The sequence below is a fragment of the Telopea speciosissima genome, chromosome 1, assembly GCF_018873765.1.
Source record: "Telopea speciosissima isolate NSW1024214 ecotype Mountain lineage chromosome 1, Tspe_v1, whole genome shotgun sequence".
Lineage (NCBI taxonomy): Eukaryota > Viridiplantae > Streptophyta > Magnoliopsida > Proteales > Proteaceae > Telopea > Telopea speciosissima.
In genome coordinates this window covers 27,700,170-27,753,665 of record NC_057916.1, presented here as the reverse complement: position 1 = coordinate 27,753,665, position 53,496 = coordinate 27,700,170, and the positions used below count along the sequence as shown (strand labels likewise).

At 37.7% G+C, this 53,496-nt stretch overlaps 2 protein-coding genes across 3 annotated transcripts in view; both read right to left on the bottom strand.

The window, feature by feature from the left end:
• Window positions 1-18,517: 18,517 nt before the first annotated feature.
• Window positions 18,518-20,985, bottom strand: LOC122665517 (scarecrow-like protein 9). Its single transcript, XM_043861669.1, has one exon. The coding sequence runs from the start codon at window positions 20,908-20,910 to the stop codon at window positions 18,550-18,552; it is 2,361 nt and encodes a 786-aa protein (XP_043717604.1). The 5' UTR covers window positions 20,911-20,985; the 3' UTR covers window positions 18,518-18,549.
• Window positions 20,986-47,755: 26,770 nt separating this feature from the next.
• Window positions 47,756-53,496, bottom strand: part of LOC122672583 (telomere repeat-binding protein 5-like) — a 6,611-nt gene continuing 870 nt past the window's right edge. The window contains exons 2-10 of one of the 2 annotated variants that reach the window (XM_043870049.1): window positions 52,329-52,475; window positions 51,371-52,229; window positions 51,082-51,273; window positions 50,886-50,948; window positions 50,703-50,782; window positions 49,960-50,201; window positions 49,267-49,581; window positions 49,087-49,150; window positions 47,756-48,213 (exon numbers count right to left, since the gene is read on the bottom strand). In XM_043870049.1, the coding sequence (XP_043725984.1) occupies window positions 48,043-48,213; window positions 49,087-49,150; window positions 49,267-49,581; window positions 49,960-50,201; window positions 50,703-50,782; window positions 50,886-50,948; window positions 51,082-51,273; window positions 51,371-52,229; window positions 52,329-52,409 (2,067 nt within the window). In that variant the 5' untranslated portion in view covers window positions 52,410-52,475 and the 3' untranslated portion in view covers window positions 47,756-48,042. Of the gene's footprint in view, window positions 48,214-49,086; window positions 49,151-49,266; window positions 49,582-49,959; window positions 50,202-50,702; window positions 50,783-50,885; window positions 50,949-51,063; window positions 51,274-51,370; window positions 52,230-52,328; window positions 52,476-53,496 lie in introns of both variants that reach the window. The other variant, XM_043870044.1, reaches the window with a different exon arrangement.

Genomic DNA, 53,496 nt, shown 5'->3' with positions numbered 1-53,496 from the left:
CCCATAATTTTGAAATTATCCAAATATCTAGGGCAGACCTTTGCATCGTCTATTACTGAGTCAAACATAGATCTCCCCCTTAAGGGTGAGAAATTTGTGGGTCCTAAACCCCGATCTAGATAGAGACTTCATACCAATACCCAAATTTACCTCTCTTCCCGATAGAGAGATGAGAGGAGAACCCATAGGGACCAAGGGTGCAGCATGTCCACCCGTCTTTTGGCATCGCTTAAACAGATCTAGCCGGTTCCTATCCGATTGTATCGAAATCCACTATCTAATTCTTTAAAAAAAAAAAAAAATCCACTATCTAAGTCCAATTCTTAGAACCTTGCTACCAAGTATATTAGTTAAAACGCTTTTAGATAAATGTTTTTTTTTTTTTTTAAACAAATACAAAATAAGGAAAAGTTTAAAATGTGTTTGTCTTTTTCTTTTTGAATGAAAAAGACAGCACTTTTTAAAAACTTAATTTTTAACTTGCATAAAATATTATAATATTAATATTTATCTATTATGAGATGGGTTGGTCTCACGATTTATGTCTTTTTTTCGGTTCAATATTTTTCTAATCTAAATGTTTAAAACTTGTATCTTCTGTTTTTCGATTTTTTGTTGTTCTCAAAATGTTTGATCATATTTTTTATTGTCTAATTCGAATTTTGAACCATTTTAAACACGTCATACCAATTTTATTTTTTTTTTTGCCTGTCCCAATTACCATGACTGCCAACTCTTAAGAATGAGCTTGTAATTAGTAAAGGCCAAGTCCTCCTTCCTTGGTTAAGGGTGTCAATTGAGAATCAGAATTGAAACTAATCCTAAATTGGGTTTGGTTTTGGTTTTGAAAATTGAAATTTTATTTAGTTCCATTCGATTTCAGTTTTAGGTTAAAAACTGTTAATTTAAACTAAACTGAATCGAATAAAGTGTAACCAATGTGAATCAAACCCAGATCAAACCTAAATCATACTAAACCCTAAAAGGCTAAAACCCTAGTTCTAAGATTTCAGTTTTCAGTTCTGTCTCTTCTGCCTCTATCTTCAACTATCGACTCTATTCACTTCTCTTATACAATTACTATCTATTGCTTGTTTCTTTTCATGCTGAGCTTCTTCAAGGTCAGTACGAGATATTCTCAAATATCGTATGAATCAAAGAAGTGAACTGAAAAAGTTAAACCGATACCAATACTGTATATGAACTGTATGAAACTAAATAGAGAAAACCGAATAAAATCGAACCGATTTGATTTGGTTTCGGTTTGAAGTTATGAAAATTATTCGATATTGTTTTCTACATATTGTATACTGAACCGGACCAAAACCAAAATATGGATCTCAACCAATTGACACCCGCCATGGGAAAAGGGGGGCATACCAAATGCGACGCATGTATCATCTGATAATTTTTGAAAGAGTCAGAGTGACTCGTGGCTAGAATGGGACCCATCTAATGATGGGTCTTTCCAGTCTAGATTCTCTCCTCACAAACTTACAAAGAGCCGAAGAAGCACATGTCACACGGTCCAGCACTATAGATCAGTGGGGACTGCCGGGCCGGGGCATTATGAGGAGCTGCTCTCATCAAAACATTGGACCCAGCAAACACTGTTGGATATCTGTTTGGATTTGTCTGAATAGAGATAGACAAGAGTGAATTGAGTGAATAAGATTTGAGAGTCGGTGAAAGGTGAGAGGAGCAGAGACACTGAACAATGAGTGGTAGTGCCACCATCTTCGATAGATAACCCCTTCCTTCAATTAATCGATAATCGAACTGTTAAGGTGAAGTTGGGTTTCGATTAATTTCAGTCTCGATTCGGTTTGGTTTGATTTTGGGTTTCTATCATGTTGGTTTGATGGATTTTATCAGTCTGCTATCAAGTTGGTACCGATTCGGTAGTTGTATTTCTATCAAAGTTGGTAGAGTGCAAAGTCATGATTCGAGTAATGGTACACATGCATGGACATATACGGGGTGTGGGCCAACATTGAATTAGATTATGAAATTTGATATATGGCTAGTCTTGACCATGTATTCTTTGTCTACTTATCGGAATGGACATATCATCTATACACATGGCATAATAGATACATTGTGAAATTTGAAAAAAATATACGGATTTTTGTGATAATAATATTTCCCTTTAAGGTGTCAAATAATTTGTAACCTTATTTTTTCACTTTAGTGCAATACTTCCACGCCGAGAGAGGGAGGATGCGATGCAAAGTTGGGTCTATTGTTGGGGCTGAAAATGCAAACTGGGGCTATTCAAGGGATGGATTTTCTAGCATAGGGAGGGCTGGAGTGCAATAGTGCGGGTGCTCTATTGCGATGATGGTGATCTCTAGGTTGGTGGTGATGTTGTGGTTCAGGAAAGATAACAAAGGACGAGGGAGCAACACACCAGTAATGGGCAAGGCGACAAAGACAATAGGTCGTAAAGCCGGCAACAAGCAGCAACAACAAGACAAGCAATGGAGACAATGGGGAAAGAATAATCACAACAGAACACAGCAGGGTAGGGTGAACAGATCACCAATGAATGGCTTTGATACCATGTTAGGATATAAATCTTTGTATATCCGTTTCATTATATTGATAATATAAATACACAAAAGTGCCAATCTAACATGACAACATCTAAACTTTTTTTTTGGGGGGTAAGAAGAAGAAATTTATTAAGAATAACGTGAGAAACTCATGGTTGGGTATTGCATAGATCACGCAAACAAGAAAAGAAAAAGGAAAATATCTTGAATATTTACACAATATTACATCTGACATCATTCACCAATGGCCAAGAGATTCATCTCTTAACCGAGGGGTTAGGATGATATGCGGAGGGTTTTAGGGAAACAATGGGGGGTATTATCGACTTCGTAATGTAAGAGACAGAACATTTATGACCCTAGGTGAGTATATTTTTCCTTCCACCACATTGTCAGCTATGTTTGGAAGCTAAGAAAAGAAAAGAAAAAAACCATAAAAAGTAAAAATCATGATGACTCAATGATTGTTTATGAGTCTATCTCTCACCTCTCTCTCTCATCCAAAATTTTTTTGAATTTTTTTCTTTTCTTTTCTCAACTTGCAAACATAGTCATAAGAACGCAGGAAAACTTTTTCCAATAAACAAATGAGCAACCTAATAAAATCCTTGTACGTGCCTTAGTGAATGTGGGATACTGACGATGTGATCCGGTGCACACTCCAAAGTGCACGTGGATATTATTTTTTTGGAGACAGGAGGGGTATCCGACTTTAGGCCGACTAAATCCCCCCTAGGCTCGTACATGATCCCCGCACCATGCACGAACCGGGAGTTTCTAGGCCCTAGTGAGCCTCAGGCGGGTGGTCCCAAGAAATTATGCAGCGACGACGAAGATTTGATCATGAAACCTCATTTCCTGAGGCGGAGTCTCATGTCCCCACCAAGCCAACTGCGCTAACCCCTTGGGGTTGCACGTGGATATTATTATTACACGTATCTGGATACGGTGGATTAGTAACAATTAACAACTACTTGTAACCCTAATATTATTAAATCAACTTACACAACACAAATCTGAAAAGCCAATTCAAATTAATGTGTCATGCATGACATGTTTGGCAATTTTTAAAATATGATGCATGTGGTATTATTATGGCCGGTGGGATTCAGTCCACCACAAACAACAAAAACAGCCAAAAACAACAAAACGATAACCTAATCCTTAATTCCTTTATGAGGAATTGAATTTGATTTTTTTTTTCTTTCTCTTTCTGTCATTGCTGTCGAGGGCAATAAGCCGCTAGAAGGGCGGCAGGGAAGTGAGGTTTGGGGGTGGGGGAAAAGGGAGAATTTTAGAATGTCAAGAATTCGATTGGTTGGATCGAACAAGCAATCTCTTCTTAGGACTTCGGCCAGCGTTCTATCACAACCATCAGCCATCATATTTTTTTGGTTTTATTGTTTTCTTCTTTTTCTCTTGTCGTTCTTTGGTTTTGCCGACATAGTGGGAAAATGATGAATCATAGGATATCAAGCATTCGATTGGTGGGATCGAACAAGCGATCTCTCCTAGGATTTAGGCCAATATGACCAGCAGCCACCATGTTTTTCTTCTCTCTTTTGCTTTTTGATTTTGCCAAACACTGAGTGAGTACTTAACCAAGTTTATAGCTTCGTGCATCATTTTAAAAAAATTGAAATCAAATCAATTGAGTTGGCCGATTTAGATAAATTGAGCTCGTCTTCAAGGAGCCTAGCACGTTCAGGGAGCATTCAATTGTTAGGCTGTGATCCACATCCCTAGACATACGTTGAAATGTGTACAACATAACCCCACCCATAGACACCCACCTAGGCGTGCTCTGGGCGCTTAGCTCCCTGGAGAGGAACCTCTCCGGATCCGATTTAGATTAGATCTGCCATCATCAATCCTGATTCTGATTGATTTGACACAATTATTTTTTGTCCAAAACCATTAAAACGCTGAGTTTTCAGATCTCATGACCGATTCTAGGGTATTTTTAGATGATTCCGAGTCTCCGAAACCCTGAATCCAAATAGGGAACGACCAAATCCAACTCCGGCTTGTGTGTTTTAAATCCTTGGCTCCACCACGACAGAGAGATTCTCACCAAAAAAAAAAACTACGACAGAGAGATTCGGATTTAACTGTTCTATTCTATTCTAGATTAGATAACTAGTTTGTGACAGCAGGGTTCCTTGGTGGAGAGAGAGAGGAAATCGACCTCAATGTACGCAGAAGATCCCATGACCAAAAAAATTCTTCTCACGATCATCAATTCAATACCAATGAATTGAATCCAGTTGTCAGTCTGCATTTTCCTTTCACATTTTCTGTTCATATTAAATATACTTTCATTCTTTCTTGTGATTCTACCAAAAAATTCTTTCGTGGGATTGAAAATAGAGTTTTTCTTTCAAATGGCCCCCTCACGTACAAATGCAACTCTGAACTTTCACAGAACTTTCACTATTTCTAAATGCACCTCTACTTGCCAAATTTTGTAACACACTAATTTAGTTCGTTAGTCTGGGACATTAGACGTTAGTTTGAGGAAATTTAATGATTAAAATGTCCTTATAATTAAAATCCATTAAAATTAAAGAATAAAGTAACCAAATTGCCCTCATCTTCCCCAAATCGTTTAGGGTTTGAAACTGAAAATCGAATAAACCTCTTTGACCATAACATGGACAATTTGCTCTTGTTGTGGAGATGAGTGATAATACACATGTAGCAGAAACTATGACCACAAGCCATGAGGAAAGCATCTTTGATGATCTACATGCATATCTGACACATGAAGTCCTTATCAAAATCAGCCATGACCGTCTCCGCCATCGTTGCTGTTGCCGCTGTTGGTGCAGCTTCTTCACGTCCTACTGTTGCAGCTTCGTCAACTGCCTCCAATGATACTTACACCGCTAACAAAGATTTCAACTCTGACTTCACTGATGGCACAAGAGCCCCCATTGATGACTCAACCATTAAGCTATTTCTCGGTCACCTTCGACTTTAATGAAGTAGGATGGCGGATCGTTGAGACTATTGAGCTTGATCCTCTCAACAAAAATGGTTCAAGTTGCAGAGTTTCCCTTCAATTGATCCTTCTCAACAGAAATGGTTTAAGTTGCAGAGTTTAGGGTTTGAAACTGAAATCCTTCTCAATAGAAATGGTTCAAGTTTCAAACCCTAAACGTTACAAACGGACATAGCTGGGAAGGGGTTGTTTGTCGTGTTTGTGCCAGCTTTCTCATCAGAAAGAGGTTTATTCGATTTTCAGTTTCAAACCGTAAACGATTTGGGGAAGATGAGGGTAATTTGCTCACTTTACTCTTAATTTTGGTGGGTTTTTATCATAAGGGCATTTTGATCATTAGATTCCCTGAAACTAATGACTAACATCCCAAACTAATGGACCAGACTAGAGTGTTACAAAGTTTGGAAAGTAGGGGTGCATGTGTATGTATGGGTAATTTGAGGGGGGGCATTTGGAAAAAACCCTTAAAAATATTTTGTTTCGTTATCTATTCTACTGGCTTGCCATATAAACCCCAAATGTTTGCACCCTTCAAGGTGTCAAATATTTTTTTTATATGGGAAAAATAACTCGCCTCGCCTTCCCATATGGAAAGGCACTTCTACCCCCTTCCCATTTTTATGGATGAAATTTTGCTGCTACACTATTAGCAGGAATGTTCCTGCTACACGGTTGGCAGCCAAGGAAATGGGATCTTAAAGGGTAGTTTAGAAAATACCAAAACCTAAGAGGGTATTTATGAACCCAAAGGGAAAGTGAATTATTCCATTTCCTTGGCTGTTAGCCTTGTAGCAGGAACATTCTTGCTATTAGTGTAGCAGGAAATTTTTTTTTCTTTTTTATAGCCTCTTTCTTTTCAATGAGGGTAAACATTGTGACACAATTTTTTCAAATGAAAGTCAATATTATGAAAAATGAAGGACAAAAAAAATATAAAAAAAAAAAAGATAAACCCGGAATCACCTTGTGAGGGTAACGGATATTTTAAACGGTTATGGGGCACTTACTACTTCGGATCCTTGAACCAATTCCGCCAAACCCTACCTTTGGCCCTAAAGTCTAAACAACAAAGACTACTAGCCCAACCTCTTTGCTTCTCTTAATTTTTGGCCGGAACATTTTTCCACAAGACTTCAATAAAAAAAATTAGGGGGTGGGGTTAGAACTTAACACCTTCTTTTATTTGACCTTTGTTTTATTTTAAAATTTTCTTTAAAATATGGATATGAAAAGATTTTCAAAAATAAACTGAAAGTGATATATCATTATGTCATTTAAAGGTGTCATTGTCATGCATATTTTTCAAATACACATGTGAATAGATATTATTACTCTCATTGTAAAAGAATCGTATGCCATACGATAAGAATAAAAAAAGTAGGATTACAAATTATTTATCACCTTGAAGGGTGTCAATAAAAAAATCCCTTAAATCTCTAAAAAATGAGAGGGAACCCCAAATTATGTCACATGACATATTGGATAGACAGAAGGTGAGTGAGAGAGAGAGAGTGTGTGTGTATGTTGTGTGCGTGTACACCACGTGTCGAGTGAATTAAAAAAAAATTATTTATATCTAATATAAAGGGCACTAAACATGTCATTACCAACCTACTGCGGATTGAACATGCTGCTTTGATTTACATAAGATGAATATCTCATCACAGCTATGTCACTCATAAAATTCGTCTATGTTGGTCACATACTTTGCACCAACAAAACTTACCATATATCTTCAAGAATTGAAATTTAGTATTATTTGTTAATGTTGTCATTGATGATGGTGAGAAAAATCTAAAAGTGACCACCACATAATTTGTCCTTTTTTTTTTTTTTTGTGGTTTGATAGTTAGGGCCCAAGGAGATTTTGAACACATAATTTGTCTTAGCTAACAATTAATAATCAAGTAATTCTTAAAACCTTATAACTACTTGGAATTAGTTTTGACTTTGAGCAATCTCCTCTCTCAAATTCCCTATAAAAAAAAAAAAACAAAGCATTTTCTTCCCGGTCACTATGCCTAGTGAAGTATAACGCTTCGTTTTTTGCCACATGGTAGTATATGGGTCAATCCATGTTATAATAGATAAGACAAGCACCTCATTGGTACAATTTCAGCTCAAAATGAGTAGACGAATTAATTAAAATTGCAAAACATGTAATTTTATATTTTATAGTCATCTCCATTTGATGGCATTTTGGAAATTTTACTAAAAGTTTGAACGACGTACTGTGCTTGCTTATTTTGGACTAAAATTTGGTCATTGAAGTATATGAGGGTCCTCTATAACATGGACTAACCCATGTGGTCAAGTTGTAAATAGTGAAGCAGTATACTTCACAAAGCATAGTGATTCCTAGAAGGACCAAAAAAAATAAAAAAAAGAACAAATGAATTTGCAATAGAATCTTTTTTGACAAAAGGTTTTATAGGTGCGCAGACCTAGTTATGTTACATGGAAGGCTGATATGACAATTCAATCGGTTATCTAAGGAATGGTTTAGATTGGCCATGTGTCAAGCTTTCAACCTCAAATCCTATCATTTAACCTTCATGTATGTCCATGCACCCTCTTCGTAGTCCTAAAATTTCCAATGATTTATTTTCCCACATAATCTATTGAAAATTTAGGCACCATCCAATTTTCCATGTGGCAAAACTAGATACCCACAACATATCACAGTTGTTACTCCTATTTACATCTTATGGAACTAAATATTGTTTTGTGTTCTTCCCTCAAAATGGGAAAATTTTAGTGGAAAAAAACCAAGGATCCTATAATTATGTTTCACAAGAAAAATAAAAGATGCAAATGCATAAATATTTGATTTATGGTCCTCTTATTAGAATGCTATTCAGTCAAGGTCAATCAACCAGTTGAAACCCCAAAAAAGGATAAAACAAAATGATGAATTGTTCATCAAGTAAAGGAGAGAGAGAGAGAGAGAGAGAGAGAGAGAACACATGGAGGACTATTAAATCAACAAATTAAATCTAGCCTTCAACAAATTATATGCTGTCTCAATCAACACATTAAATCAAATCTACGCTTCACATGGCTAGATGTTTAGTAAGTTCTCTTGCTAATTGTGTCAATGACCCAAAATCAAATCTAGCCTTCACATGGAGGCTAAGTCGAAGGAGTACGTGAGATAGGATGGGAGATTCATTTCCTTGTAAAACACATGGAGTACTATTATAATAATAATAATGATGATGATGATGATGGGAAAGAGTTCTTTGAGTTCCCGGTTATCGCTTTCCACTATGAGCCGATAAGTGCCTTCAGATATAGCCTCCAATAGACCTTCCCTAATAGCAAGAGCCTCACCAACTAGCACCGAGTTGATAAACACATTTAGATAGTACATATTATGGAGCATAGGTCTAGGGCACTAATTACTTATCACAAGCCTAAAGTTCGCCTAAGATGATGTTATGAAAAGTCACCTTGATCATATGAATTTCAATCGTTTGATCTTCTAAGTGTTTCTCATAACATTGTACAGCTACTATTCTTTCAAATCATTCAAAGAAATAAATAAAAGAAATTACTTTCCAATTATTCAAAGAAATGAAGAAAAAAAATTATTCATGAAGGGCTTATCCGTTGAACTGGCCTCCTTGGACAGGGTTTTCTAAGTGAGCAATAGGATCTTTATATCTAATGCAAAGGGCACTAAACATGTTATTACCAACCCACAGAGGATTGAACATGCTGCTTTGGTTACTTAAGATGCATATCTCATCGTACCTATGTCATTCTTGAGATTCATCTACATAGGTCACATACTTTGCAACGACCTAACTTCCCCCCCCCCCCCCTCAAAAAAAAAAATAAATAAATAAATAAAACACTTTACCATATATCTTCAAGAGTTGAAATAGTTGTTTGTCAATGTTATCAATGATGTAAGTGAGAAAAATCTAAGTGTGAACTCCCAAAAAAAACTGTCTTCCTAACTAACAATTAATAGTCACGAAATTGTTAATTTTATCCGCTACTTCTTTATCTCGTCCTCATTCTCCTCTGGTATTAACCACACCCTCTTCACCCTAATCCCCAAAAAAGACTCTGCCTATAGGGTGAAAGACTATCAACCTATTAGCTTGTGTAATGTGTCCTATAAAATCATAACTAAAATACTTGCTAATAGGTTAAAAGCCTTCCTCCTTCATATTATTTCCCCCTCACAATCTGCCTTCATCAAGGGTCGTCAAATCTCCGATAATATTATCATTGCTCATGAAGTCTTCCATTTCCTCAAAAAGAAAAAAAAAAAAAAAAGGGGGGGGTGAATTGGATATCTAGCTCTCAAGTTAGATATATCTAAGCTTATGACCGAGTTGAATGGGGTTTCCTTTTATCCCTTTTTTTAGTTCCTTGGTTTCGGTCATAAGTGGAATGCCTTGATTTCCACCATTCTCAAATGCTCTTTCTCTATCAAACTGAAAGATAGCTGCTTTGAATTCTTTGAACCTACTCGAGGCCTTGGGCAGCATATAACCATAGAATGTCTTTCAAAGCTCCTTCAAACCTATCGAGACCTCAATCTCTTCAAGGGTATCAAAATTGCGAGAACAGCACCTGAACTCACCTATTTGTTCTTCGCAGATGATACCTCTTAGGGGGGGGGGGGGGGGGGGGGGGGGGGGGGGGGGGGGGGGGGGGGGGGGGGGGGGGGGGGGGGGGGGGGAGGATGGGGGGGGGGGGGGGGGGGGGGGGGGGGGGGGGGAGTACCCTCTGTAGTGCCACCCTAGAGGATGTCAATACTCTCAAAGCTGTCCTTAATCTCTAGAATCACTTTCTGGCCAACAACTCAACATGAATAAAAGTGGGATCTTCTTCAGCTCAAATACTAACCCCACTACCCAAGCTGCGATTAGACGAATCCTTGAAGTCCCTGATATGGACGAAACCTCAAAATATTTGGGCACACCAGTCTTTCCCCACCGCTCTAAGAAGACCTCCCTCTTACCAATCCATAATCGGGTCCAATCCCCAAATTCTAGGATTGAAAGTGCAACCTCCTTTCTAAGACATGACGTAAGGTCTTAATTAAGTCTATACTCAATTTTATGAATTTGGATCCTCTAGTGCCGCGCCGCCGGCGTGGGTGCATCGACAAAGAGGGGGGGGGGGGGGGGGGCTGCCTTACCCCCACTCGGGCAAGGCGTTTGGGCAGGGGTAAGGCGGACATTGCGCGCAGCACCGTGTCTGGGTAGCACGGTCCTGCCGGGCAGGTCAGCAGTAGAGGATCTGGATTCCAAATTTATACCCACTTTCCATATTTCTTGCTTTCTTTTTCCAAAAATCCGTATGTTCCAAACTTGATGCAATAAGCTCCAGTTTCTAGAAAGGGAAAGTGAACCCTTCTAAAGGTTTCAAACCCAATATCTTGGGGGAAAATCTGTAAACCCAAATGCAATGGAGGCTTAGGCATCAGATACCATTGGAATCATAACCAAGCCCTACTTTTAAAACTTACTTGGAGACTTTCCTCTAACCCTAACAGTCTCTGGGCAAGAATCCTCAAGGCAAAGTACTATCCATCCTCCTCATTCCTTGACCTCAATACTAAACTCAAAACAGGTTCATGGACGTGGAACAACATCCGTGGGGTTCTACCAATTTTCAGGAATATTATTACCCGCCGGCGTAATGGCACTGGAACCCACATCAACATCTGGTCTGATTCTTGGATTCCAAACCAACAGGGCAACCTATCTACCATTATGCTTAACCCACACCCCACCTATAAAATTGCTGATGAACTTCTTATCAATAGATCATGGAATGCTTTCCTCCTGTATAACCTCTTCCCTCCTTCATTCGCCTCAACCATCCTAAATATACCGATTGCCCAACACCCTTATGAAGACCAACTGTTCACTTTCATAAATAAGACTGGAACACCTTCCACTTGTGCAACATCATTCTTAGCTTCCAATTCTACCACAAACTACCCACCAAACAAAATGTGGAACAGAATTTGGAAGCTTAAGGTTCAATCCAAATTCAAACTTTTTCTCTGGTAACTTTTTAATGAAGGACTATGAACAGGCGAAAAGATTCAAAAGTTGGATCTCTCCTTTGTTTTATGCTCCATCTGTCAGGATGCACCTGAGACCCTCTGGCATATCCTTCTATCATACCCTTTCCCAAAAAGAATATGGGTTGGTGGACCCCTGGGCATTAGAACTGAACACCTTCATGGATCTAACATTCTGCATGCTTTCTCCAATATGATCCATGGTCCATCCTTGCCAAAACAAGATGGAGATAGAGTGCTGTCTTAAGAAAACAACGCCCAAAATGGCGATTTGTAGAAGAAAAAATGAAAAACAGAGAATAACTAGCAACACACAACACCAGAGATTTATGTGGTTCAACCCCAAGATGGGAAGCTACATCTACGGCCGAGCAATAGAACAGATTTCACTATCTTTTGGAAATGTTACAAAACCTCTCATCCAACCCTCTTAGAGATAAGAACATTATATAGAAAAGCCCTAACCTGAGGAAGTATAAAAATACCCCTAGACCCAGAAATTGCCACACCGGAAAGGGTCGAATAAAGCATAACGTATATCGCAAAATATACCGTTTCGAGGATTTCAACGAACCCAACACAACTCTCTGCCTTTGGCAAAGATGTACGTCATTTTTCGGCAATCCGAGATCGTTTTAAGGCCGAAATGGCCCTCCAAAGATCCCAACGGCACATCTGGATCAAAAATCAGGCTTCACCAATAACATGCTGAGCATCGCTGGGATCACCTTTTACTTCATCTGGCTTTATAGGAATAGAATTGTGTTTCAAGGAGTCAAAGGCAACCCATCGACTACCTCCAACAGATCCTTAGATGGACTCAGGAAAACCATCTTATACATGAGGCAGACACTTCACTTTCTGAAGAGGAAAACACTCACTTACAACCACCTCTCCCCCCCCCCCCCCCTTGTTGAGTTTTACTTGGATCAGGAAACCATGGATTTAGCAGCTTTTTATTTTTTTGATGGCAGTCAACCCTACATCTAAGCAAGCAGGGTGGGAATCAGTCCTTATCTTCCATCATAAAATAGTTGCAACCTCAATGAATTTTGGAATCACAGGGACAACACAAGAATCGGAGCTCAGAGGATTCCAAAAAGGGATTGAGGGAGCAGTTTTACTGGAGTGCAGGTAAATAGAGATTTGGACAGACTCAGAGGAAATCAGGTGATGGCTCACTATAGCAGATGGCCTTGGGAACTCTACCATCTCTTGTTTGATATTAAAACTTCGTTGAATTTGTTTAAGTCTGTAACTTTAATTAAACAACCTAGACATTTTATTCAACCTGCAGCTCACAATCTGGCACAGCACACTACATCTCTGCAAACATCTTCTAATTGTATGTCGGATAATTTGTGTATTATGTTCTGAATTTAATTTTACTTTATTTTCATCAAAAAATAGTCAAGTAATTCCTATAAGCTGATGATTACTTCATATTAGTTCTAAGCAACCTCCTCCCCCACACCCCTTCAAAACAAAAAAACAAAAAAACAAAAAAGAGAATAAATATCAAATTTTATGGCAAAAGGTTTTATAGGTGGATAGTATGGTGGGCATACCTAGTTATGCCACATGAAAGGCTGATGTGGCAATGCCATCAGATATCTAGGAAATGATTTGGATTGACTATGTGCCAAAATTCAACCAAACTCGATCATTTACTCTACCATGTATGTCCATGCACTACTTCATCCCATGCACGCTTTTCATAGTTGTGAATTTTCAATCATTTATTTTGCCACAAAGTCAATTTCATTAAGGCTGAAACCTTTGATGCGTGAGCCAGAGCACACAAGATTTCGGAATCATCCGATTTTCCTTGTGCCAAAACTAGGTAGCCACAAAATTTTGCAATTTTAACTCTTATGTGCATCTTATTGAAGTAAACATTAATTAGTGTTCTACCCTCAAAATAGGGAAAACATTTAAAGCAAAAACCCAATGATCCTATAATCAGGTTTTGTAAGAAAAATTAAAGACAGCAAGTGCATGTGTATTTGATTTATGTTTTTCTTATAAACAATACAAATTATTCAAGACTGATCAATTAGTTGAAGCCATTGAGAATATGGTAAGATGCCAATAAGAAGAGACAGAAGACAATACGAGGGATTCCATGTAGAAGATTGCACAATACCATTTTTTCGCTTATGTTTTTTTTTTTTTTCTTTGCTGAAAATTTAATCCCTAATCTTAAAGAACTTTTGGTAATAAAACAAGGAGCAATCAAAAGAATAATATCAAGTTCTAAATACAGCTGTAAAGGTGTCATTTAGACAATCCAATTACACAAAGGGTTCTGCTAACCTCACATAAATAGTTATACTAGAGATCTCTTGGCATTGCAAACCCCATAAAATAAGGACACAAGGGAATCAAATTTATTTTCCTGATAGTTGATGGATGCCTAAGAATTTGTGCGACTAGCATTCTTGTTATAAGAAATTTACAATGAAACATATTATTATGTCTATAAAGTTTAGGCAAAAGTCCCATGCATGGTCCTGCCCCAGCTCTCACAAGAAAAAGCTTACTCGGTGAAAATAGGAACCAGTTGGAAGGATTTTGATGTCAAAATTTTCATTCTAGTGTTTGTTACTTTTTTGTTTTTTTTTTGGTAAGTTAGAGTGCATTTGGTAACGTTCAGAACAGTGTTCTGAACAGTTCTTTTGTTCAAAAAGAACAAAAAAACATGAAAAAGTGTTTGGCTTTGCGGTTCGTTTTTTCGTTCTTTTAGAACGAACCGGAGGTCTTGAACACCAAAAGAACAAAGAACGATTGATTGCGCGATCCACGAGCAAAACCTGTGAGCAAGCCTTGAAGACAAAAAAAAAAAAAAAGGAAGAGACATCTGGGGAAGGAAGAGCAGGCGAAACTTGCAGGTCGATACTCTCTCTCTCTCGCTCTCTATCCCTCTCTCTCTCGCTTCCTCTCTCTGCTCTCTCTAGCTCTCACTCTCTCTGTCTCTCTCTCTCTCTCTCTCTCTCTCTCTCTCTCTCTCTCTCTCTCTCTCTCTCTCTCTCTCTCTCTCTCTCTCTCTCTGTTTCTCTCTCTCGGTCGTTTGTTGGGATGAAGATCTGATTAGGGCTCTATCGATTTTTCTCCCTTGTGTCTCAGGATTTGGAGCAACATCCCTAACATTTGAAGGTTTCGCTACAGTGGTCCTCTCTAGCACGATCCCCTCTCGCAATCAAGTTGACAACAAGAAGGTGACTCTCTCTCTCTAATTAGGTTATCATTGTTGTGACTTTCGTTTAGTCTGTGTGGTTCCCAATTGGGTTTTCGATTTAGTTTTTCAGGATTAGGTTTTCCAAAAGGCATTTTGATCCGCTCGATTTTAGAAAATCTCGTCTTTGTTCTTCGTTTTTCTTTTCGATTTTTTCCTGTAATGTTTTTCATGCGTTGATGTATGATTTATGGTGTAATGTTTGAAATTTGTGATTGCTGGCCGATTGTTGTGAGATTTTCATCTCTGTCAACAGATCTGCTTACCGAACTTCTTCTCCATTTTTTTTTTATAGGTACTTCTTCTCCATTTCCGTTTTGTGTAATGCATTTTTTTCTCCATCTCTTCCGATTTATCAACACATTGCACTTGGTTTCTCTTTTTTCCCTTTTATTACATCTGCACAAGGTCTGTCTTGGATTGTTATTCAATTTACAGACATGATCCCTTCTTTTCTCTCTTTTTTTTTTTTGGTAGAAACCTTCTTTTCTCTTAGTTGTCTGGTTGTTTGTGCCATTAATTATGTTGGGCCTACAAATCATAGGCATAATTTGGGATCTTTTTCTATCCCTGCTTCAATAAACTAATCCCAGGGAAATAAGAGGAATGAGTAATCGTCATCTTTGTCTATCTCTGCTTCAATAAACTAATCCTAGGGAAATAAGAGGAATGAGTAATCATCTTCCAGCTTAAGAAGCTCTATTGTAACGGTGGTTATGTGAAATAATTGGTTTTTTTTCATGGAATCTTTGGAAATTCGACTATGACACGAGCATATTATGTCAGCATGAAGAGGAACTGGGTTGAACTGCCTGTATGGACATAGTTGTACTGCACATGAAAAAGACCCAGGTCTCACCTCATCTTGAAAGGCATACTCAATCCCAACAGATGAACCAAACCTTCTCAATCGGAAATATGTTTTTAACATATCCAGGACAGTTCTTTTTACTGCAAATATATATATACCATCCCTTGAAGGTCATAAAACTATTGGGAAAAGGTTTTCCCGATCTCTGCTATAGGATAAACTAGCAGTTGTCTGTGTATCTTCCCACTGCCTTCCATTGTAATGTAATATGTTTTTTCATATGGCGCTTGTTAACCTTCTCCCAAAACCATTTACATGCCTGTGTAGCTCTGAATTTTGCAGCTCTCTTTCAATAGATAAACCAAAAGAAAAGCAATAAAATCAAAGCAAACACAAAGCCGGATATTGTTTTGTCATCTGTAATCAAAGCAAACACAAAGCCAGAATAGTAGCTTTAAGATAGATTCTTTGCAGTCGTCATCTTCATGTGAAATCTGCCTACACCAGAATACTGTAGACAAATCAAGATGTTTCCAGAATCAGTCTCCTATTGTTTCCTGCATTATTCCACAACTAGGAAATTGTGATTTCATGCTGACCATTATATATGTTCCTTCTTTCTTTCTTTCCCCCCCCCCCTCCCCTTTTTTTTTGTTTACTTTCAGTATCGTCTCTAGCTTAATAAAATTTGTTTGAGTCTGGAGTATCAATGAAGAATGTTTGAAAAATCATACTTCTGTTGATAGACAGTAGGAGCAGAATTTTTAAAACTAAATATGCTGGATGGAACATTTGAACCAAAAGCTAGCTTCCACAAGATGAGGTTAGCACAGGGTAGCTGTGAAAAAACGGATTGAACAATACAAGGTAGCAAATTTGTGTTAAGTATCTAACTAATGTGGTTGAATCTAATAAACTAGGCACAGTGAGCCTAAGTTTTTTTTGTTTGTATTAATTGCCTTTTCTTTGAAAAACAAAAAATTTCTTTACTTCTCATGTCCAAAATAGCCAAGTGCTTCAGTTAGTTAAGATCATTCAGTCTATGGAATCTCCTGGCTTTCTAGAATCCAAAAGAATGGAGAATATAATTTGGTTTAATCTGTTGTGTTAATTCATTGACAACTTGATGGGCCTTTAGCCCAAATTGGTAGAGCGCTTGGAACATGAGCATGTTCCAAGAGGATGGTGGTTCGAGTCCACCAAGGCCCTCTTTATTCAACTGTTTATAGCATAGTTAGTTATGCCACTAATCCACTCAAGAACCTAATTTTAATGGCATCTTTGAAATTTGGCATCTTTTTATACTTACTTTGGTTATGTTAATGAGATATTTTAATTTTATGCTAAGGTTGGTAAGAGAAAAGGATTTTACAAGTCTTTTTTTGGTATAATTGACAAAGAAATGACATTATTATAATTAATATCAAATAGGAAAGAACAGATTTTACCAAACACCATTTTCGTTCTGAACAGCGTTCTTGAGAACGTTACCAAACGATCATTTTTGGTCTCAGAACGCCGTTCTAGACCAAGAACGTAAAAGAACGTTTATAGTCAAGAACGGGCGTTCTTTATTCAGACCGTTACCAAACGCAGCCTTAGTGTTTGTTACTTTGTTTCATAGAAAATGAGATGACAAGGCGAATTATTTTATATCAATATATAGATGAAGCATATAAAGCATGAAGAATGACTTGATATTTCACCATGTACCTCTCTTACCAAAAAAAAAAAAGATTTTTAAAAACTCAAGATCTCGGATAAGATCCTAGCTGATCCTTAGTTAAACAGCCATATACGACAGCACAATGGAGTCAGAAATATAATCGTATCAGTATCAGATTGATTTGTTCCATATCATCTCTACCAATCAACCTTCTATGGGGTTTTGGGTTTTTGAACCAATGGATTGATGCTGCCAACCAAATAAACGGGACGACAAAATCAAATGCAAATACAAACTGTCCTAAATATACTAAATATAACCAGGCAAAACTCTTCACAACCACAAAACCCATCAACTGCACCCTAATGAATAGAAATCTCTCCTTCGGCTTCGACAACAAAAATATGACCTTCGGTTCTCCCTCCACATTAATACAAACAGATCCAAATGGTTTTTTGGGTCCCACAACACATTATTTATTACATTACAGATGAAGACAGATCCATAAGGGATTCGACACCAGATAGCAAAAAAAGACACCTAAGTTTCAATGGATACATAGCATCAGACTGGTCAACAAAAGGGTTAATCACTTTCCAAATAGGAAACCCATAAAAACGACCTCTCTCTATCAGTATAAATCATCGATGTGTGCCCAGATTTTAACCAAATTGAATGACTGAGACACTGTTCTGATTTCTGAAGATCACATTTAAGCCCTTACCATAAGAGTATTGTATAGTTTTGTCTAAACCAAAAAGGGTATTGTGTCTATGGAATTCCCCCCTCTGTGTCTCGAATAACTGGCAGAACAAAAGAGTCTGCGGCGGCAGGAGATTATTAAATGCTCCATCACAACTCAGCATTCTGAAAGGGATTCCCCGTAGAACAATTAGGAGAAAACCCTTCAAAATAGGGTTGGATGGCTCCCATTTTTACCTGCATATCAATAACCAAATCAAGCGCAAAGCTCATACACCTGAACATATAGGACAACTGAACATCAAGATCGACTAAGAAAGATAATTAGAAGTGCAAAATACATTTAAATTCTCACCCAGAAGCAAACATATATATATATATATATACCCTTCAGGCCTTCTCTGAGTTGCCAGTAACTTGTAGTAGGGAACTAAATAAGCCCATAGAACCAAAAGGCAGAGAGGAAGAAGATACTTGGATGAGAGTCCTTCTCCTGAACAGGGAAAAGTAAACAAGAATTTTCAGGAATCGTAGGCAGGTTTCCAAGTGGAAATTGCATAAATAATCCTTCCCTTCCATCCCTGCAGCAACCAATGGCCATCTTGGTCAATCACAAAATCCTTGTGATAACAAGATTTCACCCTATCCCTCGCCTTCTTCATCATCTCTGGGTTCAATGGAAGCTGCTTAAGTCCAGCTCTAAGATTCCGGACCTGCCACTGCTTATACGTCTCAGGCCTCTCTAGCCTCTCTGAGCCCTCACAGGATATGACATTTATCGCCTCCCGAGCCAAGAGATCTCTCTCAATCAGCATCCTCTCTTCAAGCTCACGCGGCACATTGGTTTCAAGCATATCAAACAGAGCAGAGAAGTGAAAGAGTGTCTCCCTAAATCTTGTAACAAAGAAAGGGGCACTGTAAGCTCCATTGAGAACCCCATGCACGAAAACAGCAGGGTTCATCCTTCTTATCAGGTTAAGAACTGCATTCCTTGGACTGTCCACAACGACGGTCTCATCGAGGATGTTTCTCAACCGGTACAAACAGTTGACGACTAGCACCTCATCCCTGTCAATCTTGAGATCTTCAAGCTGAATTGTTTCCCATTTCTGTGCAATGGCATTATACTCGAAGGGAACATTGAAAGTTTTAGCATAATTGGCCAATCGCTTCCCAGTCTCCTCAACTCTAGCCGACGGCCTGAAACCAGGCTGGGGGAGTTCAATCCCTGTTATCCGAAGCTTTGGAGGTCCACCCTCTCTCTTTGAAAGAATTTCTATGAGGGAGGGCCATTGAAAACCATAGAGGATGCCAAAATCAACAATGTGGAGTCTCGTTGCTTTCTCGGACGCATTCAAAATGGTCCTGTTGGAAAAGAAATTAGATATCTTCTTGAATGGGCACATAGCAAGGAACAGATGGTAGGCCTTGAGAACATCGGCAGCCGATGTTCTCAGGCTGGAGACACCCATGTAAAGCTGCCTGCCTGTGCCGGCCAAGCGTGCCTCTATGCCTTCTGCAAAATAATGGGCCAACCTTTGATTCCCATCGCCGTAAGGGGTGGAGTGCTGCCTGATCTGCTTCAATAGTTCATTAACACTCCTACGGTCATCAGCCGCGACGGACTGAGCGCAATGGATCAAGAGGGTTCTCAAGTCCACCACTTCCTTTTTACCCACCTGTTTCTTACCACGGGTCTTGCCACCGCTGGGTCCATTCGACTGCCCATTCTTGCTTAATCCGTTCTGCAAAGCTTCGCGGAGATCATAAAGAGGGGACTCACCTTTCCCTCCAGGATGACACAGCAACACCATATCAAACATATCCGTCCGCTCGGTCGCCTCCGTGTAAACTGCTGACTGCTTGGTACTTCTCCCCACTTCTAAGTCTGATTCCTCCCCATGAAGATGCTTCCTTCCCTTGGATCCCCCAGTAGGTGAATACTCTCTCTCATCCTTTGTCTCCACCTTGATGGGTGGCAGATGCTCTTCCTTCGATTCTCTCCGGAGTATCTCTTCCTTCGATTCTCTACGGCGTAGCTCTTTCTTGGGTTCGCTTCGGAGTAGCTCTTCTTTGGGTTCATTCCGACTCCGAGGGAACACGCCACGCTTCTCTAGATTAAGGAAAAGGTTGTTACCATTTGGAAGGAACTTACTAGCTTCCTCCACTCCTTTCCTGAACTGCGTAACAGATTCGATCTCGCTGAACAAATCAGGAAACTGAATTCTACTCACAGGTGGCTCCACGAATCCATCTACGGCGCTGGTGACGCCGTTGGAAAAACCCAAGCGAGCGTAGGAAGTGGACTGAGAGGTATAGTCGGCGGGGATAGAATCCGTCCAAGTGGGCTTGTGCTCGCCGAGATCTGAAGTCAAACTCGAATCCAGTGTGTTGCTGCTGTGAGAATTACCACTGCTGATAGAATTACTTGAGCTGCTGGTGAAAAAATCATCGGGGCTTTCGGTTTCTTGATCGTAATAGAGAGGGTGTTGGTCAGGCGAAGGGGGATACTTCTGGCCGAGAACCTCATATAATGATTTCTCGGCGGCTTGAAGGGCAGAGGACTCCTGGAACATGCATGTCTTCTCCTCCATCTCTTCTTCCATAAGCATCTGGTTTATGTAATTGAGAACCACGTCGGAGAAATCGCAGTCTTCAGGGGAATCTTCCTCATGGATAACACCCGTAGGTGGAGGAGCTGGAAGCAAGCCGGAAGAGTCGGCGTTGGGGGGTAGCAAAGGAAGATCCATGAGATTGCAGTCATCAAAGGGCTGCTCAAGTTTGAGCCCGTTGCCAAGGTTTTGATAGAAACCAGACTGATCATCGACTCTGAATCCGTTCACAGGAACAGAAAACTCAGCAAGACACGGATCCATAATCATCTAATCTCGATGAATTCTACCCTTCGACTTTTCAATTCCGAATCCTAATTAAAAGATCAATGATTTCCAGATATTCGAATTAATGAATTAAATGGAAGAAGAAAAAAAAATTCGAATATTATGTGTTAAAGGCTTGGATTTAGCAGTTTCTGAGTTTGTGACAGAGCAAACGACTTGAGCGGATAAGTGCTGCAGAAATAGATTTCTAAACCCTAAACCCGTCGAGATGCATCAGGAGAACAGCTAGTTGCGAAATCATACGCGGATCAATAGAGGAGGAACCAAAGCAAAATATTCTCTCTCCTTTGACGAACGGAGGAATCTGTGAGAGAACAGAATTTCACCAGTAAAGAACAACCCAAACGAATCGGATCGAACAGAAGGATGAACTGAGATAGAGAAGGGGAGGGAACGAACGTACCTCTCTGAGTGAAGTCGAAACCCTAGTAAAGCAATAGAGGAGTAACAGAGGAAGAGAGAAAGAGAAAGAGAAACAGGACTGAAGCTAAAGAGGGAGAGCCTGGTTCCACTCTTAAAGGGGAAGGAGTGGAGGACACTAGGACAGCCACCTTAACAGTAGTAGTAACGAAGCATCGGGAAACAACCAAGTGGGGGCTGTATCAGCCGTCGGATTAGTTTGAATCGAAATTTCGCCTCTGCTTCCTGCCTTCCTTCAACCTTCCTTCTTTGTCCTCTTTTACAACCCCACACCCCAAAGGCCCCAAAAGCCCCAAACACCCAATACCATTATTCATCGCCGCTGCTCCTTCTCCTCTCCTCGACTTCTCCCCCAAGTAAATAAAATCCCAGATTAAAATAATAATAATAATAATAATAATAATAAAGTTTAATTAATAAAAGGATAGGTTTCCTTACGCGTACGTCAAGGAAATATCTCCTTCACTGGCATCTAGATTTGCCACATGATAAGTCAAAGATCTGAGATTATCAAAGATTGCGGTAGGATAGTCCATGGACATACAGGTGACGTGAGAGTATTGTAACAAATAGAATGGTAATTTAAGGATGAAATTTAATATAGAATTTATTCATCAAACCATTCCTTTATTATCCAACGGTCGGATTCGCACATCATTCTTATTTCTTTTTTTCGGAAGGGGTATCCTAAATCCCCCAGGGCTCGTACATGACCCCCGTGTCACGCATGAATCGGGTGCTTCTGTGCCCTAGTGAGCCTCAGGCGGATGGCTCCAAGAAATTATGCAGTGGCAAAGATTTGATATATCAGGTGGGAAATCAAAGTGTCAGGTCGAGTCCAATTAATTTTGATTCTGATTCTGGTATTTCGATTCCAATCCAATGGATCAACCACTCTAAATTGGCCAAATGCAGGATTGAGCTCAGTAGATTTTGATTCTGATTCGTGAAACCCTAATCTTATCATCATGATTTGGCCCAAGAAAGAAAAGCATTAAGATAATTACCATTAATACATTATTTTTTTTCTTTAAAAACATTTTCCATCTCAGGTGCTACGTGGGACGTGGAACGTGAGACGTGGATAGGGGGGGGGAGGGGGGGTTAAAAGTCAATAGGAAGAGATACTTAAGGAATAAGGAGAAGTGTGTTTGAGTGAAGAGATGTGGGAGTCCCATTTCACTGTCAAGGTCTCACGGGTGGAATTTCTTTTTTTTTTTTTTTTTTTTTTTTTTGGTGGTAAATCACGGATGGATTAAGATGGGAAATTAATCAATACAAAGTATAAACAAAATGATTAAAGAAATAATTAAGGGCTGGCTATGCCGGCAAAATACTACTACTACTTGTTACTTATTACTTTATTAGCTTAATGTAATGGGAGGGAGGAAAAGCTGCGATTGGATGATGAGTGATGGCTCCCACCCATCATACTTCGATGTGGACCGTAAAATTGAGTGGACGGTGGACCCTACCTTTTTAAAGATAAAAAGTCTCCATTTAATGTCATCACCATAATAAACATATCTCCTAAACTATATTTATCTATTCCAATCTCACGACTTAAACCTTTTCTCGGTTTTTTTAACGAAAGTGTCGTAGGGAGTGTAATAATATCAATATGGGAAAGAGGTAACAGATCGAGGCTTGGCCCTCTAGAACCTTCACGCGCTGGACCAATGGATGCGTGTGCTAGAGCATCGATCTGGGCGAGATTTTTTTTTTCTCTCTCTTCATTGGGAGAACACAGTATTTTTGTGCATTTTGTGTATACACGTAGGTGCCACATGGCCCACACGACCAGGTAACTTTCTTTTCTCCTGTCAATATCAAATCTAATAAATAGCGAATGAACATGGCCATTGCAGTCATAAGCGTGCTGCCCAAGCCTCAAACCTTTCTCATAGACTCTTTCTCTCTTTCTCTCACACACTCTCATATACTAGTGAGCCGTGCGTGGACCCAGTTACCACCCAAGTGCTTGTGAAATGTGAAAGTGCCTCATGGTGGTGGAATTGACTTTAGGGAGTGGATTGGGATGAAATGAAGGGTAAGTGCGGGGTTTGACGGTGTCAATTAGGGGCTTGATTAGATTATTGGGAAGGGAATCGCTGCGAGGCTGCATGGCTTCTACACCAACATGATCATCAATAAGATCAAAGGGGGTCAATAATTTAGGCCCTTTCAATGCATAACCACAGGCACCATTCAGTCTTAAAGACTATTTTTAACCTTGACAACATTTTATTTTGAGGAGTTTGTTGTCACTTGTCAGGCTACATTTGACCCTGCACTAGCACAGGTCAATGGGAGCCTGCGCATCAACATCTAAGGGGAGGGTTGAGATGGCTATTTTACTGCTCCGTGTGAGAGGATGAGGGGGTGTTTTTTTTTTCCATTTCATACCTCATAATTATTATGGAAGCTTGAGGTTAGATGCCTAAACATGGAATGTTTGAATGTGCAGACCACGTGGGAATTTTAGTTGACGTAAGGTTTTTGCGAAGCCGAATTGGAGATCGAATTGATTTTGAAATATTGATTCAAAATTGATTGGAATTGGTCAAAATCAACTGAAAATTGAATAAGAATTGAAGAGAATTGGCTGGATCGATCACAATGATTCTAACTTTAAGACTAATTATTGGATGATTAAACCACAATCCACAAGGTCCTTAGTTCATATTTTTAATTTCACCCTATTTATAGTGGATTAAGTGGTAAAACAAAGCATAGAAAAATCGAAGACTAATAAGAGGGTTTAGGGATTTCTAGGGAGATAAGACATACATAGAAGAAAATATATTCAATTTTGATCAAAAATTTTATTTGTGCCAATCCACATCATTCCCTAGATATTCAATAGTTCAAAACTTCAAATTGCCACATTACTTTCCATGTGACAAAATGGGGTATGCCCATCTAAAGGTATTCCATGTTTCGATTGCTATTTACAAAAGTTTTTGACAATTATTAGTTGTAATGTCTCCTATTTTAGTTAAGTTTGGGATGAATTTTTTGTTTTATTATTAATATTTTTCTTTTTGAAAAAAAAAAAATATATATATATATATATATATTTTTTTTTTTTTATAAAACATAAGTAGGAACTGATTCCTTGGTGGTCCATCTAATTGTGTAGTGCTCAAGGGTGATATTCTAATTTTGACCAATGTAGAGATAGGGCATGATATGTTCAGAGCACATGTCAATTTTCAAACCCTAATTCAATCATGTATTTTTTCATGTATTGGCATGCACTATCTCACTAATCTCTATTAATTTATTTTGAATCCATGTGGTATATTTTTTGGTCAAACATAAAGGCCTTCCTAATACACACATAAAAAAAGACATTGTTCTTTATTTTTTCTTTTCAAATATAACATAATATTAATCCTACAATTTATATGACGATTATATAATCATATATATTTAGAGTAAAGGTTTCTTGTACGAGTCACTCAAGAAGTTTGGCATAAATAGTTCTAAAATCTGTCACATGGTAGATCAAGGAGAGTCCAAATTTTATGAACGGGTAGAAACATAAGTGTTTTGCTCACACGTCTAAGTTTCAAATTAATCAGAGTTCGTCAAGTAATAAGATAGAGCTTCAAAGGCTATGGGAGAATACACAATTTTGGTTAAAATACCATTATTTAGAAGACTTAATTTTTGTTTTTAATTTTTTTTTTTTTTGAGTAAAATGTTTCAAATTAATCAGAGCTTATCAAGTAACAAGATAGAGCTTCAAAGGCTATGGAAGAATACACAATTTTGGTTAAAATACCATTAGTTAGAAGACTTAATTTTTGTTTTTAATTTTTTTTTTTTTGCCCCCCCCCCCCCCCTTCAGAGAAAGAACCATCACAATTAATTGCGATACAATTCCCTGTGCTTGCCCCCACACCCACACACAAAAAAAGAAACAAAAAAAAACCCAATAATGTGTGCCATGTTGATATAGGGAAATGAACCACCCTCTCAAGTTGTTTAAGTGAGGTTACCAAATCTTTCTCCGTACTTCTGAATAATATAGGTTAGAGTTGCGTAATTGTGGGAGTTTGAAATCATACATTTCCTCGCCTACCAAAAAAAAAAAAAAAACAAAGAAATCATACATTTCCTCCACTTCTAATTTGATACTCTCATAAGACTTCAAAGGGCATTTTGCGGGCTGGCAAACAGGGATTTAGTTAATGGTATCCGTGGTGATATCGTCGGGATGTAAATTGATCGAATTCGATTGGATAATGGCATTATCATATTCGTATCCGATTATATTTGGATGGAATCAGATAATATCTTATCGATTTTTTGACGAATTCGGATAATTTTCAGATAATGATTTTTGAATACAGGTGTTCCTAAATGGATATAAATACGGATCGAATACGATTTTTCGACTATCCGTTGACAAATTTACCGTTTTTATGATAAGGGTTAGGGTTGAGACTTGAGAGTTCAGTAACTACCCTTTTCTTAATTTGGGGAAAATGCAATCGCATCATTCTGATTTCGATTGAATAATACAAGAGATATACATCTTTGTACAATAATTCAAAATTTAAATTAATCTAATATTTCCTATATGGAATGTACAATAAATAAAGATTCTATCTATATGGAATGTATAGGAAATATATCTAAATATCTTGTATAGCTAGAGATATTGTACAGTTAGAGATATCTTGTACAGCTAGAGATGAAACGGTAATGCTAAGACTCCCCCTCAAGTTGGAGCGTGAAGATCGTGAACACCCAACTTGGAAGTAAGCAGTCGATATAGCTCCTGTCCTAGAGCTTTGGTGAATAGGTCCGCCACTTGAGAAGTGGTCAAAATCTTGGTAGGCCGGATGAGTCCCAACTGGAGTTTTTCACGAACGAGATGGCAGTCGATCTCAATGTGTTTAGTTCGTTCGTGAAAAACGGGGTTTGCTGCAATATGTAAAGTAGCCTGGTTGTCATAATAAAGGGGCACCGATTGGGTGACTGGGATGCCAATCTCTTGAAGAAGAGATGATGGCCATGTTATTTCACATGTGGCGACAGCCATTGCACGATACTCAGCTTCCGTAGATGAACGGGATATAGTGTGTTGCTTTTTTGTTTTCCAAGAAACAAGACTGTCCCCGAGAAAAATACAATATCCTGTGGTAGAGCGTCTCGTCGTCGGACAGCTAGCCCACTCAGAGTCACAGTAGGCATGGAGAGTGAGACAATTAGAAGCCGGAAAAGCGAGACCCTGGCCAACAGTGCCTTTAAGATAATGAAGCAGACGATGGGTGGCATCAAGATGAAGCTGTCGTGGTTGGTGCATGAACTGACTTAATATATTAACAGCGTATGTAATATCGGATCGAGTCATAGTGAGATAGATCAAACGGCCAGTCAAGCAATGATAAAATATCACCCAAAGAGTCAGATAACTTAATATTTTATTCCATCGGTGTGTCAGCAGGCCGAACCCCGGTGAGACCAGAGTCAGCAAGAATGTCGAGCATGTATTTGCGCTGACAAAGATAAAGACCGCTTTGGGAGCGCGTCATCTCTATGCCGAGAAAATATTTCAGGGTACACTCAAATTAAGGGGGTCGTCTTAATTTGGGGAAGATGCAATCACATCATTCTGATTTCCATTGAATAATGTGAGAGATATATATACATCTTTGTACAAGAATTCAAAATTCAAACTAATCTAATCTTCCTTATATGGAATGTACAATAAATAAAGATTCTATCTATGTGGAATGTACTGAAAATATATCTAAATATCTTGTACAGCTAGAGATATTGTACAGTTGGAGATATCTTGTATGGCTAGAAATGAAACGATAATGTTAAGACCTTTCTTCTACTCTTCTTAGTTTTTTATTCTCTTACATTTTTTACTTTTGATTTTTTAATAGATATGTAATTCCATGTATCACATTGCATAAAACAACATATATAAACCAATAGCAAATCTAGAAAAAGAATCGCATTATCTTAACTTATAAATTTATAAAAATAAGATAACAAAAATCTAATAAGGTAATTTAAAAGGATAGACAAACACAAAGTTATATTTTAGATAATTTATTACCGTCGGACTACTGAACGAATCGGATAATAATCGATCGGATAGGGGGATTATCATATTCGTATCCAATTAGTTTTGGACGGATTCGGATTCTCCTAAACGGATACGAACGTGGATCGAATACGGATTTACGAATATCCATTTACATCCCTAGATATCGGTCACCACCCATACTAATATCAGAATCGATACCAATTGACTGTATCAAATCAGATCAGATAATTTTACTCCCAAGATTTTCATTTTTTTTTTTTGAATATATTTTTGTAAATTGATTCGGTATCAGTCAGGTATCAATATTGGCCATGATCATGACTGATATCGATTCCTAAACCCATACTGGAAAGGGGAAGAACGGAAGTGCGAGAAGGAGGCTCAGTTACCTCATTGAATATATGGCCTTTACATATCCCCATTTTGAGGGCTTCCTAAATGATCCAACCTTTTTGAATCACATGAATAGATGATGTGGTCCATGTCCTCCTTTTTCTCATGTGATAAATTTTAAGCGAAAAACATTACACCATGTAGCAACTGGCAACATCAACAAGCTAAGTTTGTTCAATACTTGAATAATCATTAATTTCAAAGGAAAATATTGAAAACGTAACAAATCATATGATTGAATTTGCCTCTAAAACTTAACAAATGGCTAATTCATGTGGTAATTTATTTATATAATACTTAAAGTTTCCCTCATCCACCTTCCATATATTCAACAACAAAAAATCATAAGAGAAAATCAATGACATGATGAGTCATATAGTTGAGATGACCCATAAAATTTGCCGAATAAGTAAGACAAGGAGTGTACTGACACAATAGCCAATTTGACAATGTCAACCGTCCTTGTGGCTCAAACTAGTAAATTATGAAGATAACCTTATCTACAAGGATCATGTAAACTAATTATTTCTTAGGAGACATTCGAATCTACTAATTATGTACCATAGAATAACCAAGATAGTTCCCTAAAAAGTTATTTGTTATGAGGCTAAACCCTTAATGATTATTATAACAAAAGAATTATAAAAACTAAGTAACAACTAAAGCATCTTAAAATAGTTTCTAGCCTATGGCCACTAGACATTTTTTTATTTGTGCACTATATATCTATGTTATTTTTTTAATTTATTTGTAACAAGGGATTAGTACTTTATCAAGCTTATCATTTAAAACCTACTTGTACTACCAACCCACATGTAACAATATCAAAATTAAAGAGACTACAATTTGGGGGATATTGCCACCCATTTTAGGGGAAAAAGAAGGGTATAAAAAGGAAGATACCATATTGCACCAAAAGAAAAGTGATTAAAGAACTTTACACATTTATTTTATTATATTACTATTATTATTTTTTTAATCACACATTTGATTTGATACATTGTATTTAACCACTTTCAATCAAGGAAAATTAATATAGAAGTCAATTAAACATCAATAAAGGTATAAATATTGCTCACGAGAAAGTTTTCCTCTACATGGAGAAGGAAAACCCCTGATTGACTGCCATTATTATTCTCTATGTTCAATGTCTACAGTATCTTTTTCTTCTTTTTTTTGGGTAAAATGTCTCTAATTTCTCTGTATCATTTATGACACCCATCACACCACCATTAATGCCAATTGTAAAAGAATACTTCTTTTGTCATGGATGAAAGAAAATCGCCCCTTATTGGAGAAACTTTTCTTGAAATGAAGTTTGTATGTGTGGCATCTTTGGCGCCCCGAATACTGGGGCCTCACCGTACACACATGGATCCTGTTACGCTGCACGATGCGCATAGCAGTGCCCCCAATATTGGGGGCAATAATTTTTCATTTGTGTGTGTATGTGAGAGAGAGAGAGAGAGAGAGAGAGAGAGATAGAGAGAGAGAGAGTCTTTGTGATTGATCCACATCCTCTACTTTCTTGAGCTTATGATGCACCACCCGGCCTGACATGCATCCAACGATTGAGATTAAAAAAATTCAAAATATTTTGAAAATCACATGAGATGGTTGTTTGAATCACCTTGAACCCCAAATCAAACCCACCCAACTGGTTCTCAAACACATCAAACCAAAACAAAAATCCAAACCCTAATCCAATCCATTTCACTTTATGAGAAATCCAAACCCAAACTTCTTGTCAATCTGTTCAGTTGGCAACGGCAGCCATGGCGTCTGCAGGTTTGGTTAAGCTGAACGCCTCATCCTCGCAGTGGATGGACTGGGTGGGTTCTCAAACACATCAAACCAAAACAAAAAATCCAAACCCTAACCCAATCCATTTTACTTTATGAGAAATCCAAATCCAAACTTCTTGTCGATCTGTTCAGTTGGTAGCGGCAGCCATGGCGTCTGCAGGTTTGGTTAAGCTGAACCCCTCGTCCTCGCAGTGGATGGAAAAAAAGGATACACCGATAGGAAATTAAGACTTATGCTGCCGTAAAACTATATGCAGCCGAAATTTCACCCTAATCAATCCTAATAATGTCCTCTCTTCTCTCTTCCTCACCCCGCCGTTCTACCCCTTCATCTCTAACTAAGGATTTCCCCTTCCTCTCTCACTGCTCTCCTCTCTCCAGCCTCACCTCGCTGTGGAAAAATATGGTTACCTTAAAACGCAAGAAATGAGCTTGATTGGTTACAGAGCAAGGACTCTCTCGTGCACACACAATATAACAGAGGACAAAATAAGAAAGAAAGAAAGAGCGAGAGACGGATAGAAGCTCTCAATGGATTGAAGCAAGACTTCTGGAAAAGGCACTACATAACGAAAGCCTGACAGGCGAAGACATCTTTTAATGGGAAAATTCCCAGATCTAAGAAGTCTCTCAATGATATCCCTACGTTTTTATGTCATCATCATCTGGTCAAGAGATAGAACAAAAATAAGTGCAACTTGTTCTTTCTTTCCGGCAAAACACAGATGATGGAATGAATCAGGTGGATTGCCAAATCTTCAATCTTTTGAACTTTAATGATCAATAACATGGCCAAATAAATTCAAACCAAGTTAAAAAGTTCAGGATTTTCTCTCATCATGGAAAAAGAACTCAAATAGACAACAAATTAAGAATGAGATTTGAGGGTCGAAACACAACAACAATTAAATGCTGGTTTAAGAGAATGTGATGCACAAGGCATTGAAAGAGAACTTTTTCGCTTCGTTGGATTTTTCCTTTTTAAGTCTTCCTTCGATGTTCATCACTGCTAAATACTTTTTATTGGAAAGAGAATTTTTTCGCTTCGTTGGATGCAAATGAAAACTCTGTGATCTCGAGCTCTGGATTTAAGAGTAATGCATCTGCTAGGTTGAGCGAGATCTATTAATCTGGGCCTTGTTGCTTAGGTGCTGCTTCTTTGGATCTCGTGCTGCTTCTTTGGATCTCGTGCTGTTGAGTTTGGATTTTATGTCGTCTCCCCGAGAACTACTCCGGCAGCAGGGTTCTTATTCAACGGAGGGTTGAGGCGGGAAGAAGAACCCTGTTTATACCTTCGAACCTTACCTTTGAAAACCTGTTTGATGATCCCACTCCCAGTCTTAGGGATCTCTTCCGATTTATTTCTTCCAAGTTTTTCCTTCAAGCACCCATTTGCAATGATCCTCTTCGGTACCGCCGTCATCGATGATTGCTCCGGCGATATCTACGTCTTCGTGGGATTCTGAAACTCTAGATGAGAGAGGTTTGGGTTTAATTTGAGTGAAATGGGTTTGGGTTGATGAGCCGAACCGGTTAGGTGGATTTGATTTGAAGTTCAAGGTGATTCAAACAACCATCTCATGTGGTTTTCAATATATTTTGAATTTTTTAAATCTCAACCGTTGGATGCATGTCAGGCCAGATGGCGCATCATAAGCTCACGGAAGTAGGATGGAAGTAGAGGAGGTGGATCCGTCTTTGTGATGGAGATGAACGTTCCATCAACATTAACAAAGTTCAGTCCATAATGCATCAAGAAGAAACGACGCAAGTTGTGGTCCTGGACGAGAACAAACCATGTCTCTCTCTCTCTCTTTCTCATGGTCATAGTTTGTGACTTTGTGTGGTGGGGGTGTGGGATCCTAAAGATAAAACTGATTTGTGTTATCTTTTTTTGTATAGGATATATATTTGGGTTCTTTTTGGCATCTCATTGGAAGTTAATTGTGTGCCTCTTCTTCTTCTTCTTAAAATGATTCCCCAATAATGTTGTTTGTGGATTGCAACATGATCCGTGGTAGAGTTCATCACATGATTGTTTCCAGAAGGATTCCATGTTTATTCCTATCGTATGTTCAATTTTTAGTAGCTCGATGTGATGCTTTGATATTCCGTTCTAAAGTAGAAAGCAACTCATGCATGCCTTCACATATGTTTTTTTGTTTTGGGTAAGGGCTTTCACATATTTCAATGTAACACATGTTGATGGTTTGATAGTAAATTAGGTTGTGTTTGGAATGCATTCTTCGAATAGATTCTAAGTCTAAATCGCATATCCGGCCTGAAAGTAAGAAAATACAAAAGAATCATGGTGTTTATGAATGAGTTCTAAACCCAAAAGCCTTAGTATGGAATGTGTATATATTGATTTCAATTATTTGTAATAATTATGGTTTTAACAGCTTCCATCATTCATAAGAGATTAATAGAATATAACTCCTTACCAAAACAAAAAAAATAGAAATAACTATGATTTGATTTAGACTTACAGCCAAACCACTTAATCCTTGCGTGTTTGATTCCTATACTATCACATGGCAGATTAGATGGAGTCATTTTTTTTTTTTTTTTGAGCAAATAAACCTATACACATGATAAATTTTAGCTTAAATGAAGTTTGTCAAGTAGTGTAATAGAGCTTTGGAAAATTCAGGGTTGTGGGAGTATGTAGGATAACGATTGAAACACTACATATATGCGCAAATATATACAAAGATGCATACTATAATAAGGGAATTTGACATGTGGTTAATCTAAATCATGTCTCATCTATCCAACGATCAGAATTATCACATCAACTAGACTATGCATATTACACCATGGGGAAGTCTTTCGTAGGGGATGCTTAGAAACCTTTTTGTCGCCTTCTAGAAACAAAAAAGTATTGCCCGGCCTATCCTAAGAATTAATAATTAGAGTATGGTTCTTGTGGGTCGATTAGTAATTAAAAGGGTATCCCAGACAACAAGTAGTGCGTTATCTTAAGAATTAAGAATTAAAATATTGATATGGTGGGTTAGATGGTCCACAATTTGATTATTTGTCTGACTGATGCGGATCAAGATAACCTGATCTCTAATCCAAAAATAAATTTTTGATTATTAATCAAGAAATAATTTTTGGTTTATTAATCAAGCAATCAATAAAAAAAAATTAGAGACTCTTGTAGTACAAGTACCATAAAAGAAAGAAAAAAAAAATTGAAAGAAGAAGAGGATTCTATGAGCAATAGGCTGAGGAGGAGTGCACCAACGAAATGCGATAGAGAATAACTTTTTACATAGGAGGAGGGTACTGAGGCAATGTTTTAAGAATTAGGAATCAGATCGGTGAATTGACTCATTTGGATAGGAATTGAACATGACCATTCCATTCGATTCTAGCCGATTCTATTCTATTTCTGGCCAATTCTAACTGATTCGGATCGCAATCGGCATAGACTGATTCTATACTTAACTCCATTTTTTGGAACCTTAGAGCAAGAATTTCTTCTTTTTTGGTACTGGCAACAAGGTAATTTCACAAGAGGAAATGAGAGATGGAGAGAAGGTGTTACCACATATCATACCTTTCCTTAGTAGCTCAGAAAACCTTTTTTTTCCAATATATATATAGGGCAAGAGATCTCTACTTGGTTTCATGGTCTCTACACAAGTATTTGGGTCAATGGGTGAGCACGTCTGGGTATCTACCCAAGGGTAGAAGCATCATCATATCACGGTGCCTTGTGAGAAGACGTAGAAAACACTACCAAGTGGAGATCTTTTTCTCATATATATATATATATATAATAATAATAATAACCAGAAGACTACAAGACTAGATCAACATTTCCAACATTTTACTTAGCTGAGTTTGAATCACCACCGTTGGTGTATGGACTTTGGTAAGTTGGTAGTCAAATTAAAGATGTAAGTAGTGGGTAAGACCCGCCTGAGGGGCCATGTGTGTAAGTAAATTAGAGTTGTGTGCAACATAGAATATTTAATTATATAGTATAATATTATTTTGGGGGCATATAAATACAATAAAGGAAGAAAATAAAGATGAAGAATCCAAGGTAGCAGGTAATAGGTATGTTGTTTGACTTATGATTCATTCATGAATGTGGATGGATTTCTAGTTAATGGGCCCCATTCCCTTGGGCCTTACACAAACGTGAACTTTAAAAAAGGTATTTCTAATTAATGGACCCCTTTCCCTTGGGCCTTACACAAACATGAACATTAAAAAGTTATAAGTTTTTTTTTATTCTTTTCAATTAGTTCGTCAATTTAGTGTAGAGTGGAGACCCCATATTCTCCATCTGTTTCTCCAATCAATAATAATAGTTTTTGTAATCTCTTTCTGTTTTTTTTCTACTCATTGTTTCCTTATTTCAAGCAACTTTAAAAGTGGGGTTAGTGTTTGATATAATTTAACTTTTGTCTTGTGTTGGTTGATCCATGTGGTTTAGTTTGAATTAATGGTTCAACTTGAGCAAAATCCATAAATTTTCCCTTGTTAGCAAACATTTGCTTGGGAAAGCAGTGTGAGAACAATTTAGGGTTGAATCCTTCCAAACACTGGCAAAACAGGTGACTGGCTCGTGTCGCAATTATTGTATGTCCAAATAGACCACAATTGTTACAGTAATCTCTCGATATTGATAGAACAATGGCACATTAATGATTGTCGCATTATGTATTGATACTGAGTGATGATTTCAAATATAAATGTGAGTGTACATATTTGTGTATATAACATAGAATCCCTTGAGAATCTTATATGGATTACTTTTAGTTCCATTAGAAACATAATTCTTAATAAAAGTCTATTATCGGCCCCTAGACCTAAGAGGTCTCATCATTTCAGTTGAGGGTTATAGTTTTTATAGCGCTAACAATTGACCTTGAATTAATAATATTTACCTATTAATGGAAGAGATGCATGATTAAGATTCTCTTTAATTATTAGATGTTTTGATGAATCAGTGACAATAATTAATTCCATGTTAGTTTCTGCGATATTATAAAGTTGAGGGACTAAAACACAAAGAAACAAATTCTTTGAGAACTTCATTGTTATTTCTACTCAAAACTATTCTTAAGAGTAATTATATTTACTTAATTAAGTGATCGAAATCATTTGATAGAATCCCATCACTACTTGAGAAGTTGAATGATACAGTAATTGATAGTTTAATGTCTATAAAATAAAATAGCAAAGAGGAGAGAAGGATCCCTTCCTACATACTAAGTACGTACACATACACACACACACACACTCTCTCTCTCTCTCTCTCTCTACTTACTGGGAGTTAGGGTTTTGAAAACTTAGTGACCTAAGAGTGATTTTCTGTTGTGATTCTAATACAAGAGTTGTTCGAGGGATACTTGTTTTGCTTGTGCTCATTTTTTTTAAATCAGGTGTTATATTCCTTTGGAGATTCTAGGACTGTGGACTAACAATTAACCTTAAAAATCCTTTTGTAGTAGTTTGAATACCCTAATATTACATAAGATAAGATTCATGATTCCGTTGATGATTGTACTCTTCGCGTTCACCTGCGATAAAGGAAAACTTTCACCAAAAATGAATTTTGGGCACTTAATTGTAACAGTTATCTAAAAATCAAAACATATATATTTGAAACAAAAGTTGCAAGCCAAGATGAATTATAAAAATAAGTAAAAATCACTGAAATTTTAACCCACACGAAACTTGCAAAGCTAGATTTGAACTTAGTTTGGATCACCCATGGTCTTTTAGCCTCAAAATCTATGGATGAAGTTGCTATAGGTTCAGGAATCACAACCTGAAATCTCAAGAAGCTCCACCAAAGTGTTTCACTGATCTTTCAAGGTCTTCTTCTTAGTCCCAAATCATCGGAGAAACTAATTTATCGGAGAGGAATTGCAGACCATTTAAGTCTAATGGGATGTAAATGTACGAGCTTGGAATCAGTAATAATAGGTGCTGGGATCACATTTAGGCATAATATAAGATAGGATTGAAGTTCTAAAACAAAATAAAGGATAATTTTGACCCCTTTTTTGGATCTTACAATATGGAGGGTAGGGATGTAAATGGATTGGATTCGGCTTGGATTTATTACTATCTGAATATGAATCCGGTTATCGAATGACATGTTCAAGTTTGGGAGTTTATCGGATATCTGGATATTATCCAATTCGATAAACTACCCGATTAGTAAAATTAATAATCTAACCTATATCGATCACGGATTTTCGATTCCAATTATCGATTTTTTACTCCAATTATCGATTATCAACTCCCGATTCCGATTACCAAAATATCCTTATAAAAATGTTTATAATAAGGGTAATATAGTAATATATCATATGTTTTTACAAAACTATTAAACTAATTGCATTTTACAATCGGACAGTAAATTATCCGGATTAATCTGATCCGAAATGGAACTATCTGAATTCGATTATCTTTCGAACAGATTCGGATATTTTTTGAAAATCAAACTTCCGGATTTGGAAACCCCTAAATGGATTCGAACATGGATTTTTGACTATCCATTTACATCCCTAATGGAGGGTAGGTGGGTTAGGATAGAGAGTGAGTGGGGTTTCTTGGAACCTATTCCCTTGTTAAAAAACAAACAGATTTAGAGAAAAAGAACATTGTTTGATCATATGGCCACTATGCCTAGACATGGGAGCATGTGAATTTACAACATCACCCCTTATGAAATAAAAAATAAATAAAAAATTTGTCATCCATTTTAATGTTCCTATGTGTGGTTTCATTGGTCCGTATTGATTCAGGGTCATTCAACCAAGCAACAGTCTCTTGCCCTAAAATATATCTTATTTTTTAGGTTTGACACTTTGTAGTCTCAAACGAACTTAGTTAGTAAGTTCGCGTATTATATACGTATCCGAATGTTTAATTGAAAAAAACATATTTTAACGTATATTTCCATATATATGGTAATATATATACTCATTTTTTAAGTGCACTCGTATTATACACGTATTAAACATGAATTAAACACGTTTAATATTTTTAAGTTAGTTTAGTTTTGTTAAAAATTTAAAAAAAAAAAAACTCAAAACTTAAAGAAGAAAAAACGCAAAACAAATCGCATAATACGATTTTGGTCTTCTTTTCTTCGAACCTTAGTTGCCGACTGCCCCCATTCCATTCGTCTTCTTCATCTCCTTTCTCATTTCAGTTTAGGTGGCCGGCGAGACTTCTTTGAGGCTGAATACCCCCTGCCCCTTGCTATTATCGGTTCCTATTTCAATTCAGGTGGCCGGTTAATTGCAACTGGGTAAATCAATGATTGCAGAGGCAAATAAGCTCTGTTCCTCTTCTTCGTCTCCATCTTCGTTCGCCAAATAGTTGCAGCGGTGATTGCAGTGATGACCTGGTGGGAACACTCAATTTGAGACTCTCTCTCTTCTGCTTCGTCTTTGCAAGTCATTCCTCTTCTATTTCTCTATTTTTATTTTTATTTTTTTCCCTGCTTCATCTTTGTGTGGTTTAATTCACGGAGCAAAATTTTCATAAACAAATATGATTCGAGTAACATGAGTTGACAAAACTACTATTTGATGCAATTGATCATTGACTATAATTCTAATGCCCTGTGAGGTAGTAGACTATTAAGCACAAGCTTGGCAGCAAGTAGCTCTACATATGACTATATAAATTTTTAACTTGTTACTAAGGTACATGAATTTCCATTGGTAATGTTAGTTCATCTTAGAGATAAGTTCATTGATATAAGCTCATCTTAGAGATAAGTTCTAGAACACATTATGTTTTTTTTTATTTTTTATCTCTTATGTCTGATAAGATACTTTTATTGATATTTTGATTTGTTAAATGATAATCTTATGAGATGTAATAGGGGATATTGTATTGTGTTTATTTTAATTGTGAGTTTTTTTTTTTTTTTTTGGCATAAAATCATTGTTTATATGCTATTATTTTATTTATTAGGTGGTGCATGTTTATTACATTGTGAACATATATTCGTATTTTTGTTTATAGGGTGACCGTATTAAATATGTATATATCATATTATTATCGTATATATTTTATTACGTTGAATTTTTTAAAAATATTATTACTATCTAATTTGTTTAATTGCCGACGAACGTATCCGTTCGAGTTCAATTGTAACTACGCAAAACGAACTTTTGTCATAATAATTCTGGTGAGATGAGAGAAATAAATGTAATGTGAATTTAGCATATTAATCTTTCTCTCCTCGGCGCGCGTCCAAGAGAATTCAAAGTGGTATAATTGAAAAGGAGGAAGGAGGGGGTGAAGTAAAAAGTTATAGAAATCTGTGGGTAGTAGGTGGGACCATAGACGTCGTCGTCGTCTCTAGGGTTTCAAATTTGTCAACTCTCCTCCATATTTTGTTGTCCACGCGAGAGTAGAGTGCGAGACACGGAGAAAGAAGAGGCGGCCTCCATTCCCCAAAGGAGGGAGCATATATAGACACACAATAATAATAATTGAAGAAGAAGAAGAAGAAGAAGAAGTAAAGAGCAGCCAGGCTGAGGAGGCAAGCAGGAATTACTTATTTATTAGTGAATTAAGGAAGGAATTAATGAAGAGGCGTTCACCATCATTATGGCCCCTAATTTTTGGGGGACTAGCTTACCCTTAGCTAACAGTAATAAAACCTTTGATTAATGTCTTCTAATTGCATGTTCCTTAATTCTAGAATTAAGAATGCTTTTTCTTTCTTAATTTTAATATCTCATCTCATCTCATCTCATGTGAGATGCAGTGATGGTGATGAACGAATGAGTTTAAGTGGAACACGCAAAATTGTTTGGTGCTGACCGAGAGATGAATGAATTAAGAGATGAGTAGAGTTTAAAGGAGGGAATGATCGAACACACGCAAATTAAATTGAAATTAGAATTGAAATTGGAATTGGAATTGGAATTGGATTTGAGGGGTCAGGCCAATAGATGATATACAACACCGAGAGAAGAAAAACAGAAGAATAAGGAGACTGTTAATTACATATATATAGATATGTACGAGGAGGAATTGCAGAACCAAAAAAAAAAAATACACGACACCTAGACAAAAAGAAGAAGAAGTCAAGAGTGAAGAACAACCCCTGGCTCGTCCCGAAAGGCCAAAATCCAAAGGCCCAACCAACCAACCAACCAAATTGCAGGAAGTTGATTATCAAAGGTGAAGGTGGGAGAGAGGGATCGAGGGTCAAATCTCAAAAATGAAAAGTCAAAAAAGTCCATCGATACCCATCAATCCATCATCCTATCGTATTTATTTTATATTTTTATGGGAGTAGATTTTTTGAGCGAACCAACCAACCACACATATTGACATATAAATTGGAAAACTACCGATGAGATGCTAATGTATATGTACACTCCCTCTCCCTCTCCCTCTCCCTCTCCCTCTCCGGAAAAAGGGGCAAAAAAAAAAAAAAAAAAAAAAAAAAAAAAAAAACTTTAATTCTCTTGTTTTATTCTGGAGATTAATTATGAGGATTAGGAAGTGAAAGTGAAAGTGAAAGTGAAAGCATAGCAACTCCACCAGGGAATGAAAGAAAGTGTAATAAGCATTCAGGTGGGTTGGGTGGTGTTTGTTAGTTTTGTATGTGTGAGTATGATTGGGTTTGAAAATTAGAATATGGACAGAGATGATATACGTCCAAAGCCAATGTGTGTTTTGTGTTTGACGGTCTGGTCAACATCCTTTTCCGCCGCCCCTTCTATACTTTCAAAACTAATGTCGCCACCCAATAAGGTGGAGCCCCGTAGACTCTGGCTTCTGGAGGCATAATTATTATGGGCATATCACCAACCTATTTCCTTCTCTAACCAATATACCATGACCATATTCCCTTCACCAAATTGATAAAACGATTGGTTTAAGTCAAATCTGCTCTCTCTCTCTCTCGTTATTCAATTCATGTATGGGAAAACTGTCTCTTCACCGACAACAAGAGTACGCTACCATCTCCTCACTCTCTCTCTCCCTCCTTTCCTTGTTAAATAACCTGTGGTTTTCAGTAGGTCGATTCAGGTCAGTTTTGGTTCGGATTGAATCGGATTCGATGTGAGGATGGTAAATTCAAAGCCAAACCAATAAAGAAAGTTTTATTTTGATTTCCTATATCGGTATTTTATCGGGTCAGTTTTGATTTCGATCTAATTTGGGTTTGTTTTAATATATATATATCTTTATATAAAACTATGAAAAATATTAAAAAAAAATAAAATTAATGGGTTTTAGGTTGTTGTCAACTTTTATCGGGGGTAGACTGGTTTGGTTTTGATTTCGGTCTAGGTTTTTGAGTCGGTTTTGGTTTGATATCAGGCTCTTTCGGATTCTGGTGTGGTTCGATTCGGTTATAGGGTCGTAATACCCTAATCTGAAATCTGCCCAATAAGACCTCGGTTCAATTCAAGTTGGGCCATTTTAGTCCGATTCAAACCGGGTTACTCGATTCACTCCCAATTTTGACACCGCTACTCCATCCTTGTGCATTAAACGATTTCATCATAACTCATTGTTGTGTTCCCCTACACCACTTGTTTGAAAAACCCTCTCACTTTATGAATACGGAAGATTTGATGTTTGAAAATTCATATCATCTAGTGTTTTAAAATCGGTCGTAGCTGATCCCAATTTTGACTGATGCAGATCAACCAACTCTCATATTAGAGAAAAGAAGAGAATCAAGTAAATATGCAAATATAATTAAAGATATGTATGAGGATGTGATTATCTATGTGAGATCAAAATAATGATTTTTCAATTATAAAATTGGGTTATATCAAGGATCAACTCTAAGTCCTTATTTGTTTACCATTATCATGAATGATTTAACCAAACACATTCAATATGAGGTTCTGTGGTATATTTTTTTTTGCTTATGATATTATTTTGCTAGATTAGACTAAAACAAAGATTAATGTCAGGTTGGAGTTATGGAAATCAACCATGAAATCAAGAGATTTTAAAATTAGTAGATCGAAGATCGATGGAGTATATGATGTGTAACTTTAGTTCTTATATGATGGATAATGAAATGGTGAATACTGAGGAGAGAGGGATAACACAAAATGATTATTTAGAAATCTAGGATCAACCATAAATAATAAGGGTGGTATAGAGGATGTTGTTCCACACAGAATTAAAGTGGCATGGATGAAGTGGAAAGATGCATCCGGAGTGTTGTGTGATCATTGTATTCCCTTAAAACTTAAAGGAAAAATTCTACAAGACAATCATACAACCAATTATGTTGTACGGGACGAAATAATTAAGAAATGTGATATAGATACACTAAGTGTAACAAAAATGAAGATGTTGCGATGGATGTGCACTAAAACAAGGAATGACCATATTAAAGCTGAGTTGGGAGTTGCCCCGATACATGATAAACTGTGAGAAAATCGTTTGAAGTAACATGGTCATGTTCAAAAACGGCTTGGGGATGTTCCAGTACAGAGGAGTGATCTGATCTAGATCGAAAGAGCCAAAAGATATAGGAGCAAACCGAAAATGACCCTTGAAGAAATAATGAGAAAAGATATGCACAGTTTAGGTCTTGTTCAAGTATGACTTTGAATAGAGTGGATTAGAAATCAAAGATTTATATAATCCTCCCCAGTTCGGCGGGATATTACTGTTTGGATGTGTTCTTTTATTTGTATATGTTCCCCATTTAGTTGGGATAAGACTTAGCTAGTAATTGTTGTTCGGTTTTGATCCGATCAGGTAGGAAACACTGTTAGCAAAAATGCGTTTAAAATTTCGTTTTAAACACGTTTTCGTTTTTTATCATTTTAAACAAGTTTTGTCGTACGATAAAAAACGACAAACGGCAAGCATTTCTGTTTTAAACGCATTTAAAACACGTTCTCATTTTTTTTACGTTTTTTAAGACCTTAGACTTAAGTGACTATGTCTCTTTCTCACGAACTCTGATCGGCTTGATTCTTTCACTAACGTAAAAATGACTCGAAGGGTTACATTTTTCATGATATCCCCTTCAATTCAAGGTCAATGCATGGATACCGAAAATAGAAGCATGTATTTCAAATAAAAATTCTTCAATTTATATGAGAATAATGTTGTTTCTTTTGTTTCGTTTTTTTGAAATATAAACGTTTAAAATCGGTACCATTCATTTTCCTTTTTTTATCGTTCTATGTTTTTCTAATTGTTTTATTTGAGTGTCTGTTGATAATTTTTTACTGTTTAAAATATGTACAGTAAGACTACTTTTTTTAAAACTTACTATGGGTACCGTTTTTGCTAACCATGGGCACGACTGATTCGGGTCTCTCTCTCTCTCTCCCTGATGAGTCACCTTCCTCAAGAATGTGCTTAGAGTTGGCCATAGACAAAAAACTAACATCTTTGAAGAATATACCTGAAAAAATGAATATCCCATGATTATACCATCTGTGAAACACGGCATTCTAAATTCCAATCTCTCTCTCTCTCTCTCTCTCTCTCTCTCTCTCTCTCTCTCTGCCTCGTACTGTCAAAGTGGGTCCCATACAACCCGCAATTGATCATTGATTAGTCAAAACTCAAACCCCCGGAGAGAGAGAGAGAGAAGAGCGAGAAAAAGGACAAGTCCAAATTGCAAATGTGTTTTGACTTCGAAAATTGAATTTTGAACCACACCAGGTCCACACCACACATGGAGTTCCCATGACTATGGTCGTCGATACACAGGCGGCCCAGTCCCATTTTCGGATTGGGTTTGTTGAATGCCATACGAAATCCCAATCTTCTTTTCAATCACGTGCTTTAAGCCCAACGTTTGAGTTCATTACTTATTTGACCTTTTTTGTTTTTGTTTTGGGGTAGAAGTTCACACTACATGACTACATCTAGGAGCGTAAATTTCAGGCCCCGCCCCATAGAACCGACCGAGCCCACTCGACTAAAGACCGGCCCTGCTTGGCCCGTTTACTAAGCCTGACATGTTTACTAATTAGGCAGTCTCGATGTAGAGTTCTAATCCGTCAGGCACTTGATCGGATCGACTGATTCTAGGCCCGACCTAGTCCGACCGGTTACAACCCGACCTAGCCCGACCCTTTAACTTGTAAACTTTGCTACGGATTTGGGCCCTGTTTTGATTTATTGGCTCAAATCTGTTTATGACATTAACTTTCAGTAGGGCTGAGTCTGATGTATTGGATATATTTTTATGACAATTTCTGTTGGGTTGGGCCTGATGTATTGGGTATATTTTTATGCTATTTTTTAGCTTCAAATTATATCATATACTGTATGTGGTGTCTTAAATCTTAAATGTCTTTTCCCTTTTAATGTTCTTATGCAGAGAAGCAATAGATGTGTAAAACTTGATTGAATTCCTATTGATTTACACATCTAGCCCTGGATATTCCATCTATTTATTTGTAAATGCTTTGTACAAAGATGCTTCTCCCACCCCCAACTTTCTTTCATTGTATTTTATTTTTTGCATTGAAGTGAAAGAACGGGAGGAAGGAAGCAGTAGAATATGGTTTTTTTTGGTGTTGGTGCTAATCCTATTGGTAAGGGAAAAAGCATCCAACCCATTCCGTGGTTGCACTGTTTAGAGCCCGGTTAAGGTCCGTTTAATGTTAAACATGGCCACAGCCAGGTTAGGGACCAATTACACTAGCTCGATTGTAGCCCGAAACCCGACCTAGACCGACCTAACCCCACCAGGCTTGCCCCGAAGAATTAAATGGGCGGTCACGGTGCAGGCTTTAAGCACCGTGAGGCCCGACTAGGCCCGACCAAACCTGACCGGTTGACACTCCTAACTACATCTACCTGACCGTGCCGTTGTGGTGTATATACAACTTTGATAATGATATTTTGAAACGGTAAGAGGCTAATAAGACCAATCACAATTCATATTAAAATCGGCAGATGGCGATTACAATTCCATGGCAATCTTGTATTGGTGGATCGGTATGGATAACGGTAATAAATCCAAATTTTTTAAAAGAAAAAACATGGGTAAATCCGCCCGATTCAAGGCAATCCAAATTAGTATCAGGTCTAGAAGAATCTCAATCTTGATACCAATTATTAAAACCATGATCCACAATGAGATGAGAGTGTCTTTACTAGCGATGGAGAAAAGAGCTACAACTCTCTTCCTTTAACCTCACTAACCCTAATAACCCCATCACTATCGATTTAAAGAGAAAACAAAAAAATATAATTTCTCAGAAATTACTACTGTAAACCATAACTTATACACATGACATTTGCCTAACCTCAACCTTAACCTAAACACCACAAGAATGATTTACAACAATTTATTTATTATATAGGGATATAAATCTCATGGCAGCTTAATTGGCAACGAATATTCTTTTGTGGGTATGTAGTCCATGTCAATTTTAATTAATTTGGTAATTTTCAACTTAAAAGCATTAAACGACATATGGCACAATCAATAAATCAATTTTGATCAATTTTACCAAAGATTAGGGCAGATGGTATAAAGATTCAATACAAGATATATGATCATATAATTTTTGGCTTTGAGATTTGATAAGTGGCCAATCCACATGGAAAACTATTTCCAATAATGAAAATAACCATATCATCAAGAATATTAACCCTAAGGGTGTAGCTCAATTGGTAAGGGAGTGTGCCTAAATCAACATGCATCATGAATTCAACTCCTCTTACCCCCTTGGGCCAGCCCACGGTTTCTATGGTTCTCATAAGATCTCGTGCTGACCTGGTATGCGTGTGAATGTGTCTGGAGAACTAGTCGAGCCGAAGATTCGGACACCCTAATGGTTGAAATTTGAAAAGTACACAAGAGACAATCCATTTGATGATGAATCATATTATTGAGCTAGGCTATATAAATTTAGCATATGAACAATCCTTTAACCCAATTAGACCAATGGGACCAACCAATTTAAGACTGAATTAATTATAAACCCTCCGTTCTGGTCTCACTGATGTTTGATGTGGGACTAAAAGATAAGGCTGGGTTAGGTTGACCCCTTGGGCTGTCTGGCCTGGCCCAGCTCAAGCATCATAGTTTATATTCGTTACAAACCTTTGATTTGCTATATTAAACCCTTTCTTTCTTTATTTATTTATATATATATATATATATATATATATATATATATATATATATATATATATATTTTTTTTTTTTTTTTTTTTTTTGGGGGGGGGGGGGGGGAGTGGGTGTTGAAATGCATATTATGGAAGTAGCATAATACAATTTAATGTACTAAAGACTAAAATTGTGTACACTAAGTTTTTCACCAAAAAAAAAAAAGTACACTAAGAAGTATAACCATGAAGTCTGGCTTAGGACTGAGCCTAGACGGGGAACCTTGGGCTAGCCTGGGCTGAAGATATCACAGCCTTACCAGGACCTTGGGCTGGGCCAAGGTGAAATACACACGTATCGGAAAAGCTTCGAATGTGAAAGAGGGAGGAGAGGTATTTTTATGTGCTCCATTTCCCCAATTTCCTCTAATAGAGAGAGGGGGGTGGGGAGGAACCCACCCGGGCAGGGGTAGGGTGGTCATTTCCGCCCCCCTATTAGAGGACCTGCCCAGGAAATGGAGCAGCTAAAGGTCCAGAGAAGAGTGGGGGTGTAAGATGGGCTGAATTTTCAAGCTCAATTACGAACCTAAATGAATTGAGTAGAACCCAGCTCTTGCTCACTTTGGGCAAAAAGTTGCCAACGGCCAAATCCAAGCCCAGCCCACTTGCACCCATAGAGAAAGATCTATAATTAAGGACCTAAGGTTGGGGATTTCGGGAGAGAGAAACTTAAAGGTATGTTAATAAGGCCCAAAGCCCATGGTTAGTTAGTCTGATCAATTGGTCTAAAATTGAACAACTGATCAATCGAGCCTGAATCAAAACCCAGGGTGAGGTCCATTATTAGTTTATCAATCTCTCAGCTTGGGTCATTTGGCTTCAGCTAATAATGCCAGACCAACCACCCATTGGTAGACCTTAATAAGGAACCTTATGGCCAGACAAGATTCTCGATCAGATCAGGTGGCCCGGTTAATTTGGTTCGGCGTGGGACTATATATTAGTGATGGCATTTAGGAAGGTTTAAGTAAGGATATCATGGCTATGCCCTTGGATCCACCCAATTATTAAATGGGTGTGGCTGTTGGCATGCACGAGCCCAGCCCATTCAGGTGGTTTCAATTTTCAAGAGCACTGCTTAATAGGATTGACGATTAAGAAGAGAGGATCAGGTAATGGCTTACACTCTGCCCTAAGGGGATTTTTTTTTTTTTTGTTTTTGGTTGGGGTGGGAGAAACAGTTTTCAAACAGCAAGACAAATCACTTTATCTGTAAGCCTGGTAAAACCCCCAAAATGTTTATGGAATTGAATCAAAAAGTTTCAATCCGAACTGATGGATCGTTTATTAATTGGTTTGGTTCTGATTTTAAAAGGTGAAACTATTTATTAAACAGTGTGGTTCGGTTTTGAACTAATAAACCATTGATTTTGAAGTGGTTAAAATCAATTAGAACTGGTGTACTATTTAACCGATTAAGAAAACAGTTAGTCCTGACATTCTATATTTGCTGAGACACTCTCTAATGTTTTATAGTGGATTTACATTATGTAAATTGATTTAGTAGAAAGTTTTGCTCCACTGCACTAAAAGGTTCACCACATTATTCCAAGGTTCACAGATTCCTATAGGGTTTCAATATGTTCACCAAAATATCCTATTGATATCTTTTTGGACACATTTGGAGCCCTGAAGTCAACGGATTCCCCTTAACTGTGGCCTTAGGAAAACCCGGCCCATTAATTTAAATCATATTGTCATACTCTACCTAATAAGAGAGAGGCAAGACAATCATCCGTCTCCACCTAAGCCAAGGGATACCTTACATTCCATATTCAACATTTGTTGGTTTTACGTGCAAGTATACATTTTCATTTTCCCCTTTTATTTTGGCACAATGTAGATAATTAAAATAGTATTCATAATACTTTAGGATAGCATGATCGTTTTTATTCTATAATTATCGTATTTTAATTTAACCCTACATGTTGAGTATAAGAATTATCATTGTGGGAAGATATTCAAAAATTAACATCTAGTAGATTGACAAGTATAACCAAGCAAGGTATAGTATTGATACCTTCCCAACCTCATAACCTCGGACTCTCTAAAGAATTGATCAGACTTTCAGCCAATTCATAGAATTTCTAGAGAGAGAGTTTTGGCAATCCACCACGACCTCTCAAGTCCCACCGCCCTACCTAATTCCAGGATAAGGGTGGAACCTGTAATAAAAGTTAGCCAGCTATGTACACTCACGTTAGTTAAGTAGTTTTAAAACCAATTCAAACATGGGACCAAAAATACCTTTTATTTTTTTCTAGCCTAATGATTGACAACTTGACCATTCTTATCAAATCCGATTTGAGGAGTCGTTCCAATTCTTTCAAAGAGTTGTTACAACCACCAACGTCTGACCAAGTTTTACACAAGAAACCACTTAAAAATATTCGACTCTTGCACATGGGGGTTTAAAATCTGAATCCTTATGCCCTTCAATTCGCTGCCCCTTTCAATTCCTCCAATTCCTCATATAAGGGCAAAAATGATCACCCTACCCTCTACCCGAAAACACTACCCAAGGTGGGATCCACTCCTCCCTATTAGAGGAATCAAAGGAATTGGAGGTGTCCGCGAATTGGAGGTGATAATTGTTCTTCAAATCTATGAGGTCTCGGCCAATGTATCCAGATTGGCCCAATTGTGCACACATCAGTATAGATCGGCCAATCTGATACCGATTCTTTAAAACCATACCTACCTATAAGAAGACAAATTATATATATACAATTGGATTAAAAAATAAACAAAAATAGAAGTACAGAAGAAGAAGGGGAAAGACCACATCGCATTGAATTATCCAGAAGAGAAGATAAAGATTACAATGTATTGAACACCAACCACTGAATGAAGGAACAACAATAACTAACTTCCTTTTCATGATTTCTTCCCTTCCCTTATATTTATGTATACTCTCTCTCTTTCTACTTCTCTTTCTCAACAAATATTCTTCAAGGAATCAAATTGAATGGGGGTAATGTAATAATAGACAACATAATAATGAACAGCAAAACGCCAGTCTTCCCAGCGTTGGACGAATTCCGTTAGCTTAGCGAGCTCTTTATTCCTGTGAACATTTACAATCGCCAACCCCTCTCCAGCGGAAAGGAAAAATCTGGCTTAAGAATCATTGGGTGAGTGAGTGAGTGTGTTGTGAGAATATTACATGAATTTCTTCACAATAATTTTTTTCTTCCTTTTTACAAAAAATAAAAATCATAAATCAGAGATCCTTCTTCTAACTCTTCCTTCCTAGTTCCTCTCCTCTTTGGCTTCTAAATAATTATTTCAGAGGAGAAGGCATGTCTCTGACTGCTGCTTCGCCTGTTGCTTGGCTTGCTGTTGAGACCAGTAAGCGTGGGCCGAAAGGACCCTGTCCAACAGCTCTTGTGGAACTGGTTCTCCCCTCCTTTGCTGAGGGGATATTCTTGCCGTGTGCACCAGTGTTTTCCATTTGTCCTGTGCAGCCCCCCCAAACCCAAAACCCATCCATGTGAGACAAAATCATAAACTAACTTCGCTCATCAATCAATATTACATATTATATAGTTCTTTTCATAAGGAGATGATGATCCAAACACAACCATATGGTCCCCTTAAACTTTTCGGCTTTAAACACATTCGTAACTACTGGAAGATTAAGATTCATTGCTTATTCTATAATGATAATCACCATATGACGTCATACAGTGCAAGGATATTTTCTACCCAGAATACAAAAAAGCTGCATATGCTCTTTCCTATTTCCTTTTCTTTTTCTTCAATAAGAAATTAACCAGGGAGCATGGAACTGTCGACATTTAGACATCAAAGTTGAGACTCTGGTTGGTATAACCATTTTTGCCCAAGAACTTTTCTACCCCGGGACAGCTTTGCTAGACAAAGAGCTTAAGCAACCTATGGCCCACTAAGCCTACCTATGGTAGTGAAGTGGGAAGGTAAAAAAAACTACACAACAACACTTGTTTGGCAGGTCAACGTCCATTTAGGTGGCTACAGCAAAGACCTCTGGTTAACCAAAGCAAGGAAAATTGAAAACCAAAGCCTGTTTCCTGAGATGTCTACAGGTTGCTATGGTTTGAGTCAAAAAAAACCCCTAAGGTTACAGGTTACTTTGATTAATAGGGATCAGCCGACTTATACCAAAAGAGTCCCCCCAGCCAAGGGTTATGAATAATACAACTAGAGAAAGCTTTCCTTTTTTAAAAAATAATTTGGTCTTATTACATACAATTTTAGGAGAAATTTGGGGCCAAAAAAACTTAGTTTACAATTAGTCATTACGGAGTACGGATATGGAATAAAACTGAAATATCTAAACAAATTGCTTACCTTCAAGTCCACGTAGGTTCGATGCTTTGCATTATCAAAAGCACGCAGCTTAACGTCACGCCACCTGCAGATTCAAGAGATGAGTAAACTTGTTTACAAGATAGAATTCCTCCTAATTGAGACTCAAAGACCGGAAAAAGGATACTCTGGTTGACCAAGGCTGTGGAAATCATTACATACCTTCCAGTCCCAAGTTTCTCTACAGCTTGAACAAGTGCTTCCACTTCTGATACAGAGAAGGGCCTTCTGATCCTGCGCTGTACAATTTCAGAACGCCTAGATTTCGGGTTGAATGGAACAACAGCCAATGCCTCAACACTCATAGCAGGAACAGCAACAAGTGCTCTGGAATCAGATGTGATTTTGTCTGCAGAGATGTCAGTAGGAGAGGGAACCGAATCATGATCACTTTCAATACCGTTGCCTATGTTGGTCATTGGAGGATCTAGTGAGGCAATGGAAGCCCCTGGATCTAAAACATCACTGGCTGGGTACCTGGTAATACATCAGAAAGTAAATTAGAAAATTCAGTGGGGATTGAAGATGTGAATCCCATTGCTTCTGGTAAACAATGCTCACTATTTTCAATAACGTAAAGAGAAATGAAAATTCAAATCCTGTTCTCCCAAAAAAGATCATGGTTACAACGTTCATTACAATGGTTAAGCCAAACAAAAACTGTCACTTACTCCCCCCCCCCCCCAACCACCACCAAAATAATATATATCTATACCAAGGCTTAAGATTATGTTATTGCTTCAAAACATAGGCGCACTGGGGATGATTGTGGAAAGAAAAGAATGTAAAGAGGGGTGAAAAAAAATCTATTTTACAACTATATCCTACAACTAGAGACCTAAGAATAAGAACAACCTGGTTAGTTGTTGAGGTGTATCACTAGGAAGTCGAGGGGAAGGATCTTCAGAACACAAAGGAGGTGGAGAATTTGTAGGGTTAGGCTCCAGCGTAAAACCCAAAGTGTCCAGCTTGTCCTCATTACAGATCCCAGTCTGTAGCAGAGTGTTGTTGTCATCTCTAACCTTCTTCCCCTGAAGAAGTACACCAACGCGTAGTCCACCTCCAAGTACAGCAGTGACAGCCTCCATAACTGTCCTCTACAGAACAAATCATAAGCACATAACAATAATTAGAGAAGCAGCATCCCATGACAGAAGTCACACAAGTTTTGTAGAAGGGGAACCAAATACAGAATACAGGTAGGTGAAGGACTGGGAAAAATGTGTGTATTTCATATGGCCGCAACTGCCTCATAGTAGCGTCCTTGGACAATGCAATCTAAGGTGCATCCTAATGTCTGGCCACTAACTGATGAGATCACAAGGTGTGATGAGTGCCTCATGCTCTCTTAGAACTTAAAAAATTTCTGCAAATCCACCACTCACAAAGTGCAAGTTGAATTTGAAATGACGCAACTCATAACGATGAAAAGGACCTTAACTTGTTTTTCAGAAATATAACTTTCAGATGTAGAAGACGTAGTCAGGGATCCCTTTTTCCTCAAACTTCACATTGGATTTTTTGTTCTACCCCAGGCACCAGGCAGTAAAATTGATACATTTAGCATGACATAATAAGATAGAAGAACATCATCATACCTTCAGTGAACCAACAGTTGCAGTTTCAGGAATCTCAATGAAGAGCTCTGGCACACGAAAGGACTTGATACGAAGCTTCACTGAAAAAAATCCGAGATAGTGTGTATGAAAATCTTTTAAAGCTCAGAACCCAATCAAGTCAAAGAATTAAACAAAAATCAGTCTGTCAAATGACTCTCCTACCATGAGAATCCCTTGACCGGAAGGTTGCTTGTGGACCTGCCACAGAAGATGATGCCCCACTAGCTGCATAAAGAAACATGATGCTTAAGCAAAGACTCCAACTAATCAGAAAGCCAAAATAATAAGAAGGATAGCATTTTTAGTGGTAGTTAGAAAGATTGAGGAGGTAGAAGTAGACCTCCATGCAACGTTGCACCTGTACCAGTCACATCTCTATGAATGCCCTTAATAGGTGAATTAGCAATGCCTTCACTACTAATCCCACCATCAGATGTTGACATAGACCTTCCATCAAACAGCTTTCTCTTTTTAAAAGGAGAATTCCTCTGTGATCTTTGACGTGTATAAGAGCTTTTCCTACTGCGGTGAACAGGCTTTGTTTCCTCATCTGCAAAGAAAAATCAGAATCTCAATTGTACAGATGAAGAATTTAAGTACTCTGACTAGTGTAGGGCCACCAACATAAGAACAAAGCGGTTGCTTACCACTGTTTGAAAGTTCCCCATCTTTCAGCTTTGGGGCCATTTTCCAACATTTGGAAGCCTGCAACTTCCTTATCCTGCGGTCTCCAATACGTGGTGGTGACCTGAAGCCCTTCAAAGCTACATTGCTAGGTTGAGTGCAACCAGAAGAGTTTTCGTCATCATCTCTACTAACTACCTTTACATCATCTCGACGCCCAGAAAGAGAACGACGAGGAACATGGACTCTGCCCAAAGGTACCTCAACACTGCTATCTGAACTGACCAATGCTTGAGGTTTCCTATCCAATTCCATTGGACCCTCCGTACTGCATGTATCAGGGATAGTTCCATTAATCACACTTCCGATCTTTCGTGCCTCGGTGTCTACTGGTTTCTCAGTTTCAGCCTCAGTGTTGTCAGCACACTTGCCAAAACCTGATGAGCCTATCTTCACTTTGTTAGGAAAGTTTCCAAAACTACTCTTGCCATTGCCAACAACTAACTCCTCAGCAGAACCAGACTTCTCTGAATGCTCAGGATTAGTCATTACTGATGAGGGTCCTGAACCCCCAACACTTTGAACATGTGAGAATTCCTTTGAGATATTATTTTGTTTGTGGTCTCTGAGCTCTGAGACAAATAAACTCTCATTGCAGCTTCCTTGATCGCAAGATTCTAATTTCAATTGATTCTCTTCATCCACTTGTTCCTGTTTAACAATACCTTTAGCAACAGGATACTGATGATCTTTCACAGTCAATGGATCACTTGGTGCAGGTGAATTTTCCCTCTCCTGTAATATCTTGCCAGCTACAGTAGCCAATAAGTCAAAAGCACACATTTGATTGTTCTCGACTTTCTTTCTAACACAACTTCTCCCCTAAATCATTGATAAAGAATCAGAAGTTTGAAATACTCCTTCAACAAACAGGCAAAAGTTGAAAAAAGAACCAGTCATAAAACTGTAAAATATATTTACCCTGGCTGATCTTGACGCTCGGGGCATGGCAGGCACTTGGTAGCCAACAAACCCATAGTCCAACCTCTTCTGCAACACCATATCTAAGAAACTCTACCAACATGAACTCAGCAAGCACAAATCACCAAAACCATAGTAGCCATTTTCCTGTTTACAAATACAAAAATGCATGATAACTGCTTAAGTTCTCTGTGCCAATGATTGAAACCCAATCAGCAAACAAAAAACTAATGAGCTGACTTCACCAGGTAACCAACTAAGCATCTGAATACCAAAAATAACAGGATTCAAGTACATCCAATAAATACTAATCATGTTTCTGTACTCTTTCCAATGAGGTAAGGAAACCCATCATATTAACTGTGAAATTGAGATTGCAATATAAATCTCTTTCCAAAAGACAACATTTAGAAAGGAAATAAAAATGACATTCCAGATGGATGCATTTCCTTAAAAGAACTAATAATATGCAGCCAGGAGGTAAACCAATTCTTTCTCCTCGTGTGTGTGTGTGTGTGTGTGTGTGTGTGTGTGTGTGTGTATGTGTGTGTGTGTGTGTGTGTGTTAGAGAGAAAGAGAGTCTGTCGGGAGAGAGGTGCACGGGTGGAAAACCTAGCACCGCATATAATTCTCATATGAAAGATCAATTCATCAGTTTTGACAAATTTAAAGGAAATCTACCCAATAGATTCCATTACACGGAAAACTATTGGAATGAATTTTTTCATTAATACAAATTTTCCTTAATAAAAAGTATTTAAGGTTTTGCCACCTTTAATTGAACTTCACAAATTAACGGCATTAACTCAATTTAAGTGGTTTATAACGGATCTGTATGAACGAGAGATGAACAATAATCCCCCGCGAGCGGGGGCACGAGCGAGAGAGAGAGAAATCAAAGTAAGTTAAGCAAGAGGCCTATGTTATTGTAATTACATCAAAGACTCTCACGATTCACAAGCACCAAACATCAAATTCAGCTCTAGAAGTTGTAGAGAGAAACTAAACGATTGAGACAGAGTATGATATATTATACGAGATCCCAAATAGATAACCAAAAAAAAAATTTGAGCAGAGAAGATTAAAGTCTTAAATTTGAAGAACTTTAAAGTAAGTTCAGCTAATCTCTGGGAAACAGATGATTTCGAATTGATTTACAGCAATTTCG

Coding starts and splice junctions, on each gene's coding strand:
- LOC122665517 (XM_043861669.1), bottom strand. CDS start 20,910: ATGATTATGGATCCGTGTCTTGCTGAGTTTTCTGTTCCTGTGAACGGA.